The sequence below is a fragment of the Chiloscyllium punctatum genome, chromosome 32, assembly GCF_047496795.1.
Source record: "Chiloscyllium punctatum isolate Juve2018m chromosome 32, sChiPun1.3, whole genome shotgun sequence".
Lineage (NCBI taxonomy): Eukaryota > Metazoa > Chordata > Chondrichthyes > Orectolobiformes > Hemiscylliidae > Chiloscyllium > Chiloscyllium punctatum.
The window spans coordinates 59,412,052-59,483,440 of NC_092770.1; positions in this window are offsets into that span (position 1 = coordinate 59,412,052).

Consider the following 71,389-nt stretch of genomic DNA (forward strand, 5'->3'; position numbering starts at 1 on the left):
GGCCAGGAGTGCGGGTCCACACTGAGGCTGGAAGCTCGAGTTCACACTGAGTACGAGAGCTCAAGTCGACACTGAGGCCGAGAGCTCGAGAGCTCGAGTCCACACTGAGGCCGGGAGTGTGAGTCCACACTGAGGCTGGGAGTGCGGGTCCACACTGAGGCCGGGAGTGCGTATCCAAACTGAGGCTGGGAGCTCGAGTCCACACTGAGGCTTGGAGCTCGAGTCCACACTGAGGCCGAGAGCTCGAGTCCACACTGAGGCCGAGAGCTCGAGTCCACACTGAGGCCGGGAGCTCGCGTCCACACTGAGGCCGAGAGCTCGAGTCCACACTGAGGCCGGGAGCTCGAGTCCACACTGAGGCCGGGAGCTCGAGTCCACACTGAGGCCGGGAGTGTGGGTCCACACTGAGGCCAGGAGCTCGAGTCCACACTGAGGCCGGGAACTCGAGTACACACTGAGGCTGGGAGTGCTGGTCCACACTGAGGCCAGGGGCTCGAGTCCACACTGAGGCCGGGAACTCGAGTACACACTGAGGCCGAGAGCTCGAGTCCACACTGAGGCCAGGAGCTCGAGTCCACACTGAGGCCAGTAGCTCGAGTCCACACTGAGGCCGGGAGTGTAAGTCCACACTGAGGCTGGGAGCTCGAGTCCACACTGGGGCCGGGATCTCGAGTACACACTGAGGCTGGGAGTGCGGGTCCACTCTGAGGCCGAGAGCTCGAGTCCACACTGAGGCCGGGAGCTCGAGTCCACACTGAGGCCGGGAGCTCGAGTCCACACTGAGGCCGAGAGCTCGAGTCCACACTGAGGCCAGGAGCTCGAGTCCACACTGAGGCCGGGAGTCTGAGTGCACACTGAGGCCAGGAGCTCGAGTCCACTCTGAGGCCGGGAGCTCGAGTCCACACTGAGGCCGGGAGCTCGAGTCCACACTGAGGCCGAGAGCTCGAGTCCACACTGAGGCCGGGAGTGCGGGTCCACACTGAGGCCAGGAGTGCGGGTCCACACTGAGGCTGGAAGCTCGAGTTCACACTGAGTACGAGAGCTCAAGTCGACACTGAGGCCGAGAGCTCGAGAGCTCGAGTCCACACTGAGGCCGGGAGTGTGAGTCCACACTGAGGCTGGGAGTGCGGGTCCACACTGAGGCCGGGAGTGCGGATCCACACTGAGGCTGGGAGCTCGAGTCCACACTGAGGCCGGGAGCTCGAGTCCACACTGAGGCCGAGAGCTCGAGCCCACACTGAGGCCGGGAGTGCGGGTCCACACTGAGGCCAGGAGCTCGAGTCCACACTGAGGCCAGGAGCTCGAGTCCACACTGAGGCTGGGAGCTCGAGTCCACACTGAGGCCGGGAGTGTGAGTCCACACTGAGGCTGGGAGCTCGAGTCCACACTGAGGCCGGGAACTCGAGTACACACTGAGGCTGGGAGTGCGGGTCCACACTGAGGCCGAGATCTCGAGTCCACACTGAGGCTGGGAGTGAGGGTCCACACTGAGGCCGGGAGTGCGGATCCACACTGAGGCCGGGAGCTCGAGTCCACACTGAGGCCGGGAACTCGAGTACACACTGAGGCTGGGAGTGCGGGTCCACACTGAGGCCAGGGGCTCGAGTCCACACTGAGGCCGGGAACTCGAGTACACACTGAGGCCGAGAGCTCGAGTCCACACTGAGGCCAGGAGCTCGAGTCCACACTGAGGCCAGGAGCTCGAGTCCACACTGAGGCCGGGAGTGTAAGTCCACACTGAGGCTGGGAGCTCGAGTCCACACTGGGGCCGGGACTCGAGTACACACTGAGGCTGGGAGTGCGGGTCCACACTGAGGCCGAGAGCTCGAGTCCACACTGAGGCCGGGAGCTCGAGTCCACACTGAGGCCAGCAGCTCGAGTCCACACTGAGGCCGAGAGCTTGAGTCCACACTGAGGCCAGGAGCTCGAGTCCACACTGAGGCCGGGAGTGTGAGTACACACTGAGGCTGGGAGCTCGAGCCCACACTGAGGCCGGGAGCTCGAGTTCACACTGAGGCCGAGAGCTCGAGTCCACACTGAGGCCGAGAGCTCGAGTCCACACTGAGGCCGGGAGTGCGGGTCCACACTGAGGCCGGGAGCTCGAGTCCACACTGAGGCCAGGAGTGCGGATCCACACTGAGGCTGGGAGCTCGAGTACACACTGAGGTCGGGAATTCGAGTACACACTGAGGCTGGGAGTGTGGGTCCACACTGAGGCCAGGAGCTCGAGTCCACACTGAGGTCGGGAGTGTGAGTCCACACTGAGGCCAGGAGCTCGAGTCCACACTGAGGCCGGGAGCTCAAGTCCACACTGAGGCCAAGAGCTCGAGTCCACACTGAGGGCGGGAGTGCGGGTCCACACTGAGGCCAGGAGCTCGAGTCCACACTGAGGCCAGGAGCTCGAGTTCACACTGAGGCCGGGAGCTCGAGTCCACACTGAGGTTAGGAGTGTGAGTCCACACTGAGGCCAGGAGCTCGAGTCCACACTGAGGCTGGGAGCTCGAGTTCACACTGAGGCCGACAGCTCGAGACGACACTGAGGCCGAGAGCTCGAGTCCACACTGAGGCCGGGAGTGCGGATCCACACTGAGGCCAGGAGCTCGAGTCCACACTGAGGCTGGGAGCTCGAGTTCACACTGAGGCCAAGAGCTCGAGTCGACACTGAGGCGAGAGCTCGAGTCCACACTGAGGCCGGGAGTGCGGGTAAACACTGAGGCCAGGAGCTCGAGTCCACCCTGAGGCCGGGAGCTCGAGTTCACACTGAGGCCGACTGTTAGGGTCGACACTGAGGCCGAGAGCTCGAGTCCACACTGAGGCCGGGAGTGTGAGTCCACACTGAGGCCGGGAGCTCGAGTCCACACTGAGGCCGGGAGCTCGAGTCCACACTGAGGCTGGGAGTGCGGATCCACACTGAGGCCGGGAGTGCGGATCTACACTGAGGCCGGGAGTGCGGATCCACACTGAGGCCGTGAGTGCGGATCCACACTGAAGCCGGGAGCTCGAGTCCACACTGAGGCCGGGAACTCGAGTACACACTGAGGCTGGGAGTGCAGGTCCACACTGAGGCCAGGAGCTCGAGTCCACACTGAGGCCAGCAGCTCGAGTCCACACTGAGGCTGGGAGTGCTGATCCACACTGAGGCCGGGAGTGCGGATCTACACTGAGGCCGGGAGTGCGGATCCACACTGAGGCCAGGAGTGCGGATCCACACTGAGGCCGGGAGCTCGAGTACACACTGAGGCTGGGAGTGCGGGTCCACACTGAAGCCGAGAGCTCGAGTCCACACTGAGGCTGGGAGCTCGAGTCCACACTGAGGCCGGGAGTGTGAGTCCACACTGAGGCCAGGAGCTCGAGTCCACACTGAGGCTGGGAGCTCGAGTACACACTGAGGTCGGGAATTCGAGTACACACTGAGGCTGGGAGTGTGGGTCCACACTGAGGCCAGGAGCTCGAGTCCACACTGAGGTTAGGAGTGTGAGTCCACACTGAGGCCAGGAGCTCGAGTCCACACTGAGGCCGGGAGCTCGAGTCCACACTGAGGCCAAGAGCTCGAGTCCACACTGAGGCCGGGAGTGCGGGTCCACATTGAGGCCAGGAGCTCGAGTCCACACTGAGGCCGGGAGCTCGAGTTCACACTGAGGCTGGGAGTGCGGGTCCACACTGAGGCCGGGAGTGCGGGTACATACTGAGGCCGGGAGTGGGGATCCACACTGAGGCTGGGAGCTCGAGTGCACACTGAGGCCGGGAGCTTGAGTCCACACTGAGGCCAGGAGCTCGAGTTCACACTGAGGCCGGGAGCTCGAGTCCACACTGAGGCCAGGAGCTCGAGTGCACACTGAGGCCAGGAGCTCGAGTCCACACTGAGGCCGGGAGCTCGAGTTCACACTGAGGCCGGGAGCTCGAGTCCACACTGAGGCCGAGAGCTCGAGTCCACACTGAGGCCGGGAGTGCGGGTCCACACTGAGGCCAGGAGTGCGGGTCCACACTGAGGCTGGAAGCTCGAGTTCACACTGAGTACGAGAGCTCAAGTCGACACTGAGGCCGAGAGCTCGAGAGCTCGAGTCCACACTGAGGCCGGGAGTGTGTGTCCACACTGAGGCTGGGAGTGCGGGTCCACACTGAGGCCGGGAGTGCGGATCCACACTGAGGCTGGGAGCTCGAGTCCACACTGAGGCCGGGAGCTCGAGTACACACTGAGGCCGAGAGCTCGAGTCCACACTGAGGCCGGGAGTGCGGGTCCACACTGAGGCCAGGAGCTCGAGTCCACACTGAGGCCAGGAGCTCGAGTCCACACTGAGGCCGGGAGCTCGAGTCCACACTGAGGCCGGGAGCTCGAGTCCACACTGAGGCTGGGAGTGTGAGTCCACACTGAGGCTGGGAGCACGAGTCCACACTGAGGCCAGGAGCTCGAGTCCACACTGAGGCCGGGAGCTCGAGTCCACACTGAGGCTGGGAGTGTGAGTCCACACTGAGGCTGGGAGCACGAGTCCACACTGAGGCCGGGAACTCGAGTACACACTGAGGCTGGGAGTGCGGGTCCACACTGAGGCCGAGAGCTCGAGTCCACACTGAGGCTGGGAGTGAGGGTCCACACTGAGGCCGGGAGTGCGGATCCACACTGAGGCCGGGAGCTCGAGTCCACACTGAGGCCGGGAACTCGAGTACACACTGAGGCTGGGAGTGCGGGTCCACACTGAGGCCAGGGGCTCGAGTCCACACTGAGGCCGGGAGTGCGGGTCCACATTGAGGCCAGGAGCTCGAGTCCACACTGAGGCCGGGAGCTCGAGTTCACACTGAGGCCGGGAGCTCGAGTCCACACTGAGGCCGAGAGCTCGAGTCCACACTGAGGCCGGGAGTGCGGGTCCACACTGAGGCCAGGAGTGCGGGTCCACACTGAGGCTGGAAGCTCGAGTTCACACTGAGTACGAGAGCTCAAGTCGACACTGAGGCCGAGAGCTCGAGAGCTCGAGTCCACACTGAGGCCGGGAGCTCGAGTTCACACTGAGGCCGGGAGCTCGAGTCCACACTGAGGCCGAGAGCTCGAGTCCACACTGAGGCCGGGAGTGCGGGTCCACACTGAGGCCAGGAGTGCGGGTCCACACTGAGGCTGGAAGCTCGAGTTCACACTGAGTACGAGAGCTCAAGTCGACACTGAGGCCGAGAGCTCGAGAGCTCGAGTCCACACTGAGGCCGGGAGTGTGAGTCCACACTGAGGCTGGGAGTGCGGGTCCACACTGAGGCCGGGAGTGCGGATCCACACTGAGGCTGGGAGCTCGAGTCCACACTGAGGCCGGGAGCTCGAGTCCACACTGAGGCCGAGAGCTCGAGTCCACACTGAGGCCGGGAGTGCGGGTCCACACTGAGGCCAGGAGCTCGAGTCCACACTGAGGCCAGGGGCTCGAGTCCACACTGAGGCCGGGAGCTCGAGTCCACACTGAGGCCGGGAGTGTGGGTCCACACTGAGGCCAGGAGCTCGAGATCACACTGAGGCCGGGAGCTCGAGTCCACACTGAGGCCAGGAGCTCGAGTGCACACTGAGGCTGGGAGCTCGAGTCCACACTGAGGCCGGGAGCTCGAGTCCACACTGAGGCCGGGAGCTCAAGTCGACACTGAGGCCGAGAGCTCGAGAGCTCGAGTCCACACTGAGGCCGGGAGTGTGAGTCCACACTGAGGCTGGGAGTGCGGGTCCACACTGAGGCCGGGAGTGCGTATCCAAACTGAGGCTGGGAGCTCGAGTCCACACTGAGGCCGGGAGCTCGAGTCCACACTGAGGCCGAGAGCTCGAGTCCACACTGAGGCCGAGAGCTCGAGTCCACACTGAGGCCGGGAGCTCGCGTCCACACTGAGGCCGAGAGCTCGAGTCCACACTGAGGCCGGGAGCTCGAGTCCACACTGAGGCCGGGAGCTCGAGTCCACACTGAGGCCGGGAGTGTGGGTCCACACTGAGGCCAGGAGCTCGAGTCCACTCTGAGGCCGGGAGCTCGAGTCCACACTGAGGCCGGGAGCTCGAGTCCACACTGAGGCCGAGAGCTCGAGTCCACACTGAGGCCGGGAGTGCGGGTCCACACTGAGGCCAGGAGTGCGGGTCCACACTGAGGCTGGAAGCTCGAGTTCACACTGAGTACGAGAGCTCAAGTCGACACTGAGGCCGAGAGCTCGAGAGCTCGAGTCCACACTGAGGCCGGGAGTGTGAGTCCACACTGAGGCTGGGAGTGTGGGTCCACACTGAGGCCGGGAGTGCGGATCCACACTGAGGCTGGGAGCTCGAGTCCACACTGAGGCCGGGAGCTCGAGTCCACACTGAGGCCGAGAGCTCGAGCCCACACTGAGGCCGGGAGTGCGGGTCCACACTGAGGCCAGGAGCTCGAGTCCACACTGAGGCCAGGAGCTCGAGTCCACACTGAGGCCGGGAGCTCGAGTCCACACTGAGGCCGGGAGTGTGAGTCCACACTGAGGCTGGGAGCTCGAGTCCACACTGAGGCCGGGAACTCGAGTACACACTGAGGCTGGGAGTGCGGGTCCACACTGAGGCCGAGATCTCGAGTCCACACTGAGGCTGGGAGTGAGGGTCCACACTGAGGCCGGGAGTGCGGATCCACACTGAGGCCGGGAGCTCGAGTCCACACTGAGGCCGGGAACTCGAGTACACACTGAGGCTGGGAGTGCGGGTCCACACTGAGGCCAGGGGCTCGAGTCCACACTGAGGCCGGGAACTCGAGTACACACTGAGGCCGAGAGCTCGAGTCCACACTGAGGCCAGGAGCTCGAGTCCACACTGAGGCCAGGAGCTCGAGTCCACACTGAGGCCGGGAGTGTAAGTCCACACTGAGGCTGGGAGCTCGAGTCCACACTGGGGCCGGGACTCGAGTACACACTGAGGCTGGGAGTGCGGGTCCACACTGAGGCCGAGAGCTCGAGTCCACACTGAGGCCGGGAGCTCGAGTCCACACTGAGGCCAGCAGCTCGAGTCCACACTGAGGCCGAGAGCTTGAGTCCACACTGAGGCCAGGAGCTCGAGTCCACACTGAGGCCGGGAGTGTGAGTACACACTGAGGCTGGGAGCTCGAGCCCACACTGAGGCCGGGAGCTCGAGTTCACACTGAGGCCGAGAGCTCGAGTCCACACTGAGGCCGAGAGCTCGAGTCCACACTGAGGCCGGGAGTGCGGGTCCACACTGAGGCCGGGAGCTCGAGTCCACACTGAGGCCAGGAGTGCGGATCCACACTGAGGCTGGGAGCTCGAGTACACACTGAGGTCGGGAATTCGAGTACACACTGAGGCTGGGAGTGTGGGTCCATACTGAGGCCAGGAGCTCGAGTCCACACTAAGGTCGGGAGTGTGAGTCCACACTGAGGCCAGGAGCTCGAGTCCACACTGAGGCCGGGAGCTCAAGTCCACACTGAGGCCAAGAGCTCGAGTCCACACTGAGGCCGGGAGTAAGGGTCCACACTGAGGCCAGGAGCTCGAGTCCACACTGAGGCCAGGAGCTCGAGTTCACACTGAGGCCGGGAGTGCGGGTCCACACTGAGGCCAGGAGCTCGAGTTCACACTGAGGCCGGGAGCTCGAGTCCACACTGAGGCCAGGAGCTCGAGTGCACACTGAGGCCAGGAGCTCGAGTCCACACTGAGGCCGGGAGCTCGAGTTCACACTGAGGCCGGGAGCTCGAGTCCACACTGAGGCCGAGAGCTCGAGTCCACACTGAGGCCGGGAGTGCGGGTCCACACTGAGGCCAGGAGTGCGGGTCCACACTGAGGCTGGAAGCTCGAGTTCACACTGAGTACGAGAGCTCAAGTCGACACTGAGGCCGAGAGCTCGAGAGCTCGAGTCCACACTGAGGCCGGGAGCTCGAGTCCACACTGAGGCCGAGAGCTCGAGTCCACACTGAGGCCGGGAGTGCGGGTCCACACTGAGGCCAGGAGATCGAGTCCACACTGAGGCCGGGAGCTCGAGTCCACACTGAGGCCGGGAGTGTGAGTCCACACTGAGGCTGGGAGCTCGAGTCCACACTGAGGCCGGGACCTCGAGTACACACTGAGGCTGGGAGTGCGGGTCCACACTGAGGCCGAGAGCTCGAGTCCACACTGAGGCTGGGAGTGAGGGTCCACACTGAGGCCGGGAGTGCGGATCCACACTGAGGCCGGGAGCTCGAGTCCACACTGAGGCCGGGAACTCGAGTACACACTGAGGCTGGGAGTGCGGGTCCACACTGAGGCCAGGGGCTCGAGTCCACACTGAGGCCGGGAACTCGAGTACACACTGAGGCCAGGAGCTCGAGTCCACACTGAGGCCAGGAGCTCGAGTCCACACTGAGGCCGGGAGTCTAAGTCCACACTGAGGCCGGGAGTGTAAGTCCACACTGAGGCTGGGAGCTCGAGTCCACACTGGGGCCGGGAACTCGAGTACACACTGAGGCTGGGATTGCGGGTCCACACTGAGGCTGAGAGCTCGAGTCCACACTGAGGCCGGGAGCTCGAGTCCACACTGAGGCCGGGAGCTCGAGTCCACACTGAGGCCGAGAGCTCGAGTCCACACTGAGGCCAGGAGCTCGAGTCCACACTGAGGCCGGGAACTCGAGTACACACTGAGGCTGGGAGCTCGAGCCCACACTGAGGCCGGGAGCTCGAGTTCACACTGAGGCCGAGAGCTCGAGTCCACACTGAGGCCGAGAGCTCGAGTCCACATTGAGGCCAGGAGTGCGGATCCACACTGAGGCTGGGAGCTCGAGTCCACACTGAGGCCGGGAGTTCGAGTCCACACTGAGGCCAGGAGCTCGAGTCCACACTGAGGCCGGGAGTCTGAGTGCACACTGAGGCCAGGAGCTCGAGTCCACTCTGAGGCCGGGAGCTCGAGTCCACACTGAGGCCGGGAGCTCGAGTCCACACTGAGGCCGAGAGCTCGAGTCCACACTGAGGCCGGGAGTGCGGGTCCACACTAAGGCCAGGAGTGCGGGTCCACACTGAGGCTGGAAGCTCGAGTTCACACTGAGTACGAGAGCTCAAGTCGACACTGAGGCCGAGAGCTCGAGAGCTCGAGTCCACACTGAGGCCGGGAGTGTGAGTCCACACTGAGGCTGGGAGTGCGGGTCCACACTGAGGCCGGGAGTGCGGATCCACACTGAGGCTGGGAGCTCGAGTCCACACTGAGGCCGGGAGCTCGAGTCCACACTGAGGCCGAGAGCTCGAGCCCACACTGAGGCCGGGAGTGCGGGTCCACACTGAGGCCAGGAGCTCGAGTCCACACTGAGGCCAGGAGCTCGAGTCCACACTGAGGCCGGGAGCTCGAGTCCACACTGAGGCCGGGAGTGTGAGTCCACACTGAGGCTGGGAGCTCGAGTCCACACTGAGGCCGGGAACTCGAGTACACACTGAGGCTGGGAGTGCGGGTCCACACTGAGGCCGAGATCTCGAGTCCACACTGAGGCTGGGAGTGAGGGTCCACACTGAGGCCGGGAGTGCGGATCCACACTGAGGCCGGGAGCTCGAGTCCACACTGAGGCCGGGAACTCGAGTACACACTGAGGCTGGGAGTGCGGGTCCACACTGAGGCCAGGGGCTCGAGTCCACACTGAGGCCGGGAACTCGAGTACACACTGAGGCCGAGAGCTCGAGTCCACACTGAGGCCAGGAGCTCGAGTCCACACTGAGGCCAGGAGCTCGAGTCCACACTGAGGCCGGGAGTGTAAGTCCACACTGAGGCTGGGAGCTCGAGTCCACACTGGGGCCGGGACTCGAGTACACACTGAGGCTGGGAGTGCGGGTCCACACTGAGGCCGAGAGCTCGAGTCCACACTGAGGCCGGGAGCTCGAGTCCACACTGAGGCCAGCAGCTCGAGTCCACACTGAGGCCGAGAGCTTGAGTCCACACTGAGGCCAGGAGCTCGAGTCCACACTGAGGCCGGGAGTGTGAGTACACACTGAGGCTGGGAGCTCGAGCCCACACTGAGGCCGGGAGCTCGAGTTCACACTGAGGCCGAGAGCTCGAGTCCACACTGAGGCCGAGAGCTCGAGTCCACACTGAGGCCGGGAGTGCGGGTCCACACTGAGGCCGGGAGCTCGAGTCCACACTGAGGCCAGGAGTGCGGATCCACACTGAGGCTGGGAGCTCGAGTACACACTGAGGTCGGGAATTCGAGTACACACTGAGGCTGGGAGTGTGGGTCCACACTGAGGCCAGGAGCTCGAGTCCACACTGAGGTTAGGAGTGTGAGTCCACACTGAGGCCAGGAGCTCGAGTCCACACTGAGGCCGGGAGCTCGAGTCCACACTGAGGCCAAGAGCTCGAGTCCACACTGAGGCCGGGAGTGCGGGTCCACATTGAGGCCAGGAGCTCGAGTCCACACTGAGGCCGGGAGCTCGAGTTCACACTGAGGCTGGGAGTGCGGGTCCACACTGAGGCCAGGAGTGCGGGTACATACTGAGGCCGGGAGTGGGGATCCACACTGAGGCTGGGAGCTCGAGTGCACACTGAGGCCGGGAGCTTGAGTCCACACTGAGGCCAGGAGCTCGAGTTCACACTGAGGCCGGGAGCTCGAGTCCACACTGAGGCCAGGAGCTCGAGTGCACACTGAGGCCAGGAGCTCGAGTCCACACTGAGGCCGGGAGCTCGAGTTCACACTGAGGCCGGGAGCTCGAGTCCACACTGAGGCCGAGAGCTCGAGTCCACACTGAGGCCGGGAGTGCGGGTCCACACTGAGGCCAGGAGTGCGGGTCCACACTGAGGCTGGAAGCTCGAGTTCACACTGAGTACGAGAGCTCAAGTCGACACTGAGGCCGAGAGCTCGAGAGCTCGAGTCCACACTGAGGCCGGGAGTGTGTGTCCACACTGAGGCTGGGAGTGCGGGTCCACACTGAGGCCGGGAGTGCGGATCCACACTGAGGCTGGGAGCTCGAGTCCACACTGAGGCCGGGAGCTCGAGTACACACTGAGGCCGAGAGCTCGAGTCCACACTGAGGCCGGGAGTGCGGGTCCACACTGAGGCCAGGAGCTCGAGTCCACACTGAGGCCAGGAGCTCGAGTCCACACTGAGGCCGGGAGCTCGAGTCCACACTGAGGCCGGGAGCTCGAGTCCACACTGAGGCTGGGAGTGTGAGTCCACACTGAGGCTGGGAGCACGAGTCCACACTGAGGCCAGGAGCTCGAGTCCACACTGAGGCCGGGAGCTCGAGTCCACACTGAGGCTGGGAGTGTGAGTCCACACTGAGGCTGGGAGCACGAGTCCACACTGAGGCCGGGAACTCGAGTACACACTGAGGCTGGGAGTGCGGGTCCACACTGAGGCCGAGAGCTCGAGTCCACACTGAGGCTGGGAGTGAGGGTCCACACTGAGGCCGGGAGTGCGGATCCACACTGAGGCCGGGAGCTCGAGTCCACACTGAGGCCGGGAACTCGAGTACACACTGAGGCTGGGAGTGCGGGTCCACACTGAGGCCAGGGGCTCGAGTCCACACTGAGGCCGGGAGTGCGGGTCCACATTGAGGCCAGGAGCTCGAGTCCACACTGAGGCCGGGAGCTCGAGTTCACACTGAGGCCGGGAGCTCGAGTCCACACTGAGGCCGAGAGCTCGAGTCCACACTGAGGCCGGGAGTGCGGGTCCACACTGAGGCCAGGAGTGCGGGTCCACACTGAGGCTGGAAGCTCGAGTTCACACTGAGTACGAGAGCTCAAGTCGACACTGAGGCCGAGAGCTCGAGAGCTCGAGTCCACACTGAGGCCGGGAGCTCGAGTTCACACTGAGGCCGGGAGCTCGAGTCCACACTGAGGCCGAGAGCTCGAGTCCACACTGAGGCCGGGAGTGCGGGTCCACACTGAGGCCAGGAGTGCGGGTCCACACTGAGGCTGGAAGCTCGAGTTCACACTGAGTACGAGAGCTCAAGTCGACACTGAGGCCGAGAGCTCGAGAGCTCGAGTCCACACTGAGGCCGGGAGTGTGAGTCCACACTGAGGCTGGGAGTGCGGGTCCACACTGAGGCCGGGAGTGCGGATCCACACTGAGGCTGGGAGCTCGAGTCCACACTGAGGCCGGGAGCTCGAGTACACACTGAGGCCGAGAGCTCGAGTCCACACTGAGGCCGGGAGTGCGGATCCACACTGAGGCCAGGAGCTCGAGTCCACACTGAGGCCAGGAGCTTGAGTCCACACTGAGGCCGGGAGCTCGAGTCCACACTGAGGCCGGGAGCTCGAGTCCACACTGAGGCTGGGAGTGTGAGTCCACACTGAGGCTGGGAGCACGAGTCCACACTGAGGCCAGGAGCTCGAGTCCACACTGAGGCCGGGAGCTCGAGTCCACACTGAGGCTGGGAGTGTGAGTCCACACTGAGGCTGGGAGCACGAGTCCACACTGAGGCCGGGAACTCGAGTACACACTGAGGCTGGGAGTGCGGGTCCACACTGAGGCCGAGAGCTCGAGTCCACACTGAGGCTGGGAGTGAGGGTCCACACTGAGGCTGGGAGTGCGGATCCACACTGAGGCCGGGAGCTCGAGTCCACACTGAGGCCGGGAACTCGAGTACACACTGAGGCTGGGAGTGCGGGTCCACACTGAGGCCAGGGGCTCGAGTCCACACTGAGGCCGGGAACTCGAGTACACACTGAGGCCGGGAGCTCGAGTCCACACTGAGGCCAGGAGCTCGAGTCCACACTGAGGCCAGGAGCTCGAGTCCACACTGAGGCCGGGAGTGTAAGTCCACACTGAGGCCGGGAGTGTAAGTCCACACTGAGGCTGGGAGCTCGAGTCCACACTGAGGCCGGGAGTGTAAGTCCACACTGAGGCTGGGAGTGCGGGTCCACACTGAGGCCGAGAGCTCGAGTCCACACTGAGGCCGGGAGCTCGAGTCCACACTGAGGCCGGGAGCTCGAGTCCACACTGAGGCCGAGAGCTCGAGTCCACACTGAGGCCAGGAGCTCGAGTCCACACTGAGGCCGGGAGTGTGAGTACACACTGAGGCTGGGAGCTCGAGCGCACACTGAGGCCGGGAGCTCGAGTTCACACTGAGGCCGAGAGCTCGAGTCCACACTGAGGCCAGGAGTGCGGATCCACACTGAGGCTGGGAGCTCGAGTCCACACTGAGGCCGGGAGTTCGAGTCTACACTGAGGCCGAGAGCTCGAGTCCACACTGAGGCCGGGAGTGCGGGTCCACACTGAGGCCAGGAGCTCGAGTCCACACTGAGGCCGGGAACTTGAGTACACACTGAGGCTGGGAGTGCGGGTCCACACTGAGGCCAGGAGCTCGAGTCCACACTGAGGCCAGGAGCTCGAGTCCACACTGAGGCTGGGAGTGCTGATCCACACTGAGGCCTGGAGTGCGGATCTACACTGAGGCCGGGAGTTCGGATCCACACTGAGGCCGGGAGTGCGGATCCACACTGAGGCCGGGAGCTCGAGTACACACTGAGGCTGGGAGCTCGAGTCCACACTGAGGACGGGAGTGTGAGTCCACACTGAGGCCAGGAGCTCGAGTCCACACTGAGGCTGGGAGCTCGAGTCCACACTGAGGCCGGGAGCTCGAGTCCACACTGAGTCTGGGAGTGTGAGTCCACACTGAGGCTGGGAGCACGAGTCCACACTGAGGCCGGGAACTCGAGTACACACTGAGGCTGGGAGTGCGGGTCCACACTGAGGCCGAGAGCTCGAGTCCACACTGAGGCTGGGAGTGAGGGTCCACACTGAGGCCGGGAGTGCGGCACAACACTGAGGCTGGGAGCTCAAGTCCACACTGAGGCCGGGAGTTCGAGTCCACACTGAGGCCGGGAGCTCGAGTCCACACTGAGGCCGGGAGTGCGGGTCCACACTGAGGCCAGGAGTGCGGGTCCACACTGAGGCTGGAAGCTCGAGTTCACACTGAGTACGAGAGCTCAAGTCGACACTGAGGCCGAGAGCTCGAGAGCTCGAGTCCACACTGAGGCCGGGAGTGTGAGTCCACACTGAGGCTGGGAGTGCGGGTCCACACTGAGGCCGGGAGTGCGTATCCACACTGAGGCTGGGAGCTCGAGTCCACACTGAGGCCGGGAGCACGAGTCCACACTGAGGCCGAGAGCTCGAGTCCACACTGAGGCCGGGAGTGCGGGTCCACACTGAGGCCAGGAGCTCGAGTCCACACTGAGGCCAGGGGCTCGAGTCCACACTGAGGCCGGGAGCTCGAGTCCACACTGAGGCCGGGAGTGTGGGTCCACACTGAGGCCAGGAGCTCGAGATCACACTGAGGCCGGGAGCTCGAGTCCACACTGAGGCCAGGAGCTCGAGTGCACACTGAGGCTGGGAGCTCGAGTCCACACTGAGGCCGGGAGCTCGAGTCCACACTGAGGCCGGGAGCTCAAGTCGACACTGAGGCCGAGAGCTCGAGAGCTCGAGTCCACACTGAGGCCGGGAGTGTGAGTCCACACTGAGGCTGGGAGTGCGGGTCCACACTGAGGCCGGGAGTGCGTATCCAAACTGAGGCTGGGAGCTCGAGTCCACACTGAGGCCGGGAGCTCGAGTCCACACTGAGGCCGAGAGCTCGAGTCCACACTGAGGCCGAGAGCTCGAGTCCACACTGAGGCCGGGAGCTCGCGTCCACACTGAGGCCGAGAGCTCGAGTCCACACTGAGGCCGGGAGCTCGAGTCCACACTGAGGCCGGGAGCTCGAGTCCACACTGAGGCCGGGAGTGTGGGTCCACACTGAGGCCAGGAGCTCGAGTCCACACTGAGGCCGGGAACTCGAGTACACACTGAGGCTGGGAGTGCGGGTCCACACTGAGGCCAGGGGCTCGAGTCCACACTGAGGCCGGGAACTCGAGTACACACTGAGGCCGAGAGCTCGAGTCCACACTGAGGCCAGGAGCTCGAGTCCACACTGAGGCCAGGAGCTCGAGTCCACACTGAGGCCGGGAGTGTAAGTCCACACTGAGGCTGGGAGCTCGAGTCCACACTGGGGCTGGGATCTCGAGTACACACTGAGGCTGGGAGTGCGGGTCCACTCTGAGGCCGAGAGCTCGAGTCCACACTGAGGCCGGGAGCTCGAGTCCACACTGAGGCCGGGAGCTCGAGTCCACACTGAGGCCGAGAGCTCGTGTCCACACTGAGGCCAGGAGCTCGAGTCCACACTGAGGCCGGGAGTCTGAGTGCACACTGAGGCCAGGAGCTCGAGTCCACTCTGAGGCCGGGAGCTCGAGTCCACACTGAGGCCGGGAGCTCGAGTCCACACTGAGGCCGGGAGTGCGGGTCCACACTGAGGCCAGGAGTGCGGGTCCACACTGAGGCTGGAAGCTCGAGTTCACACTGAGTACGAGAGCTCAAGTCGACACTGAGGCCGAGAGCTCGAGAGCTCGAGTCCACACTGAGGCCGGGAGTGTGAGTCCACACTGAGGCTGGGAGTGTGGGTCCACACTGAGGCCGGGAGTGCGGATCCACACTGAGGCTGGGAGCTCGAGTCCACACTGAGGCCGGGAGCTCGAGTCCACACTGAGGCCGAGAGCTCGAGCCCACACTGAGGCCGGGAGTGCGGGTCCACACTGAGGCCAGGAGCTCGAGTCCACACTGAGGCCAGGAGCTCGAGTCCACACTGAGGCCGGGAGCTCGAGTCCACACTGAGGCCGGGAGTGTGAGTCCACACTGAGGCTGGGAGCTCGAGTCCACACTGAGGCCGGGAACTCGAGTACACACTGAGGCTGGGAGTGCGGGTCCACACTGAGGCCGAGATCTCGAGTCCACACTGAGGCTGGGAGTGAGGGTCCACACTGAGGCCGGGAGTGCGGATCCACACTGAGGCCGGGAGCTCGAGTCCACACTGAGGCCGGGAACTCGAGTACACACTGAGGCTGGGAGTGCGGGTCCACACTGAGGCCAGGGGCTCGAGTCCACACTGAGGCCGGGAACTCGAGTACACACTGAGGCCGAGAGCTCGAGTCCACACTGAGGCCAGGAGCTCGAGTCCACACTGAGGCCAGGAGCTCGAGTCCACACTGAGGCCGGGAGTGTAAGTCCACACTGAGGCTGGGAGCTCGAGTCCACACTGGGGCCGGGACTCGAGTACACACTGAGGCTGGGAGTGCGGGTCCACACTGAGGCCGAGAGCTCGAGTCCACACTGAGGCCGGGAGCTCGAGTCCACACTGAGGCCAGCAGCTCGAGTCCACACTGAGGCCGAGAGCTTGAGTCCACACTGAGGCCAGGAGCTCGAGTCCACACTGAGGCCGGGAGTGTGAGTACACACTGAGGCTGGGAGCTCGAGCCCACACTGAGGCCGGGAGCTCGAGTTCACACTGAGGCCGAGAGCTCGAGTCCACACTGAGGCCGAGAGCTCGAGTCCACACTGAGGCCGGGAGTGCGGGTCCACACTGAGGCCGGGAGCTCGAGTCCACACTGAGGCCAGGAGTGCGGATCCACACTGAGGCTGGGAGCTCGAGTACACACTGAGGTCGGGAATTCGAGTACACACTGAGGCTGGGAGTGTGGGTCCATACTGAGGCCAGGAGCTCGAGTCCACACTAAGGTCGGGAGTGTGAGTCCACACTGAGGCCAGGAGCTCGAGTCCACACTGAGGCCGGGAGCTCAAGTCCACACTGAGGCCAAGAGCTCGAGTCCACACTGAGGCCGGGAGTAAGGGTCCACACTGAGGCCAGGAGCTCGAGTCCACACTGAGGCCAGGAGCTCGAGTTCACACTGAGGCCGGGAGTGCGGGTCCACACTGAGGCCAGGAGCTCGAGTTCACACTGAGGCCGGGAGCTCGAGTCCACACTGAGGCCAGGAGCTCGAGTGCACACTGAGGCCAGGAGCTCGAGTCCACACTGAGGCCGGGAGCTCGAGTTCACACTGAGGCCGGGAGCTCGAGTCCACACTGAGGCCGAGAGCTCGAGTCCACACTGAGGCCGGGAGTGCGGGTCCACACTGAGGCCAGGAGTGCGGGTCCACACTGAGGCTGGAAGCTCGAGTTCACACTGAGTACGAGAGCTCAAGTCGACACTGAGGCCGAGAGCTCGAGAGCTCGAGTCCACACTGAGGCCGGGAGCTCGAGTCCACACTGAGGCCGAGAGCTCGAGTCCACACTGAGGCCGGGAGTGCGGGTCCACACTGAGGCCAGGAGATCGAGTCCACACTGAGGCCGGGAGCTCGAGTCCACACTGAGGCCGGGAGTGTGAGTCCACACTGAGGCTGGGAGCTCGAGTCCACACTGAGGCCGGGACCTCGAGTACACACTGAGGCTGGGAGTGCGGGTCCACACTGAGGCCGAGAGCTCGAGTCCACACTGAGGCTGGGAGTGAGGGTCCACACTGAGGCCGGGAGTGCGGATCCACACTGAGGCCGGGAGCTCGAGTCCACACTGAGGCCGGGAACTCGAGTACACACTGAGGCTGGGAGTGCGGGTCCACACTGAGGCCAGGGGCTCGAGTCCACACTGAGGCCGGGAACTCGAGTACACACTGAGGCCAGGAGCTCGAGTCCACACTGAGGCCAGGAGCTCGAGTCCACACTGAGGCCGGGAGTCTAAGTCCACACTGAGGCCGGGAGTGTAAGTCCACACTGAGGCTGGGAGCTCGAGTCCACACTGGGGCCGGGAACTCGAGTACACACTGAGGCTGGGATTGCGGGTCCACACTGAGGCTGAGAGCTCGAGTCCACACTGAGGCCGGGAGCTCGAGTCCACACTGAGGCCGGGAGCTCGAGTCCACACTGAGGCCGAGAGCTCGAGTCCACACTGAGGCCAGGAGCTCGAGTCCACACTGAGGCCGGGAACTCGAGTACACACTGAGGCTGGGAGCTCGAGCCCACACTGAGGCCGGGAGCTCGAGTTCACACTGAGGCCGAGAGCTCGAGTCCACACTGAGGCCGAGAGCTCGAGTCCACATTGAGGCCAGGAGTGCGGATCCACACTGAGGCTGGGAGCTCGAGTCCACACTGAGGCCGGGAGTTCGAGTCCACACTGAGGCCAGGAGCTCGAGTCCACACTGAGGCCGGGAGTCTGAGTGCACACTGAGGCCAGGAGCTCGAGTCCACTCTGAGGCCGGGAGCTCGAGTCCACACTGAGGCCGGGAGCTCGAGTCCACACTGAGGCCGAGAGCTCGAGTCCACACTGAGGCCGGGAGTGCGGGTCCACACTAAGGCCAGGAGTGCGGGTCCACACTGAGGCTGGAAGCTCGAGTTCACACTGAGTACGAGAGCTCAAGTCGACACTGAGGCCGAGAGCTCGAGAGCTCGAGTCCACACTGAGGCCGGGAGTGTGAGTCCACACTGAGGCTGGGAGTGCGGGTCCACACTGAGGCCGGGAGTGCGGATCCACACTGAGGCTGGGAGCTCGAGTCCACACTGAGGCCGGGAGCTCGAGTCCACACTGAGGCCGAGAGCTCGAGCCCACACTGAGGCCGGGAGTGCGGGTCCACACTGAGGCCAGGAGCTCGAGTCCACACTGAGGCCAGGAGCTCGAGTCCACACTGAGGCCGGGAGCTCGAGTCCACACTGAGGCCGGGAGTGTGAGTCCACACTGAGGCTGGGAGCTCGAGTCCACACTGAGGCCGGGAACTCGAGTACACACTGAGGCTGGGAGTGCGGGTCCACACTGAGGCCGAGATCTCGAGTCCACACTGAGGCTGGGAGTGAGGGTCCACACTGAGGCCGGGAGTGCGGATCCACACTGAGGCCGGGAGCTCGAGTCCACACTGAGGCCGGGAACTCGAGTACACACTGAGGCTGGGAGTGCGGGTCCACACTGAGGCCAGGGGCTCGAGTCCACACTGAGGCCGGGAACTCGAGTACACACTGAGGCCGAGAGCTCGAGTCCACACTGAGGCCAGGAGCTCGAGTCCACACTGAGGCCGGGAGTGTAAGTCCACACTGAGGCTGGGAGCTCGAGTCCACACTGGGGCCGGGACTCGAGTACACACTGAGGCTGGGAGTGCGGGTCCACACTGAGGCCGAGAGCTCGAGTCCACACTGAGGCCGGGAGCTCGAGTCCACACTGAGGCCAGCAGCTCGAGTCCACACTGAGGCCGAGAGCTTGAGTCCACACTGAGGCCAGGAGCTCGAGTCCACACTGAGGCCGGGAGTGTGAGTACACACTGAGGCTGGGAGCTCGAGCCCACACTGAGGCCGGGAGCTCGAGTTCACACTGAGGCCGAGAGCTCGAGTCCACACTGAGGCCGAGAGCTCGAGTCCACACTGAGGCCGGGAGTGCGGGTCCACACTGAGGCCGGGAGCTCGAGTCCACACTGAGGCCAGGAGTGCGGATCCACACTGAGGCTGGGAGCTCGAGTACACACTGAGGTCGGGAATTCGAGTACACACTGAGGCTGGGAGTGTGGGTCCACACTGAGGCCAGGAGCTCGAGTCCACACTAAGGTCGGGAGTGTGAGTCCACACTGAGGCCAGGAGCTCGAGTCCACACTGAGGCCAGGAGCTCAAGTCCACACTGAGGCCAAGAGCTCGAGTCCACACTGAGGCCGGGAGTGCGGGTCCACACTGAGGCCAGGAGCTTGAGTCCACACTGAGGCCAGGAGCTCGAGTTCACACTGAGGCCGGGAGTGCGGGTCCACACTGAGGCCAGGAGCTCGAGTTCACACTGAGGCCGGGAGCTCGAGTCCACACTGAGGCCAGGAGCTCGAGTGCACACTGAGGCCAGGAGCTCGAGTCCACACTGAGGCCGGGAGCTCGAGTTCACACTGAGGCCGGGAGCTCGAGTCCACACTGAGGCCGGGAGTGTGAGTACACACTGAGGCTGGGAGCTCGAGCCCACACTGAGGCCGGGAGCTCGAGTTCACACTGAGGCCGAGAGCTCGAGTCCACACTGAGGCCGAGAGCTCGAGTCCACACTGAGGCCGGGAGTGCGGGTCCACACTGAGGCCGGGAGCTCGAGTCCACACTGAGGCCAGGAGTGCGGATCCACACTGAGGCTGGGAGCTCGAGTACACACTGAGGTCGGGAATTCGAGTACACACTGAGGCTGGGAGTGTGGGTCCACACTGAGGCCAGGAGCTCGAGTCCACACTGAGGTCGGGAGTGAGTCCACACTGAGGCCAGGAGCTCGAGTCCACACTGAGGCCGGGAGCTCAAGTCCACACTGAGGCCAAGAGCTCGAGTCCACACTGAGGCCGGGAGTGCGGGTCCACACTGAGGCCAGGAGCTCGAGTCCACACTGAGGCCAGGAGCTCGAGTTCACACTGAGGCCGGGAGCTCGAGTCCACACTGAGGTTAGGAGTGTGAGTCCACACTGAGGCCAGGAGCTCGAGTCCACACTGAGGCTGGGAGCTCGAGTTCACACTGAGGCCGACAGCTCGAGACGACACTGAGGCCGAGAGCTCGAGTCCACACTGAGGCCGGGAGTGCGGATCCACACTGAGGCCAGGAGCTCGAGTCCACACTGAGGCTGGGAGCTCGAGTTCACACTGAGGCCAAGAGCTCGAGTCGACACTGAGGCGAGAGCTCGAGTCCACACTGAGGCCGGGAGTGCGGGTAAACACTGAGGCCAGGAGCTCGAGTCCACCCTGAGGCCGGGAGCTCGAGTTCACACTGAGGCCGACTGTTCGGGTCGACACTGAGGCCGAGAGCTCGAGTCCACACTGAGGCCGGGAGCTCGAGTCCACACTGAGGCCGGGAGCTCGAGTCCACACTGAGGCTGGGAGTGCGGATCCACACTGAGGCCGGGAGTGCGGATCTACACTGAGGCCGGGAGTGCGGATCCACACTGAGGCCGTGAGTGCGGATCCACACTGAAGCCGGGAGCTCGAGTCCACACTGAGGCCGGGAACTCGAGTACACACTGAGGCTGGGAGTGCAGGTCCACACTGAGGCCAGGAGCTCGAGTCCACACTGAGGCCAGCAGCTCGAGTCCACACTGAGGCTGGGAGTGCTGATCCACACTGAGGCCGGGAGTGCGGATCTACACTGAGGCCGGGAGTGCGGATCCACACTGAGGCCAGGAGTGCGGATCCACACTGAGGCCGGGAGCTCGAGTACACACTGAGGCTGGGAGTGCGGGTCCACACTGAAGCCGAGAGCTCGAGTCCACACTGAGGCTGGGAGCTCGAGTCCACACTGAGGCCGGGAGTGTGAGTCCACACTGAGGCCAGGAGCTCGAGTCCACACTGAGGCCGGGAGTGCGGGTCCACATTGAGGCCAGGAGCTCGAGTCCACACTGAGGCTGGAAGCTCGATTTCACACTGAGTACGAGAGCTCAAGTCGACACTGAGGCCGAGAGCTCGAGAGCTCGAGTCCACACTGAGGCCGGGAGTGTGAGTCCACACTGAGGCCGGGAGTGCGGATCCACACGGAGGCTGGGAGCTCGAGTCCACACTGAGGCCGGGAGCTCGAGTACACACTGAGGCCGAGAGCTCGAGTCCACACTGAGGCCGGGAGTGCGGGTCCACACTGAGGCCAGGAGCTCGAGTCCACACTGAGGCCAGGAGCTCGAGTCCACACTGAGGCCGGGAGCTCGAGTCCACACTGAGGCCGGGAGCTCGAGTCCACACTGAGGCTGGGAGTGTGAGTCCACACTGAGGCTGGGAGCACGAGTCCACACTGAGGCCAGGAGCTCGAGTCCACACTGAGGCCGGGAGCTCGAGTCCACACTGAGGCTGGGAGTGTGAGTCCACACTGAGGCTGGGAGCACGAGTCCACACTGAGGCCGGGAACTCGAGTACACACTGAGGCTGGGAGTGCGGGTCCACACTGAGGCCGAGAGCTCGAGTCCACACTGAGGCTGGGAGTGAGGGTCCACACTGAGGCCGGGAGTGCGGATCCACACTGAGGCTGGGAGCTCGAGTCCACACTGAGGCCGGGAACTCGAGTACACACTGAGGCTGGGAGTGCGGGTCCACACTGAGGCCAGGGGCTCGAGTCCACACTGAGGCCGGGAACTTGAGTGCACACTGAGGCCGGGAGCTCGAGTCCACACTGAGGCCAGGAGCTCGAGTTCACACTGAGGCCGGGAGTGCGGGTCCACACTGAGGCCGGGAGTGCGGGTCCACACTGAGGCCGGGAGTGCGGATCCACACTGAGGCTGGGAGCTCGAGTGCACACTGAGGCTGGGAGCTCGAGTCCACACTGAGGCCAGGAGCTCGAGTTCACACTGAGGCCGGGAGCTCGAGTCCACACTGAGGCCATGAGCTCGAGTGCACACTGAGGCCAGGAGCTCGAGTCCACACTGAGGCCGGGAGCTCGAGTTCACACTGAGGCCGGGAGCTCGAGTCCACACTGAGGCCGAGAGCTCGAGTCCACACTGAGGCCGGGAGTGCGGGTCCACACTGAGGCCAGGAGTGCGGGTCCACACTGAGGCTGGAGGGCTCGAGTTCACACTGAGTACGAGAGCTCAAGTCGACACTGAGGCCGAGAGCTCGAGAGCTCGAGTCCACACTGAGGCCGGGAGTGTGAGTCCACACTGAGGCTGGGAGTGCGGGTCCACACTGAGGCCGGGAGTGCGGATCCACACTGAGGCTGGGAGCTCGAGTCCACACTGAGGCCGGGAGCTCGAGTACACACTGAGGCCGAGAGCTCGAGTCCACACTGAGGCCGGGAGTGCGGGTCCACACTGAGGCCAGGAGCTCGAGTCCACACTGAGGCCAGGAGCTCGAGTCCACACTGAGGCCGGGAGCTCGAGTCCACACTGAGGCCGGGAGCTCGAGTCCACACTGAGGCTGGGAGTGTGAGTCCACACTGAGGCTGGGAGCACGAGTCCACACTGAGGCCAGGAGCTCGAGTCCACACTGAGGCCGGGAGCTCGAGTCCACACTGAGGCTGGGAGTGTGAGTCCACACTGAGGCTGGGAGCACGAGTCCACACTGAGGCCGGGAACTCGAGTACACACTGAGGCTGGGAGTGCGGGTCCACACTGAGGCCGAGAGCTCGAGTCCACACTGAGGCTGGGAGTGAGGGTCCACACTGAGGCCGGGAGTGCGGATCCACACTGAGGCCGGGAGCTCGAGTCCACACTGAGGCCGGGAACTCGAGTACACACTGAGGCTGGGAGTGCGGGTCCACACTGAGGCCGAGAGCTCGAGTCCACACTGAGGCCGGGAGTGCGGGTCCACATTGAGGCCAGGAGCTCGAGTCCACACTGAGGCCGGGAGCTCGAGTTCACACTGAGGCTGGGAGTGCGGGTCCACACTGAGGCCGGGAGTGCGGGTCCACACTGAGGCCGGGAGTGCGGATCCACACTGAGGCTGGGAGCTCGAGTGCACACTGAGGCCGGGAGCTCGAGTCCACACTGAGGCCACGAGCTCGAGTTCACACTGGGGCCGGGAGCTCGAGTCCACACTGAGGCCAGGAGCTCGAGTGCACACTGAGGCCAGGAGCTCGAGTCCACACTGAGGCCGGGAGCTCGAGTTCACACTGAGGCCGGGAGCTCGAGTCCACACTGAGGCCGAGAGTTCGAGTCCACACTGAGGCCGGGAGTGCGGGTCCACACTGAGGCCAGGAGTGCGGGTCCACACTGAGGCTGGAAGCTCGAGTTCACACTGAGTACGAGAGCTCAAGTCGACACTGAGGCCGAGAGCTCGAGAGCTCGAGTCCACACTGAGTCCGGGAGCTCGAGTACACACTGAGGCCGAGAGCTCGAGTCCACACTGAGGCCGGGAGTGCGGGTCCACACTGAGGCCAGGAGCTCGAGTCCACACTGAGGCCAGGAGCTCGAGTCCACACTGAGGCCGGGAGCTCGAGTCCACACTGAGGCCGGGAGCTCGAGTCCACACTGAGGCTGGGAGTGTGAGTCCACACTGAGGCTGGGAGCACGAGTCCACACTGAGGCCAGGAGCTCGAGTCCACACTGAGGCCGGGAGCTCGAGTCCACACTGAGGCTGGGAGTGTGAGTCCACACTGAGGCTGGGAGCACGAGTCCACACTGAGGCCGGGAACTCGAGTACACACTGAGGCTGGGAGTGCGGGTCCACACTGAGGCCGAGAGCTCGAGTCCACACTGAGGCTGGGAGTGAGGGTCCACACTGAGGCCGGGAGTGCGGATCCACACTGAGGCCGGGAGCTCGAGTCCACACTGAGGCCGGGAACTCGAGTACACACTGAGGCTGGGAGTGCGGGTCCACACTGAGGCCAGGGGCTCGAGTCCACACTGAGGCCGGGAACTCGAGTACACACTGAGGCCGGGAGCTCGAGTCCACACTGAGGCCAGGAGCTCGAGTCCACACTGAGGCCAGGAGCTCGAGTCCACACTGAGGCCGGGAGTGTAAGTCCACACTGAGGCCGGGAGTGTAAGTCCACACTGAGGCTGGGAGCTCGAGTCCACACTGAGGCCGGGAGTGTAAGTCCACACTGAGGCTGGGAGTGCGGGTCCACACTGAGGCCGAGAGCTCGAGTCCACACTGAGGCCGGGAGCTCGAGTCCACACTGAGGCCGGGAGCTCGAGTCCACACTGAGGCCGGGAGCTCGAGTCCACACTGAGGCCGAGAGCCCGAGTCCACACTGAGGCCAGGAGCTCGAGTCCACACTGAGGCCGGGAGTGTGAGTACACACTGAGGCTGGGAGCTCGAGCCCACACTGAGGCCGGGAGCTCGAGTTCACACTGAGGCCGAGAGCTCGAGTCCACACTGAGGCCAGGAGTGCGGATCCACACTGAGGCTGGGAGCTCGAGTCCACACTGAGGCCGGGAGTTCGAGTCTACACTGAGGCCGAGAGCTCGAGTCCACACTGAGGCCGGGAGTGCGGGTCCACACTGAGGCCAGGAGCTCGAGTCCACACTGAGGCCGGGAACTTGAGTACACACTGAGGCTGGGAGTGCGGGTCCACACTGAGGCCAGGAGCTCGAGTCCACACTGAGGCCAGGAGCTCGAGTCCACACTGAGGCTGGGAGTGCTGATCCACACTGAGGCCTGGAGTGCGGATCTACACTGAGGCCGGGAGTTCGGATCCACACTGAGGCCGGGAGTGCGGATCCACACTGAGGCCGGGAGCTCGAGTACACACTGAGGCTGGGAGTGCGGGTCCACACTGAGGCCGAGAGCTCGAGTCCACACTGAGGCTGGGAGCTCGAGTCCACACTGAGGCCGGGAGTGTGAGTCCACACTGAGGCCAGGAGCTCGAGTCCACACTGAGGCCGGGAGCTCGAGTCCACACTGAGGCCGGGAGCTCGAGTCCACACTGAGTCTGGGAGTGTGAGTCCACACTGAGGCTGGGAGCACGAGTCCACACTGAGGCCGGGAACTCGAGTACACACTGAGGCTGGGAGTGCGGGTCCACACTGAGGCCGAGAGCTCGAGTCCACACTGAGGCTGGGAGTGAGGGTCCACACTGAGGCCGGGAGTGCGGCACAACACTGAGGCTGGGAGCTCAAGTCCACACTGAGGCCGGGAGTTCGAGTCCACACTGAGGCCGGGAGCTCGAGTCCACACTGAGGCCGAGAGCTCGAGTCCACACTGAGGCCGGGAGTGCGGGTCCACACTGAGGCCAGGAGTGCGGGTCCACACTGAGGCTGGAAGCTCGAGTTCACACTGAGTACGAGAGCTCAAGTCGACACTGAGGCCGAGAGCTCGAGAGCTCGAGTCCACACTGAGGCCGGGAGTGCGGGTCCACACTGAGGCCGGGAGTGCGTATCCACACTGAGGCTGGGAGCTCGAGTCCACACTGAGGCCGGGAGCACGAGTCCACACTGAGGCCGAGAGCTCGAGTCCACACTGAGGCCGGGAGTGCGGGTCCACACAGAGGCCAGGAGCTCGAGTCCACACTGAGGCCAGGGGCTCGAGTCCACACTGAGGCCGGGAGCTCGAGTCCACACTGAGGCCGGGAGTGTGGGTCCACACTGAGGCCAGGAGCTCGAGATCACACTGAGGCCGGGAGCTCGAGTCCACACTGAGGCCAGGAGCTCGAGTGCACACTGAGGCTGGGAGCTCGAGTCCACACTGAGGCCGGGAGCTCGAGTCCACACTGAGGCCGGGAGCTCGAGTCCACACTGAGGCCGAGAGCTCGAGTCCACACTGAGGCCGGGAGTGCGGGTCCACACTGAGGCCAGGAGTGCGGGTCCACACTGAGGCTGGAAGCTCGAGTTCACACTGAGTACGAGAGCTCAAGTCGACACTGAGGCCGAGAGCTCGAGAGCTCGAGTCCACACTGAGGCCGGGAGTGTGAGTCCACACTGAGGCCGGGAGCTCGAGTCCACACTGAGGCCGAGAGCTCGAGTCCACATTGAGGCCGGGAGCTCGCGTCCACACTGAGGCCGAGAGCTTGAGTCCACACTGAGGCCGGGAGCTCGAGTCCACACTGAGGCTGGGAGCACGAGTCCACACTGAGGCCGGGAACTCGAGTACACACTGAGGCTGGGAGTGCGGGTCCACACTGAGGCCGAGAGCTCGAGTCCACACTGAGGCTGGGAGTGAGGGTCCACACTGAGGCCGGGAGTGCGGCACAACACTGAGGCTGGGAGCTCAAGTCCACACTGAGGCCGGGAGTTCGAGTCCACACTGAGGCCGGGAGCTCGCGTCCACACTGAGGCCGAGAGCTCGAGTCCACACTGAGGCCGGGAGCTCGAGTCCACACTGAGGCCGGGAGCTCGAGTCCACACTGAGGCCGGGAGTGTGGGTCCACACTGAGGCCAGGAGCTCGAGTCCACACTGAGGCCGGGAACTCGAGTACACACTGAGGCTGGGAGTGCGGGTCCACACTGAGGCCAGGGGCTCGAGTCCACACTGAGGCCGGGAACTCGAGTACACACTGAGGCCGAGAGCTCGAGTCCACACTGAGGCCAGGAGCTCGAGTCCACACTGAGGCCAGGAGCTCGAGTCCACACTGAGGCCGGGAGTGTAAGTCCACACTGAGGCTGGGAGCTCGAGTCCACACTGGGGCCGGGATCTCGAGTACACACTGAGGCTGGGAGTGCGGGTCCACTCTGAGGCCGAGAGCTCGAGTCCACACTGAGGCCGGGAGCTCGAGTCCACACTGAGGCCGGGAGCTCGAGTCCACACTGAGGCCGAGAGCTCGAGTCCACACTGAGGCCAGGAGCTCGAGTCCACACTGAGGCCGGGAGTCTGAGTGCACACTGAGGCCAGGAGCTCGAGTCCACTCTGAGGCCGGGAGCTCGAGTCCACACTGAGGCCGGGAGCTCGAGTCCACACTGAGGCCGAGAGCTCGAGTCCACACTGAGGCCGGGAGTGCGGGTCCACACTGAGGCCAGGAGTGCGGGTCCACACTGAGGCTGGAAGCTCGAGTTCACACTGAGTACGAGAGCTCAAGTCGACACTGAGGCCGAGAGCTCGAGAGCTCGAGTCCACACTGAGGCCGGGAGTGTGAGTCCACACTGAGGCTGGGAGTGTGGGTCCACGCTGAGGCCGGGAGTGCGGATCCACACTGAGGCTGGGAGCTCGAGTCCACACTGAGGCCGGGAGCTCGAGTCCACACTGAGGCCGAGAGCTCGAGCCCACACTGAGGCCGGGAGTGCGGGTCCACACTGAGGCCAGGAGCTCGAGTCCACACTGAGGCCAGGAGCTCGAGTCCACACTGAGGCCGGGAGCTCGAGTCCACACTGAGGCCGGGAGTGTGAGTCCACACTGAGGCTGGGAGCTCGAGTCCACACTGAGGCCGGGAACTCGAGTACACACTGAGGCTGGGAGTGCGGGTCCACACTGAGGCCGAGATCTCGAGTCCACACTGAGGCTGGGAGTGAGGGTCCACACTGAGGCCGGGAGTGCGGATCCACACTGAGGCCGGGAGCTCGAGTCCACACTGAGGCCGGGAACTCGAGTACACACTGAGGCTGGGAGTGCGGGTCCACACTGAGGCCAGGGGCTCGAGTCCACACTGAGGCCGGGAACTCGAGTACACACTGAGGCCGAGAGCTCGAGTCCACACTGAGGCCAGGAGCTCGAGTCCACACTGAGGCCAGGAGCTCGAGTCCACACTGAGGCCGGGAGTGTAAGTCCACACTGAGGCTGGGAGCTCGAGTCCACACTGGGGCCGGGACTCGAGTACACACTGAGGCTGGGAGTGCGGGTCCACACTGAGGCCGAGAGCTCGAGTCCACACTGAGGCCGGGAGCTCGAGTCCACACTGAGGCCAGCAGCTCGAGTCCACACTGAGGCCGAGAGCTTGAGTCCACACTGAGGCCAGGAGCTCGAGTCCACACTGAGGCCGGGAGTGTGAGTACACACTGAGGCTGGGAGCTCGAGCCCACACTGAGGCCGGGAGCTCGAGTTCACACTGAGGCCGAGAGCTCGAGTCCACACTGAGGCCGGGAGTGCGGGTCCACACTGAGGCCGGGAGCTCGAGTCCACACTGAGGCCAGGAGTGCGGATCCACACTGAGGCTGGGAGCTCGAGTACACACTGAGGTCGGGAATTCGAGTACACACTGAGGCTGGGAGTGTGGGTCCACACTGAGGCCAGGAGCTCGAGTCCACACTAAGGTCGGGAGTGTGAGTCCACACTGAGGCCAGGAGCTCGAGTCCACACTGAGGCCGGGAGCTCAAGTCCACACTGAGGCCAAGAGCTCGAGTCCACACTGAGGCCGGGAGTGCGGGTCCACACTGAGGCCAGGAGCTCGAGTCCACACTGAGGCCAGGAGCTCGAGTTCACACTGAGGCCGGGAGTGCGGGTCCACACTGAGGCCAGGAGCTCGAGTTCACACTGAGGCCGGGAGCTCGAGTCCACACTGAGGCCAGGAGCTCGAGTGCACACTGAGGCCAGGAGCTCGAGTCCACACTGAGGCCGGGAGCTCGAGTTCACACTGAGGCCGGGAGCTCGAGTCCACACTGAGGCCGAGAGCTCGAGTCCACACTGAGGCCGGGAGTGCGGGTCCACACTGAGGCCAGGAGCTCGAGATCACACTGAGGCCGGGAGCTCGAGTCCACACTGAGGCCAGGAGCTCGAGTGCACACTGAGGCTGGGAGCTCGAGTCCACACTGAGGCCGGGAGCTCGAGTCCACACTGAGGCCGGGAGCTCGAGTCCACACTGAGGCCGAGAGCTCGAGTCCACACTGAGGCCGGGAGTGCGGGTCCACACTGAGGCCAGGAGTGCGGGTCCACACTGAGGCTGGAAGCTCGAGTTCACACTGAGTACGAGAGCTCAAGTCGACACTGAGGCCGAGAGCTCGAGAGCTCGAGTCCACACTGAGGCCGGGAGTGTGAGTCCACACTGAGGCCGGGAGCTCGAGTCCACACTGAGGCCGAGAGCTCGAGTCCACACTGAGGCCGGGAGCTCGCGTCCACACTGAGGCCGAGAGCTCGAGTCCACACTGAGGCCGGGAGCTCGAGTCCACACTGAGGCCGGGAGCTCGAGTCCACACTGAGGCCGGGAGTGTGGGTCCACACTGAGGCCAGGAGCTCGAGTCCACACTGAGGCCGGGAACTCGAGTACACACTGAGGCTGGGAGTGCGGGTCCACACTGAGGCCAGGGGCTCGAGTCCACACTGAGGCCGGGAACTCGAGTACACACTGAGGCCGAGAGCTCGAGTCCACACTGAGGCCAGGAGCTCGAGTCCACACTGAGGCCAGGAGCTCGAGTCCACACTGAGGCCGGGAGTGTAAGTCCACACTGAGGCTGGGAGCTCGAGTCCACACTGGGGCCGGGATCTCGAGTACACACTGAGGCTGGGAGTGCGGGTCCACTCTGAGGCCGAGAGCTCGAGTCCACACTGAGGCCGGGAGCTCGAGTCCACACTGAGGCCGGGAGCTCGAGTCCACACTGAGGCCGAGAGCTCGAGTCCACACTGAGGCCAGGAGCTCGAGTCCACACTGAGGCCGGGAGTCTGAGTGCACACTGAGGCCAGGAGCTCGAGTCCACTCTGAGGCCGGGAGCTCGAGTCCACACTGAGGCCGGGAGCTCGAGTCCACACTGAGGCCGAGAGCTCGAGTCCACACTGAGGCCGGGAGTGCGGGTCCACACTGAGGCCAGGAGTGCGGGTCCACACTGAGGCTGGAAGCTCGAGTTCACACTGAGTACGAGAGCTCAAGTCGACACTGAGGCCGAGAGCTCGAGAGCTCGAGTCCACACTGAGGCCGGGAGTGTGAGTCCACACTGAGGCTGGGAGTGTGGGTCCACGCTGAGGCCGGGAGTGCGGATCCACACTGAGGCTGGGAGCTCGAGTCCACACTGAGGCCGGGAGCTCGAGTCCACACTGAGGCCGAGAGCTCGAGCCCACACTGAGGCCGGGAGTGCGGGTCCACACTGAGGCCAGGAGCTCGAGTCCACACTGAGGCCAGGAGCTCGAGTCCACACTGAGGCCGGGAGCTCGAGTCCACACTGAGGCCGGGAGTGTGAGTCCACACTGAGGCTGGGAGCTCGAGTCCACACTGAGGCCGGGAACTCGAGTACACACTGAGGCTGGGAGTGCGGGTCCACACTGAGGCCGAGATCTCGAGTCCACACTGAGGCTGGGAGTGAGGGTCCACACTGAGGCCGGGAGTGCGGATCCACACTGAGGCCGGGAGCTCGAGTCCACACTGAGGCCGGGAACTCGAGTACACACTGAGGCTGGGAGTGCGGGTCCACACTGAGGCCAGGGGCTCGAGTCCACACTGAGGCCGGGAACTCGAGTACACACTGAGGCCGAGAGCTCGAGTCCACACTGAGGCCAGGAGCTCGAGTCCACACTGAGGCCAGGAGCTCGAGTCCACACTGAGGCCGGGAGTGTAAGTCCACACTGAGGCTGGGAGCTCGAGTCCACACTGGGGCCGGGACTCGAGTACACACTGAGGCTGGGAGTGCGGGTCCACACTGAGGCCGAGAGCTCGAGTCCACACTGAGGCCGGGAGCTCGAGTCCACACTGAGGCCAGCAGCTCGAGTCCACACTGAGGCCGAGAGCTTGAGTCCACACTGAGGCCAGGAGCTCGAGTCCACACTGAGGCCGGGAGTGTGAGTACACACTGAGGCTGGGAGCTCGAGCCCACACTGAGGCCGGGAGCTCGAGTTCACACTGAGGCCGAGAGCTCGAGTCCACACTGAGGCCGGGAGTGCGGGTCCACACTGAGGCCGGGAGCTCGAGTCCACACTGAGGCCAGGAGTGCGGATCCACACTGAGGCTGGGAGCTCGAGTACACACTGAGGTCGGGAATTCGAGTACACACTGAGGCTGGGAGTGTGGGTCCACACTGAGGCCAGGAGCTCGAGTCCACACTAAGGTCGGGAGTGTGAGTCCACACTGAGGCCAGGAGCTCGAGTCCACACTGAGGCCGGGAGCTCAAGTCCACACTGAGGCCAAGAGCTCGAGTCCACACTGAGGCCGGGAGTGCGGGTCCACACTGAGGCCAGGAGCTCGAGTCCACACTGAGGCCAGGAGCTCGAGTTCACACTGAGGCCGGGAGTGCGGGTCCACACTGAGGCCAGGAGCTCGAGTTCACACTGAGGCCGGGAGCTCGAGTCCACACTGAGGCCAGGAGCTCGAGTGCACACTGAGGCCAGGAGCTCGAGTCCACACTGAGGCCGGGAGCTCGAGTTCACACTGAGGCCGGGAGCTCGAGTCCACACTGAGGCCGAGAGCTCGAGTCCACACTGAGGCCGGGAGTGCGGGTCCACACTGAGGCCAGGAGTGCGGGTCCACACTGAGGCTGGAAGCTCGAGTTCACACTGAGTACGAGAGCTCAAGTCGACACTGAGGCCGAGAGCTCGAGAGCTCGAGTCCACACTGAGGCCGGGAGCTCGAGTCCACACTGAGGCCGAGAGCTCGAGTCCACACTGAGGCCGGGAGTGCGGGTCCACACTGAGGCCAGGAGATCGAGTCCACACTGAGGCCGGGAGCTCGAGTCCACACTGAGGCCGGGAGTGTGAGTCCACACTGAGGCTGGGAGCTCGAGTCCACACTGAGGCCGGGAGTGCGGGTCCACACTGAGGCCGAGAGCTCGAGTCCACACTGAGGCTGGGAGTGAGGGTCCACACTGAGGCCGGGCGTGCGGATCCACACTGAGGCCGGGAGCTCGAGTCCACACTGAGGCCGGGAACTCGAGTACACACTGAGGCTGGGAGTGCGGGTCCACACTGAGGCCAGGGGCTCGAGTCTACACTGAGGCCGGGAACTCGAGTACACACTGAGGCCAGGAGCTCGAGTCCACACTGAGGCCAGGAGCTCGAGTCCACACTGAGGCCGGGAGTGTAAGTCCACACTGAGGCCGGGAGTGTAAGTCCACACTGAGGCTGGGAGCTCGAGTCCACACTGGGGCCGGGAACTCGAGTACACACTGAGGCTGGGATTGCGGGTCCACACTGAGGCCAGGAGCTCGAGTCCACACTGAGGCCGGGAGCTCGAGTCCACACTGAGGCCGGGAGCTCGAGTCCACACTGAGGCCGAGAGCTCGAGTCCACACTGAGGCCAGGAGCTCGAGTCCACACTGAGGCCGGGAACTCGAGTACACACTGAGGCTGGGAGCTCGAGCCCACACTGAGGCCGGGAGCTCGAGTTCACACTGAGGCCGAGAGCTCGAGTCCACACTGAGGCCGAGAGCTCGAGTCCACATTGAGGCCAGGAGTGCGGATCCACACTGAGGCTGGGAGCTCGAGTCCACACTGAGGCCGGGAGTTCGAGTCCACACTGAGGCCGAGAGCTCGAGTCCACACTGAGGCCGGGAGTGCGGGTCCACACTGAGGCCAGGAGCTCGAGTCCACACTGAGGCCGGGAACTCGAGTACACACTGAGGCTGGGAGTGCGGGTCCACACTGAGGCCAGGAGCTCGAGTCCACACTGAGGCCGGGAGCTCGAGTCCACACTGAGGCTGGGAGTGTGAGTCCACACTGAGGCTGGGAGCACGAGTCCACACTGAGGCCAGGAGCTCGAGTCCACACTGAGGCCGGGAGCTCGAGTCCACACTGAGGCTGGGAGTGTGAGTCCACACTGAGGCTGGGAGCACGAGTCCACACTGAGGCCGGGAACTCGAGTACACACTGAGGCTGGGAGTGCGGGTCCACACTGAGGCCGAGAGCTCGAGTCCACACTGAGGCTGGGAGTGAGGGTCCACACTGAGGCCGGGAGTGCGGATCCACACTGAGGCCGGGAGCTCGAGTCCACACTGAGGCCGGGAACTCGAGTACACACTGAGGCTGGGAGTGCGGGTCCACACTGAGGCCGAGAGCTCGAGTCCACACTGAGGCCGGGAGTGCGGGTCCACATTGAGGCCAGGAGCTCGAGTCCACACTGAGGCCGGGAGCTCGAGTTCACACTGAGGCTGGGAGTGCGGGTCCACACTGAGGCCGGGAGTGCGGGTCCACACTGAGGCCGGGAGTGCGGATCCACACTGAGGCTGGGAGCTCGAGTGCACACTGAGGCCGGGAGCTCGAGTCCACACTGAGGCCACGAGCTCGAGTTCACACTGGGGCCGGGAGCTCGAGTCCACACTGAGGCCAGGAGCTCGAGTGCACACTGAGGCCAGGAGCTCGAGTCCACACTGAGGCCGGGAGCTCGAGTTCACACTGAGGCCGGGAGCTCGAGTCCACACTGAGGCCGAGAGCTCGAGTCCACACTGAGGCCGGGAGTGCGGGTCCACACTGAGGCCAGGAGTGCGGGTCCACACTGAGGCTGGAAGCTCGAGTTCACACTGAGTACGAGAGCTCAAGTCGACACTGAGGCCGAGAGCTCGAGAGCTCGAGTCCACACTGAGTCCGGGAGCTCGAGTACACACTGAGGCCGAGAGCTCGAGTCCACACTGAGGCCGGGAGTGCGGGTCCACACTGAGGCCAGGAGCTCGAGTCCACACTGAGGCCAGGAGCTCGAGTCCACACTGAGGCCGGGAGCTCGAGTCCACACTGAGGCCGGGAGCTCGAGTCCACACTGAGGCTGGGAGTGTGAGTCCACACTGAGGCTGGGAGCACGAGTCCACACTGAGGCCAGGAGCTCGAGTCCACACTGAGGCCGGGAGCTCGAGTCCACACTGAGGCTGGGAGTGTGAGTCCACACTGAGGCTGGGAGCACGAGTCCACACTGAGGCCGGGAACTCGAGTACACACTGAGGCTGGGAGTGCGGGTCCACACTGAGGCCGAGAGCTCGAGTCCACACTGAGGCTGGGAGTGAGGGTCCACACTGAGGCCGGGAGTGCGGATCCACACTGAGGCCGGGAGCTCGAGTCCACACTGAGGCCGGGAACTCGAGTACACACTGAGGCTGGGAGTGCGGGTCCACACTGAGGCCAGGGGCTCGAGTCCACACTGAGGCCGGGAACTCGAGTACACACTGAGGCCGGGAGCTCGAGTCCACACTGAGGCCAGGAGCTCGAGTCCACACTGAGGCCAGGAGCTCGAGTCCACACTGAGGCCGGGAGTGTAAGTCCACACTGAGGCCGGGAGTGTAAGTCCACACTGAGGCTGGGAGCTCGAGTCCACACTGAGGCCGGGAGTGTAAGTCCACACTGAGGCTGGGAGTGCGGGTCCACACTGAGGCCGAGAGCTCGAGTCCACACTGAGGCCGGGAGCTCGAGTCCACACTGAGGCCGGGAGCTCGAGTCCACACTGAGGCCGGGAGCTCGAGTCCACACTGAGGCCGAGAGCCCGAGTCCACACTGAGGCCAGGAGCTCGAGTCCACACTGAGGCCGGGAGTGTGAGTACACACTGAGGCTGGGAGCTCGAGCCCACACTGAGGCCGGGAGCTCGAGTTCACACTGAGGCCGAGAGCTCGAGTCCACACTGAGGCCAGGAGTGCGGATCCACACTGAGGCTGGGAGCTCGAGTCCACACTGAGGCCGGGAGTTCGAGTCTACACTGAGGCCGAGAGCTCGAGTCCACACTGAGGCCGGGAGTGCGGGTCCACACTGAGGCCAGGACTCGAGTCCACACTGAGGCCGGGAACTTGAGTACACACTGAGGCTGGGAGTGCGGGTCCACACTGAGGCCAGGAGCTCGAGTCCACACTGAGGCCAGGAGCTCGAGTCCACACTGAGGCTGGGAGTGCTGATCCACACTGAGGCCTGGAGTGCGGATCTACACTGAGGCCGGGAGTTCGGATCCACACTGAGGCCGGGAGTGCGGATCCACACTGAGGCCGGGAGCTCGAGTACACACTGAGGCTGGGAGTGCGGGTCCACACTGAGGCCGAGAGCTCGAGTCCACACTGAGGCTGGGAGCTCGAGTCCACACTGAGGCCGGGAGTGTGAGTCCACACTGAGGCCAGGAGCTCGAGTCCACACTGAGGCCGGGAGCTCGAGTCCACACTGAGGCCGGGAGCTCGAGTCCACACTGAGTCTGGGAGTGTGAGTCCACACTGAGGCTGGGAGCACGAGTCCACACTGAGGCCGGGAACTCGAGTACACACTGAGGCTGGGAGTGCGGGTCCACACTGAGGCCGAGAGCTCGAGTCCACACTGAGGCTGGGAGTGAGGGTCCACACTGAGGCCGGGAGTGCGGCACAACACTGAGGCTGGGAGCTCAAGTCCACACTGAGGCCGGGAGTTCGAGTCCACACTGAGGCCGGGAGCTCGAGTCCACACTGAGGCCGAGAGCTCGAGTCCACACTGAGGCCGGGAGTGCGGGTCCACACTGAGGCCAGGAGTGCGGGTCCACACTGAGGCTGGAAGCTCGAGTTCACACTGAGTACGAGAGCTCAAGTCGACACTGAGGCCGAGAGCTCGAGAGCTCGAGTCCACACTGAGGCCGGGAGTGCGGGTCCACACTGAGGCCGGGAGTGCGTATCCACACTGAGGCTGGGAGCTCGAGTCCACACTGAGGCCGGGAGCACGAGTCCACACTGAGGCCGAGAGCTCGAGTCCACACTGAGGCCGGGAGTGCGGGTCCACACAGAGGCCAGGAGCTCGAGTCCACACTGAGGCCAGGGGCTCGAGTCCACACTGAGGCCGGGAGCTCGAGTCCACACTGAGGCCGGGAGTGTGGGTCCACACTGAGGCCAGGAGCTCGAGATCACACTGAGGCCGGGAGCTCGAGTCCACACTGAGGCCAGGAGCTCGAGTGCACACTGAGGCTGGGAGCTCGAGTCCACACTGAGGCCGGGAGCTCGAGTCCACACTGAGGCCGGGAGCTCGAGTCCACACTGAGGCCGAGAGCTCGAGTCCACACTGAGGCCGGGAGTGCGGGTCCACACTGAGGCCAGGAGTGCGGGTCCACACTGAGGCTGGAAGCTCGAGTTCACACTGAGTACGAGAGCTCAAGTCGACACTGAGGCCGAGAGCTCGAGAGCTCGAGTCCACACTGAGGCCGGGAGTGTGAGTCCACACTGAGGCTGGGAGTGCGGGTCCACACTGAGGCCGGGAGTGCGTATCCAAACTGAGGCTGGGAGCTCGAGTCCACACTGAGGCCGGGAGCTCGAGTCCACACTGAGGCCGAGAGCTCGAGTCCACATTGAGGCCGAGAGCTCGAGTCCACACTGAGGCCGGGAGCTCGCGTCCACACTGAGGCCGAGAGCTCGAGTCCACACTGAGGCCGGGAGCTCGAGTCCACACTGAGGCCGGGAGCTCGAGTCCACACTGAGGCCGGGAGTGTGGGTCCACACTGAGGCCAGGAGCTCGAGTCCACACTGAGGCCGGGAACTCGAGTACACACTGAGGCTGGGAGTGCGGGTCCACACTGAGGCCAGGGGCTCGAGTCCACACTGAGGCCGGGAACTCGAGTACACACTGAGGCCGAGAGCTCGAGTCCACACTGAGGCCAGGAGCTCGAGTCCACACTGAGGCCAGGAGCTCGAGTCCACACTGAGGCCGGGAGTGTAAGTCCACACTGAGGCTGGGAGCTCGAGTCCACACTGGGGCCGGGATCTCGAGTACACACTGAGGCTGGGAGTGCGGGTCCACTCTGAGGCCGAGAGCTCGAGTCCACACTGAGGCCAGGAGCTCGAGTCCACACTGAGGCCGGGAGCTCGAGTCCACACTGAGGCCGAGAGCTCGAGTCCACACTGAGGCCAGGAGCTCGAGTCCACACTGAGGCCGGGAGTCTGAGTGCACACTGAGGCCAGGAGCTCGAGTCCACTCTGAGGCCGGGAGCTCGAGTCCACACTGAGGCCGGGAGCTCGAGTCCACACTGAGGCCGAGAGCTCGAGTCCACACTGAGGCCGGGAGTGCGGGTCCACACTGAGGCCAGGAGTGCGGGTCCACACTGAGGCTGGAAGCTCGAGTTCACACTGAGTACGAGAGCTCAAGTCGACACTGAGGCCGAGAGCTCGAGAGCTCGAGTCCACACTGAGGCCGGGAGTGTGAGTCCACACTGAGGCTGGGAGTGTGGGTCCACGCTGAGGCCGGGAGTGCGGATCCACACTGAGGCTGGGAGCTCGAGTCCACACTGAGGCCGGGAGCTCGAGTCCACACTGAGGCCGAGAGCTCGAGCCCACACTGAGGCCGGGAGTGCGGGTCCACACTGAGGCCAGGAGCTCGAGTCCACACTGAGGCCAGGAGCTCGAGTCCACACTGAGGCCGGGAGCTCGAGTCCACACTGAGGCCGGGAGTGTGAGTCCACACTGAGGCTGGGAGCTCGAGTCCACACTGAGGCCGGGAACTCGAGTACACACTGAGGCTGGGAGTGCGGGTCCACACTGAGGCCGAGATCTCGAGTCCACACTGAGGCTGGGAGTGAGGGTCCACACTGAGGCCGGGAGTGCGGATCCACACTGAGGCCGGGAGCTCGAGTCCACACTGAGGCCGGGAACTCGAGTACACACTGAGGCTGGGAGTGCGGGTCCACACTGAGGCCAGGGGCTCGAGTCCACACTGAGGCCGGGAACTCGAGTACACACTGAGGCCGAGAGCTCGAGTCCACACTGAGGCCAGGAGCTCGAGTCCACACTGAGGCCAGGAGCTCGAGTCCACACTGAGGCCGGGAGTGTAAGTCCACACTGAGGCTGGGAGCTCGAGTCCACACTGGGGCCGGGACTCGAGTACACACTGAGGCTGGGAGTGCGGGTCCACACTGAGGCCGAGAGCTCGAGTCCACACTGAGGCCGGGAGCTCGAGTCCACACTGAGGCCAGCAGCTCGAGTCCACACTGAGGCCGAGAGCTTGAGTCCACACTGAGGCCAGGAGCTCGAGTCCACACTGAGGCCGGGAGTGTGAGTACACACTGAGGCTGGGAGCTCGAGCCCACACTGAGGCCGGGAGCTCGAGTTCACACTGAGGCCGAGAGCTCGAGTCCACACTGAGGCCGGGAGTGCGGGTCCACACTGAGGCCGGGAGCTCGAGTCCACACTGAGGCCAGGAGTGCGGATCCACACTGAGGCTGGGAGCTCGAGTACACACTGAGGTCGGGAATTCGAGTACACACTGAGGCTGGGAGTGTGGGTCCACACTGAGGCCAGGAGCTCGAGTCCACACTAAGGTCGGGAGTGTGAGTCCACACTGAGGCCAGGAGCTCGAGTCCACACTGAGGCCGGGAGCTCAAGTCCACACTGAGGCCAAGAGCTCGAGTCCACACTGAGGCCGGGAGTGCGGGTCCACACTGAGGCCAGGAGCTCGAGTCCACACTGAGGCCAGGAGCTCGAGTTCACACTGAGGCCGGGAGTGCGGGTCCACACTGAGGCCAGGAGCTCGAGTTCACACTGAGGCCGGGAGCTCGAGTCCACACTGAGGCCAGGAGCTCGAGTGCACACTGAGGCCAGGAGCTCGAGTCCACACTGAGGCCGGGAGCTCGAGTTCACACTGAGGCCGGGAGCTCGAGTCCACACTGAGGCCGAGAGCTCGAGTCCACACTGAGGCCGGGAGTGCGGGTCCACACTGAGGCCAGGAGTGCGGGTCCACACTGAGGCTGGAAGCTCGAGTTCACACTGAGTACGAGAGCTCAAGTCGACACTGAGGCCGAGAGCTCGAGAGCTCGAGTCCACACTGAGGCCGGGAGCTCGAGTCCACACTGAGGCCGAGAGCTCGAGTCCACACTGAGGCCGGGAGTGCGGGTCCACACTGAGGCCAGGAGATCGAGTCCACACTGAGGCCGGGAGCTCGAGTCCACACTGAGGCCGGGAGTGTGAGTCCACACTGAGGCTGGGAGCTCGAGTCCACACTGAGGCCGGGAGTGCGGGTCCACACTGAGGCCGAGAGCTCGAGTCCACACTGAGGCTGGGAGTGAGGGTCCACACTGAGGCCGGGAGTGCGGATCCACACTGAGGCCGGGAGCTCGAGTCCACACTGAGGCCGGGAACTCGAGTACACACTGAGGCTGGGAGTGCGGGTCCACACTGAGGCCAGGGGCTCGAGTCTACACTGAGGCCGGGAACTCGAGTACACACTGAGGCCAGGAGCTCGAGTCCACACTGAGGCCAGGAGCTCGAGTCCACACTGAGGCCGGGAGTGTAAGTCCACACTGAGGCCGGGAGTGTAAGTCCACACTGAGGCTGGGAGCTCGAGTCCACACTGGGGCCGGGAACTCGAGTACACACTGAGGCTGGGATTGCGGGTCCACACTGAGGCCAGGAGCTCGAGTCCACACTGAGGCCGGGAGCTCGAGTCCACACTGAGGCCGGGAGCTCGAGTCCACACTGAGGCCGAGAGCTCGAGTCCACACTGAGGCCAGGAGCTCGAGTCCACACTGAGGCCGGGAACTCGAGTACACACTGAGGCTGGGAGCTCGAGCCCACACTGAGGCCGGGAGCTCGAGTTCACACTGAGGCCGAGAGCTCGAGTCCACACTGAGGCCGAGAGCTCGAGTCCACATTGAGGCCAGGAGTGCGGATCCACACTGAGGCTGGGAGCTCGAGTCCACACTGAGGCCGGGAGTTCGAGTCCACACTGAGGCCGAGAGCTCGAGTCCACACTGAGGCCGGGAGTGCGGGTCCACACTGAGGCCAGGAGCTCGAGTCCACACTGAGGCCGGGAACTCGAGTACACACTGAGGCTGGGAGTGCGGGTCCACACTGAGGCCAGGAGCTCGAGTCCACACTGAGGCCAGGAGCTCGAGTCCACACTGAGGCTGGGAGTGCTGATCCACACTGAGGCCGGGAGTGCGGATCTACACTGAGGCCGGGAGTGCGGATCCACACTGAGGCCGGGAGTGCGGATCCACACTGAGGCCGGGAGCTCGAGTACACACTGAGGCTGGGAGCTCGAGTCCACACTGAGGCCGAGAGCTCGAGTCCACACTGAGGCCGGGAGCTCGAGTCCACACTGAGGCCGGGAGCTCGAGTCCACACTGAGGCCGAGAGCTCGAGTCCACACTGAGGCCGGGAGTGCGGGTCCACACTGAGGCCAGGAGTGCGGGTCCACACTGAGGCTGGAAGCTCGAGTTCACACTGAGTACGAGAGCTCAAGTCGACACTGAGGCCGAGAGCTCGAGAGCTCGAGTCCACACTGAGGCCGGGAGTGTGAGTCCACACTGAGGCTGGGAGTGCGGGTCCACACTGAGGCCGGGAGTGCGGATCCACACTGAGGCTGGGAGCTCGAGTCCACACTGAGGCCGGGAGCTCGAGTCCACACTGAGGCCGAGAGCTCGAGCCCACACTGAGGCCGGGAGTGCGGGTCCACACTGAGGCCAGGAGCTCGAGTCCACACTGAGGCCAGGAGCTCGAGTCCACACTGAGGCCGGGAGCTCGAGTCCACACTGAGGCCGGGAGTGTGAGTCCACACTGAGGCTGGGAGCTCGAGTCCACACTGAGGCCGGGAACTCGAGTACACACTGAGGCTGGGAGTGCGGGTCCACACTGAGGCCGAGATCTCGTGTCCACACTGAGGCTGGGAGTGAGGGTCCACACTGAGGCCGGGAGTGCGGATCCACACTGAGGCCGGGAGCTCGAGTCCACACTGAGGCCGGGAACTCGAGTACACACTGAGGCTGGGAGTGCGGGTCCACACTGAGGCCAGGGGCTCGAGTCCACACTGAGGCCGGGAACTCGAGTACACACTGAGGCCGAGAGCTCGAGTCCACACTGAGGCCAGGAGCTCGAGTCCACACTGAGGCCAGGAGCTCGAGTCCACACTGAGGCCGTGAGTGTAAGTCCACACTGAGGCTGGGAGCTCGAGTCCACACTGTGGCCGAGAGCTCGAGTCCACACTGAGGCCAGGAGCTCGAGTCCACACTGAGGCCGGGAGTCTGAGTGCACACTGAGGCCAGGAGCTCGAGTCCACTCTGAGGCCGGGAGCTCGAGTCCACACTGAGGCCGGGAGCTCGAGTCCACACTGAGGCCGAGAGCTCGAGTCCACACTGAGGCCGGGAGTGTGGGTCCACACTGAGGCCAGGAGTGCGGGTCCACACTGAGGCTGGAAGCTCGAGTTCACACTGAGTACGAGAGCTCAAGTCGACACTGAGGCCGAGAGCTCGAGAGCTCGAGTCCACACTGAGGCCGGGAGTGTGAGTCCACACTGAGGCTGGGAGTGCGGGTCCACACTGAGGCCGGGAGTGCGGATCCACACTGAGGCTGGGAGCTCGAGTCCACACTGAGGCCGGGAGCTCGAGTACACACTGAGGCCGAGAGCTCGAGTCCACACTGAGGCCGGGAGTGCGGGTCCACACTGAGGCCAGGAGCTCGAGTCCACACTGAGGCCAGGAGCTTGAGTCCACACTGAGGCCGGGAGCTCGAGTCCACACTGAGGCCGGGAGCTCGAGTCCACACTGAGGCTGGGAGTGTGAGTCCACACTGAGGCTGGGAGCACGAGTCCACACTGAGGCCAGGAGCTCGAGTCCACACTGAGGCCGGGAGCTCGAGTCCACACTGAGGCCGGGAGCTCGAGTCCACACTGAGGCCGGGAACTCGAGTACACACTGAGGCTGGGAGTGCGGGTCCACACTGAGGCTGGGAGCTCGAGTCCACACTGAGGCCGGGAGCTCGAGTCCACACTGAGGCCGAGAGCTCGAGCCCACACTGAGGCCGGGAGTGCGGGTCCACACTGAGGCCAGGAGCTCGAGTCCACACTGAGGCCAGGAGCTCGAGTCCACACTGAGGCCGGGAGTGTGAGTCCACACTGAGGCTGGGAGCTCGAGTCCACACTGAGGCCGGGAACTCGAGTACACACTGAGGCTGGGAGTGCGGGTCCACACTGAGGCCGAGATCTCGAGTCCACACTGAGGCTGGGAGTGAGGGTCCACACTGAGGCCGGGAGTGCGGATCCACACTGAGGCCGGGAGCTCGAGTCCACACTGAGGCCGGGAACTCGAGTACACACTGAGGCTGGGAGTGTGGGTCCACACTGAGGCCAGGGGCTCGAGTCCACACTGAGGCCGGGAACTCGAGTACACACTGAGGCCGAGAGCTCGAGTCCACACTGAGGCCAGGAGCTCGAGTCCACACTGAGGCCAGGAGCTCGAGTCCACACTGAGGCCGTGAGTGTAAGTCCACACTGAGGCTGGGAGCTCGAGTCCACACTGGGGCCGGGACTCGAGTACACACTGAGGCTGGGAGTGCGGGTCCACACTGAGGCCGAGAGCTCGAGTCCACACTGAGGGCGGGAGCTCGAGTCCACACTGAGGCCGGGAGCTCGAGTCCACACTGAGGCCGAGAGCTCGAGTCCACACTGAGGCCAGGAGCTCGAGTCCACACTGAGGCCGGGAGTGTGAGTACACACTGAGGCTGGGAGCTCGAGTCCACACTGAGGCCGGGAGTTCGAGTCCACACTGAGGCCGAGAGCTCGAGTCCACACTGAGGCCGGGAGTGCGGGTCCACACTTAGGCCAGGAGCTCGAGTCCACACTGAGGCCGGGAACTCGAGTACACACTGAGGCTGGGAGTGCGGGTCCACACTGAGGCCAGGGGCTCGAGTCCACACTGAGGCCAGGAGCTCGAGTCCACACTGAGGCTGGGAGTGCTGATCCACACTGAGGCCGGGAGTGCGGATCTACACTGAGGCCGGGAGTGCGGATCCACACTGAGGCCGGGAGTGCGGATCCACACTGAGGCCGGGAGCTCGAGTACAAACTGAGGCTGGGAGCTCGAGTCCACACTGAGGCCGGGAGTGTGAGTCCACACTGAGGCCAGAGCTCGAGTCCACACTGAGGCTGGGAGCTCGAGTACACACTGAGGTCGGTAATTCGAGTACACACTGAGGCTGGGAGTGTGGGTCCACACTGAGGCCAGGAGCTCGAGTCCACACTGAGGTCGGGAGTGTGAGTCCACACTGAGGCCGGGAGCTCGAGTCCACACTGAGGCCAAGAGCTCGAGTCCACACTGAGGCCGGGAGTGCGGGTCCACACTGAGGCCAGGAGCTCGAGTCCACACTAAGGCCAGGAGCTCGAGTCCACACTGAGGCCGGGAGTGCGGGTCCACACTGAGGCCGGGAGTGCGGATCCACACTGAGGCTGGGAGCTCGAGTCCACACTGAGGCCAGGAGCTCGAGTCCACTCTGAGGCCGGGAGCTCGAGTCCACACTGAGACCGGGAGCTCGAGTCCACACTGAGGCCAGGAGCTCGAGTGCACACTGAGGCCAGGAGCTCGAGTCCACTCTGAGGCCGGGAGCTCGAGTCCACACTGAGGCCGGGAGCTCGAGTCCACACTGAGGCCGAGAGCTCGAGTCCACACTGAGGCCGGGAGTGCGGGTCCACACTGAGGCCAGGAGTGCGGGTCCACACTGAGGCTGGAAGCTCGAGTTCACACTGAGTACGAGAGCTCAAGTCGACTCTGAGGCCGAGAGCTCGAGAGCTCGAGTCCACACTGAAGCCGGGAGTGTGAGTCCACACTGAGGCTGGGAGTGCGGGTCCACACTGAGGCCGGGAGTGCGGATCCACACTGAGGCTGGGAGCTCGAGTCCACACTGAGGCCGGGAGCTCGAGTCCACACTGAGGCCGAGAGCTCGAGCCCACACTGAGGCCGGGAGTGCGGGTCCACACTGAGGCCAGGAGCTCGAGTCCACACTGAGGCCAGGAGCTCGAGTCCACACTGAGACCGGGAGCTCGAGTCCTCACTGAGGCCGGGAGTGTGAGTCCACACTGAGGCTGGGAGCTCGAGTCCACACTGAGGCCGGGAACTCGAGTACACACTGAGGCTGGGAGTGCGGGTCCACACTGAGGCCGAGATCTCGTGTCCACACTGAGGCTGGGAGTGAGGGTCCACACTGAGGCCGGGAGTGCGGATCCACACTGAGGCCGGGAGCTCGAGTCCACACTGAGGCCGGGAACTCGAGTACACACTGAGGCTGGGAGTGTGGGTCCACACTGAGGCCAGGGGCTCGAGTCCACACTGAGGCCGGGAACTCGAGTACACACTGAGGCCGAGAGCTCGAGTCCACACTGAGGCCAGGAGCTCGAGTCCACACTGAGGCCAGGAGCTCGAGTCCACACTGAGGCCGTGAGTGTAAGTCCACACTGAGGCTGGGAGCTCGAGTCCACACTGGGGCCGGGACTCGAGTACACACTGAGGCTGGGAGTGCGGGTCCACACTGAGGCCGAGAGCTCGAGTCCACACTGAGGCCGGGAGCTCGAGTCCACACTGAGGCCGGGAGCTCGAGTCCACACTGAGGCCGAGAGCTTGAGTCCACACTGAGGCCAGGAGCTCGAGTCCACACTGAGGCCGGGAGTGTGAGTACACACTGAGGCTGGGAGCTCGAGCGCACACTGAGGCCGGGAGCTCGAGTTCACACTGAGGCCGAGAGCTCGAGTCCACACTGAGGCCGAGAGCTCGAGTCCACACTGAGGCCGGGAGTGCGGGTCCACACTGAGGCCGGGAGCTCGAGTCCACACTGAGGCCAGGAGTGCGGATCCACACTGAGGCTGGGAGCTCGAGTCCACACTGACGCCGGGAGTTCGAGTCCACACTGAGGCCGAGAGCTCGAGTCCACACTGAGGCCGGGAGTGCGGGTCCACACTGAGGCCAGGAGCTCGAGTCCACACTGAGGCCAGGAGCTCGAGTCCACGCTGAGGCTGGGAGTGCGGGTCCACACTGAGGCCGGCTGTGCAGATCCACACAGAGGCTGGGAGCTCGAGTTCACACTGAGGCCGGGAGCTCGAGTCCACACTGAGGCCAGGAGCTCGAGTCCACACTGAGGCTGGGAGTGCGGGTCCACACTGAGGCCGGGAGTGCGGGTCCACACTGAGGCCGGGAGTGCGGATCCACACTGAGGCTGGGAGCTCGAGTCCACACTGAGGCCGGGAGCTCGAGTCCACACTGAAGCCACGAGCTCGAGTTCACACTGAGGCCGGGAGCTCGAGACTACACTGAGGCCAGGAGCTCGAGTCCACACTGAGGCCGGGAGTGTGAGTCCACACTGAGGCTGGGAGCTCGAGTCCACACTGAGGCCGGGAACTCGAGTACACACTGAGGCTGGGAGTGCGGGTCCACACTGAGGCCGAGAGCTCGAGTCCACACTGAGGCCAGGAGCTCGAGTCCACACTGAGGCCGGGAGTGTGAGTCCACACTGAGGCTGGGAGCTCGAGTCCACACTGAGGCTGGGAACTCGAGTTCACACTGAGGCTGGGAGTGCGGGTCCACACTGAGGCCGAGAGCTCGAGTCCACACTGAGGCGAGGAGCTCGAGTCCACAATGAGGCTGGGAGTGCGGTCCACACTGAGGCCGGGAGTGCGGATCCACACTGAGGCCGGGAGTGCGGGTCCACACTCAGGCCGGGAGTGCGGATCCACACTGAGGCCGGGAGCTCGAATCCACACTGAGGCCGGGAGTGCGGGTCCACACTGAGGCCAGGAGCTCGAGTCCACACTGAGGCCAGGAGCTCGAGTCCACACTGAGGCTGGGAGCTCGAGTTCACACTGAGGCTGAGAGCTCGAGTCCACACTGAGGCCAGGAGCTCGAGTCCACACTGAGGCCGGGAGTGCGGGTCCACACTGAGGCCAGGAGCTCGAGTCCACACTGAGGCTGGGAGCTCGAGTTCACACTGAGGCCGACTGTTCGGGTCGACACTGAGGCCGAGAGCTCGAGTCCACACTGAGGCCGGGAGTGTGAGTCCACACTGAGGCCGGGAGCTCGAGTCCACACTGAGGCCGAGAGCTAGAGTCCACACTGAGGCTGGGAGTGCGGGTCCACACTGAGGCCGGGAGTGCGGATCCACACTGAGGCCGGGAGTGCGGGTCCACACTCAGGCCGGGAGTGCGGATCCACACTGAGGCCAGGAGCTCGAGTCCACACTGAGGCCAGGAGCTCGAGTCCACACTGAGGCTGGGAGCTCGAGTTTACACTGAGGCCGAGAGCTCGAGTCGACACTGAGGCGAGAGCTCGAGTCCACACTGAGGCCGGGAGTGCGGGTCCACACTGAGGCCAGGAGCTCGAGTCCACACTGAGGCTGGGAGCTCGAGTTCACACTGAGGCCGACTGTTCGGGTCGACACTGAGGCCGAGAGCTCGAGTCCACACTGAGGCCGGGAGTGTGAGTCCACACTGAGGCCGGGAGCTCGAGTCCACACTGAGGCCGAGAGCTCGAGTCCACACTGAGGCTGGGAGTGCGGATCCACACTGAGGCCGGGAGTGCGGATCTACACTGAGGCCGGGAGTGCGGATCCACACTGAGGCCGGGAGCTCGAGTCCACACTGAGGCCGGGAGCTCGAGTCCACACTGAGGCCAGGAGCTCGAGTCCACACTGAGGCTGGGAGTGCGGGTCCACACTGAGGCCGGGAGTGCGGGTCCACACTGAGGCAGGGAGTGCGGATCCACACTGAGGCTGGGAGCTCGAGTCCACACTGAGGCCGGGAGCTCGAGTCCACACTGAAGCCACGAGCTCGAGTTCACACTGAGGCCGGGAGCTCGAGACTACACTGAGGCCAGGAGCTCGAGTCCACACTGAGGCCGGGAGTGTGAGTCCACACTAAGGCTGGGAGCTCGAGTCCACACTGAGGCCGGGAACTCGAGTACACACTGAGGCTGGGAGTGCGGGTCCACACTGAGGCCGAGAGCTCGAGTCCACACTGAGGCCAGGAGCTCGAGTCCACACTGAGGCCGGGAGTGTGAGTCCACACTGAGGCTGGGAGCTCGAGTCCACACTGAGGCTGGGAACTCGAGTTCACACTGAGGCTGGGAGTGCGGGTCCACACTGAGGCCGAGAGCTCGAGTCCACACTGAGGCGAGGAGCTCGAGTCCACACTGAGGCTGGGAGTGCGGGTCCACACTGAGGCCGGGAGTGCGGATCCACACTGAGGCCGGGAGTGCGGGTCCACACTCAGGCCGGGAGTGCGGATCCACACTGAGGCCGGGAGCTCGAATCCACACTGAGGCCGGGAGTGCGGGTCCACACTGAGGCCAGGAGCTCGAGTCCACACTGAGGCCAGGAGCTCGAGTCCACACTGAGGCTGGGAGCTCGAGTTCACACTGAGGCCGAGAGCTCGAGTCCACACTGAGGCCAGGAGCTCGAGTCCACACTGAAGCCGGGAGTGCGGGTCCACACTGAGGCCAGGAGCTCGAGTCCACACTGAGGCTGGGAGCTCGAGTTCACACTGAGGCCGACTGTTCGGGTCGACACTGAGGCCGAGAGCTCGAGTCCACACTGAGGCCGGGAGTGTGAGTCCACACTGAGGCCGGGAGCTCGAGTCCACACTGAGGCCGAGAGCTAGAGTCCACACTGAGGCTGGGAGTGCGGGTCCACACTGAGGCCGGGAGTGCGGATCCACACTGAGGCCGGGAGTGCGGGTCCACACTCAGGCCGGGAGTGCGGATCCACACTGAGGCCGGGAGCTCAAATCTACACTGAGGCCGGGAGTGCGGGTCCACACTGAGGCCAGGAGCTCGAGTCCACACTGAGGCCAGGAGCTCGAGTCCACACTGAGGCTGGGAGCTCGAGTTTACACTGAGGCCGAGAGCTCGAGTCGACACTGAGGCGAGAGCTCGAGTCCACACTGAGGCCGGGAGTGCGGGTCCACACTGAGGCCAGGAGCTCGAGTCCACACTGAGGCTGGGAGCTCGAGTTCACACTGAGGCCGACTGTTCGGGTCGACACTGAGGCCGAGAGCTCGAGTCCACACTGAGGCCGGGAGTGTGAGTCCACACTGAGGCCGGGAGCTCGAGTCCACACTGAGGCCGAGAGCTCGAGTCCACACTGAGGCTGGGAGTGCGGATCCACACTGAGGCCGGGAGTGCGGATCTACACTGAGGCCGGGAGTGCGGATCCACACTGAGGCCGGGAGCTCGAGTCCACACTGAGGCCGGGACCTCGAGTACACACTGAGGCTGGGAGTGCGGGTCCACACTGAGGCCAGGAGCTCGAGTCCACACTGAGGCCGGGAGTGTGAGTACACACTGAGGCTGGGAGCTCGAGCCCACACTGAGGCCGGGAGCTCGAGTTCACACTGAGGCCGAGAGCTCGAGTCCACACTGAGGTCGGGAATTCGAGTACACACTGAGGCTGGGAGTGTGGGTCCACACTGAGGCCAGGAGCTCGAGTCCACACTGAGGTCGGGAGTGTGAGTCCACACTGAGGCCAGGAGCTCGAGTCCACACTGAGGCCGGGAGCTCAAGTCCACACTGAGGCCAAGAGCTCGAGTCCACACTGAGGCCGGGAGTGCGGGTCCACACTGAGGCCAGGAGCTCGAGACCACACTGAGGCCAGGAGCTCGAGTTCACACTGAGGCTGGGAGTGCGGGTCCACACTGAGGCCGGGAGTGCGGGTACATACTGAGGCCGTGAGTGCGGATCCACACTGAGGCTGGGAGCTCGAGTCCACACTGAGGCCAGGAGCTCGAGTCCACACTGAGGCCAGGAGCTCGAGTTCACACTGAGGCCGGGAGCTCGAGTCCACACTGAGGCCAGGAGCTCGAGTGCACACTGAGGCCAGGAGCTCGAGTCCACACTGAGGCTGGGAGTGTAAGTCCACACTGAGGCCGGGAGTGTAAGTACACACTGAGGCTGGGAGCTCGAGTCCACACTGGGGCCGGGAACTCGAGTACACACTGAGGCTGGGAGTGCGGGTCCACACTGAGGCCGAGAGCTCGAGTCCACACTGAGGCCGGGAGCTCGAGTCCACACTGAGGCCGGGAGCTCGAGTCCACACTGAGGCCGAGAGCTCGAGTCCACACTGAGGCCAGGAGCTCGAGTCCACACTGAGGCCGGGAGTGTGAGTACACACTGAGGCTGGGAGCTCGAGCCCACACTGAGGCCGGGAGCTCGAGTTCACACTGAGGCCGAGAGCTCGAGTCCACACTGAGGCCGAGAGCTCGAGTCCACACTGAGGCCAGGAGTGCGGATCCACACTGAGGCTGGGAGCTCGAGTCCACACTGAGGCCGGGAGTTCGAGTCCACACTGAGGCCGAGAGCTCGAGTCCACACTGAGGCCGGGAGTGCGGGTCCACACTGATGCCAGGAGCTCGAGTCCACACTGAGGCCGGGAACTCGAGTACACACTGAGGCTGGGAGTGCGGGTCCACACTGAGGCCAGGAGCTCCAGTCCACACTGAGGCCAGGAGCTCGAGTCCACACTGAGGCTGGGAGTGCTGATCCACACTGAGGCCGGGAGTGCGGATCTACACTGAGGCCGGGAGTGCGGATCCACACTGAGGCCGGGAGTGCGGATCCACACTGAGGCCGGGAGCTCGAGTACACACTGAGGCTGGGAGCTCGAGTCCACACTGAGGCCGGGAGCTCGAGTCCACACTGAAGCCGGGAGTGCGGGTCCACACTGAGGCCAGGAGCTCGAGTCCACACTGAGGCTGGGAGCTCGAGTTCACACTGAGGCCGACTGTTCGGGTCGACACTGAGGCCGAGAGCTCGAGTCCACACTGAGGCCGGGAGTGTGAGTCCACACTGAGGCCGGGAGCTCGAGTCCACACTGAGGCCGAGAGCTAGAGTCCACACTGAGGCTGGGAGTGCGGGTCCACACTGAGGCCGGGAGTGCGGATCCACACTGAGGCCGGGAGTGCGGGTCCACACTCAGGCCGGGAGTGCGGATCCACACTGAGGCCGGGAGCTCAAATCTACACTGAGGCCGGGAGTGCGGGTCCACACTGAGGCCAGGAGCTCGAGTCCACACTGAGGCCAGGAGCTCGAGTCCACACTGAGGCTGGGAGCTCGAGTTTACACTGAGGCCGAGAGCTCGAGTCGACACTGAGGCGAGAGCTCGAGTCGACACTGAGGCGAGAGCTCGAGTCCACACTGAGGCCGGGAGTGCGGGTCCACACTGAGGCCAGGAGCTCGAGTCCACACTGAGGCTGGGAGCTCGAGTTCACACTGAGGCCGACTGTTCGGGTCGACACTGAGGCCGAGAGCTCGAGTCCACACTGAGGCCGGGAGTGTGAGTCCACACTGAGGCCGGGAGCTCGAGTCCACACTGAGGCCGAGAGCTCGAGTCCACACTGAGGCTGGGAGTGCGGATCCACACTGAGGCCGGGAGTGCGGATCTACACTGAGGCCGGGAGTGCGGATCCACACTGAGGCCGGGAGCTCGAGTCCACACTGAGGCCGGGACCTCGAGTACACACTGAGGCTGGGAGTGCGGGTCCACACTGAGGCCAGGAGCTCGAGTCCACACTGAGGCCGGGAGTGTGAGTACACACTGAGGCTGGGAGCTCGAGCCCACACTGAGGCCGGGAGCTCGAGTTCACACTGAGGCCGAGAGCTCGAGTCCACACTGAGGTCGGGAATTCGAGTACACACTGAGGCTGGGAGTGTGGGTCCACACTGAGGCCAGGAGCTCGAGTCCACACTGAGGTCGGGAGTGTGAGTCCACACTGAGGCCAGGAGCTCGAGTCCACACTGAGGCCGGGAGCTCAAGTCCACACTGAGGCCAAGAGCTCGAGTCCACACTGAGGCCGGGAGTGCGGGTCCACACTGAGGCCAGGAGCTCGAGACCACACTGAGGCCAGGAGCTCGAGTTCACACTGAGGCTGGGAGTGCGGGTCCACACTGAGGCCGGGAGTGCGGGTACATACTGAGGCCGTGAGTGCGGATCCACACTGAGGCTGGGAGCTCGAGTCCACACTGAGGCCAGGAGCTCGAGTCCACACTGAGGCCAGGAGCTCGAGTTCACACTGAGGCCGGGAGCTCGAGTCCACACTGAGGCCAGGAGCTCGAGTGCACACTGAGGCCAGGAGCTCGAGTCCACACTGAGGCTGGGAGTGTAAGTCCACACTGAGGCCGGGAGTGTAAGTACACACTGAGGCTGGGAGCTCGAGTCCACACTGGGGCCGGGAACTCGAGTACACACTGAGGCTGGGAGTGCGGGTCCACACTGAGGCCGAGAGCTCGAGTCCACACTGAGGCCGGGAGCTCGAGTCCACACTGAGGCCGGGAGCTCGAGTCCACACTGAGGCCGAGAGCTCGAGTCCACACTGAGGCCAGGAGCTCGAGTCCACACTGAGGCCGGGAGTGTGAGTACACACTGAGGCTGGGAGCTCGAGCCCACACTGAGGCCGGGAGCTCGAGTTCACACTGAGGCCGAGAGCTCGAGTCCACACTGAGGCCGAGAGCTCGAGTCCACACTGAGGCCAGGAGTGCGGATCCACACTGAGGCTGGGAGCTCGAGTCCACACTGAGGCCGGGAGTTCGAGTCCACACTGAGGCCGAGAGCTCGAGTCCACACTGAGGCCGGGAGTGCGGGTCCACACTGATGCCAGGAGCTCGAGTCCACACTGAGGCCGGGAACTCGAGTACACACTGAGGCTGGGAGTGCGGGTCCACACTGAGGCCAGGAGCTCCAGTCCACACTGAGGCCAGGAGCTCGAGTCCACACTGAGGCTGGGAGTGCTGATCCACACTGAGGCCGGGAGTGCGGATCTACACTGAGGCCGGGAGTGCGGATCCACACTGAGGCCGGGAGTGCGGATCCACACTGAGGCCGGGAGCTCGAGTACACACTGAGGCTGGGAGCTCGAGTCCACACTGAGGCCGGGAGTGTGAGTCCACACTGAGGCCAGATCTCGAGTCCACACTGAGGCTGGGAGCTCGAGTACACACTGAGGTCGGTAATTCGAGTACACACTGAGGCTGGGACTGTGGGTCCACACTGAGGCCAGGAGCTCGAGTCCACACTGAGGTCGGGAGTGTGAGTCCACACTGAGGCCGGGAGCTCGAGTCCACACTGAGGCCAAGAGCTCGAGTCCACACTGAGGCCGGGAGTGCGGGTCCACACTGAGGCCAGGAGCTCGAGTCCACACTAAGGCCAGGAGCTCGAGTCCACACTGAGGCCGGGAGTGCGGGTCCACACTGAGGCCGGGAGTGCGGGTCCACATTGAGGCCGGGAGTGCGGATCCACACTGAGGCTGGGAGCTCGAGTCCACACTGAGGCCAGGAGCTCGAGTCCACACTGAGGCCAGGAGCTCGAGTTCACACTGAGGCCGGGAGCTCGAGTCCACACTGAGGCCAGGAGCTCGAGAGCACACTGAGGCCAGGGGCTTGAGTCCACTCTGAGGCCGGGAGCTCGAGTCCACACTGAGGCCGGGAGCTCGAGTCCACACTGAGGCCGAGAGCTCGAGTCCACACTGAGGCCGGGAGTGCGGGTCCACACTGAGGCCAGGAGTGCGGGTCCACACTGAGGCTGGAAGCTCGAGTTCACACTGAGTACGAGAGCTCAAGTCGACACTGAGGCCGAGAGCTCGAGAGCTCGAGTCCACACTGAGGCCGGGAGTGTGAGTCCACACTGAGGCTGGGAGTGCGGGTCCACACTGAGGCCGGGAGTGCGGATCCACACTGAGGCTGGGAGCTCGAGTCCACACTGAGGCCGGGAGCTCGAGTCCACACTGAGGCCGAGAGCTCGAGCCCACACTGAGGCCGGGAGTGCGGGTCCACACTGAGGCCAGGAGCTCGAGTCCACACTGAGGCCAGGAGCTCGAGTCCACACTGAGGCCGGGAGCTCGAGTCCACACTGAGGCCGGGAGTGTGAGTCCACACTGAGGCTGGGAGCTCGAGTCCACACTGAGGCCGGGAACTCGAGTACACACTGAGGCTGGGAGTGCGGGTCCACACTGAGGCCGAGATCTCGAGTCCACACTGAGGCTGGGAGTGAGGGTCCACACTGAGGCCGGGAGTGCGGATCCACACTGAGGCCGGGAGCTCGAGTCCACACTGAGGCCGGGAACTCGAGTACACACTGATGCTGGGAGTGCGGGTCCACACTGAGGCCAGGGGCTCGAGTCCACACTGAGGCCGGGAACTCGAGTACACACTGAGACCGAGAGCTCGAGTCCACACTGAGGCCAGGAGCTCGAGTCCACACTGAGGCCAGGAGCTCGAGTCCACACTGAGGCTTGGAGTGTAAGTCCACACTGAGGCTGGGAGCTCGAGTCCACACTGGGGCCGGGACTCGAGTACACACTGAGGCTGGGAGTGCGGGTTCACACTGAGGCCGAGAGCTCGAGTCCACACTGAGGCCGGGAGCTCGAGTCCACACTGAGGCCAGGAGCTCGAGTCCACACTGAGGCCGGGAGTGTGAGTACACACTGAGGCTGGGAGCTCGAGCCCACACTGAGGCCGGGAGCTCGAGTTCACACTGAGGCCGAGAGCTCGAGTCCACACTGAGGCCGAGAGCTCGAGTCCACACTGAGGCCGGGAGTGCGGGTCCACACTGAGGCCGGGAGCTCGAGTCCACACTGAGGCCAGGAGTGCGGATCCACACTGAGGCTGGGAGCTCGAGTCCACACTGAGGCCGGGAGTTCGAGTCCACACTGAGGCCGAGAGCTCGAGTCCACACTGAGGCCGGGTGTGCGGGTCCACACTGAGGCCAGGAGCTCGAGTCCACACTGAGGCCAGGAGCTCGAGTCCACGCTGAGGCTGGGAGTGCGGGTCCACACTGAGGCCGGCTGTGCAGATCCACACAGAGGCTGGGAGCTCGAGTTCACACTGAGGCCGGGAGCTCGAGTCCACACTGAGGCCAGGAGCTCGAGTCCACACTGAGGCCGGGAGTGCGGGTCCACACTGAGGCCGGGAGTGCGGATCCACACTGAGGCTGGGAGCTCGAGTCCACACTGAGGCCGGGAGCTCGAGTCCACACTGAAGCCACGAGCTCGAGTTCACACTGAGGCCGGGAGCTCGAGACCACACTGAGGCCAGGAGCTCGAGTCCACACTGAGGCCGGGAGTGTGAGTCCACACTGAGGCTGGGAGCTCGAGTCCACACTGAGGCCGGGAACTCGAGTACACACTGAGGCTGGGAGTGCGGGTCCACACTGAGGCCGAGAGCTCGAGTCCACACTGAGGCCAGGAGCTCGAGTCCACACTGAGGCCGGGAGTGTGAGTCCACACTGAGGCTGGGAGCTCGAGTCCACACTGAGGCTGGGAACTCGAGTTCACACTGAGGCTGGGAGTGCGGGTCCACACTGAGGCCGAGAGCTCGAGTCCACACTGAGGCGAGGAGCTCGAGTCCACACTGAGGCTGGGAACTCGAGTTCACACTGAGGCCGGGAGTGCGGATCCACACTGAGGCCGGGAGTGCGGGTCCACACTCAGGCCGGGAGTGCGGATCCACACTGAGGCCGGGAGCTCGAATCCACACTGAGGCCGGGAGTGTGGGTCCACACTGAGGCCAGGAGCTCGAGTCCACACTGAGGCCAGGAGCTCGAGTCCACACTGAGGCTGGGAGCTCGAGTTCACACTGAGGCCGAGAGCTCGAGTCGACACTGAGGCCGAGAGCTCGAGTCCACACTGAGGCCGGGAGTGCGGGTCCACACTGAGGCCAGGAGCTCGAGTCCACACTGAGGCTGGGAGCTCGAGTTCACACTGAGGCCGACTGTTCGGGTCGACACTGAGGCCGAGAGCTCGAGTCCACACTGAGGCCGGGAGTGTGAGTCCACACTGAGGCCGGGAGCTCGAGTCCACACTGAGGCCGAGAGCTTGAGTCCACACTGAGGCTGGGAGTGCGGGTCCACACTGAGGCCGGGAATGCGGATCCACACTGAGGCCGGGAGTGCAGGTCCACACTCAGGCCGGGAGTGCGGATCCACACTGAGGCCGGGAGCTCGAGTCCACACTGAGGCCAGGAGCTCGAGTCCACACTGAGGCTGGGAGCTCGAGTTCACACTGAGGCCGAGAGCTCGAGTCGACACTGAGGCGAGAGCTCGAGTCCACACTGAGGCCGGGAGTGCGGGTCCACACTGAGGCCAGGAGCTCGAGTCCACACTGAGGCTGGGAGCTCGAGTTCACACTGAGGCCGACTGTTCGGGTCGACACTGAGGCCGAGAGCTCGAGTCCACACTGAGGCCGGGAGTGTGGGTCCACACTGAGGCCGGGAGCTCGAGTCCACACTGAGGCCGAGAGCTCGAGTCCACACTGAGGCTGGGAGTGCGGATCCACACTGAGGCCGGGAGTGCGGATCTACACTGAGGCCGGGAGTGCGGATCCACACTGAGGCCGTGAGTGCGGATCCACACTGAGGCCGGGAGCTCGAGAGCACACTGAGGCCAGGAGCTTGAGTCCACTCTGAGGCCGGGAGCTCGAGTCCACACTGAGGCCGGGAGCTCGAGTCCACACTGAGGCCGAGAGCTCGAGTCCACACTGAGGCCGGGAGTGAGGGTCCACACTGAGGCCAGGAGTGCGGGTCCACACTGAGGCTGGAAGCTCGAGTTCACACTGAGTACGAGAGCTCAAGTCGACACTGAGGCCGAGAGCTCGAGAGCTCGAGTCCACACTGAGGCCGGGAGTGTGAGTCCACACTGAGGCTGGGAGTGCGGGTCCACACTGAGGCCGGGAGTGCGGATCCACACTGAGGCTGGGAGTTCGAGTCCACACTGAGGCCGGGAGCTCGAGTCCACACTGAGGCCGAGAGCTCGAGCCCACACTGAGGCCGGGAGTGCGGGTCCACACTGAGGCCAGGAGCTCGAGTCCACACTGAGGCCGGGAGTGCGGGTCCACACTGAGGCCGGGAGTGCGGGTCCACATTGAGGCCGGGAGTGCGGATCCACACTGAGGCTGGGAGCTCGAGTCCACACTGAGGCCAGGAGCTCGAGTCCACACTGAGGCCAGGAGCTCGAGTTCACACTGAGGCCGGGAGCTCGAGTCCACACTGAGGCCAGGAGCTCGAGAGCACACTGAGGCCAGGGGCTTGAGTCCACTCTGAGGCCGGGAGCTCGAGTCCACACTGAGGCCGGGAGCTCGAGTCCACACTGAGGCCGAGAGCTCGAGTCCACACTGAGGCCGGGAGTGCGGGTCCACACTGAGGCCAGGAGTGCGGGTCCACACTGAGGCTGGAAGCTCGAGTTCACACTGAGTACGAGAGCTCAAGTCGACACTGAGGCCGAGAGCTCGAGAGCTCGAGTCCACACTGAGGCCGGGAGTGTGAGTCCACACTGAGGCTGGGAGTGCGGGTCCACACTGAGGCCGGGAGTGCGGATCCACACTGAGGCTGGGAGCTCGAGTCCACACTGAGGCCGGGAGCTCGAGTCCACACTGAGGCCGAGAGCTCGAGCCCACACTGAGGCCGGGAGTGCGGGTCCACACTGAGGCCAGGAGCTCGAGTCCACACTGAGGCCAGGAGCTCGAGTCCACACTGAGGCCGGGAGCTCGAGTCCACACTGAGGCCGGGAGTGTGAGTCCACACTGAGGCTGGGAGCTCGAGTCCACACTGAGGCCGGGAACTCGAGTACACACTGAGGCTGGGAGTGCGGGTCCACACTGAGGCCGAGATCTCGAGTCCACACTGAGGCTGGGAGTGAGGGTCCACACTGAGGCCGGGAGTGCGGATCCACACTGAGGCCGGGAGCTCGAGTCCACACTGAGGCCGGGAACTCGAGTACACACTGATGCTGGGAGTGCGGGTCCACACTGAGGCCAGGGGCTCGAGTCCACACTGAGGCCGGGAACTCGAGTACACACTGAGACCGAGAGCTCGAGTCCACACTGAGGCCAGGAGCTCGAGTCCACACTGAGGCCAGGAGCTCGAGTCCACACTGAGGCTTGGAGTGTAAGTCCACACTGAGGCTGGGAGCTCGAGTCCACACTGGGGCCGGGACTCGAGTACACACTGAGGCTGGGAGTGCGGGTTCACACTGAGGCCGAGAGCTCGAGTCCACACTGAGGCCGGGAGCTCGAGTCCACACTGAGGCCAGGAGCTCGAGTCCACACTGAGGCCGGGAGTGTGAGTACACACTGAGGCTGGGAGCTCGAGCCCACACTGAGGCCGGGAGCTCGAGTTCACACTGAGGCCGAGAGCTCGAGTCCACACTGAGGCCGAGAGCTCGAGTCCACACTGAGGCCGGGAGTGCGGGTCCACACTGAGGCCGGGAGCTCGAGTCCACACTGAGGCCCGGAGTGCGGATCCACACTGAGGCCAGGAGCTCGAGTCCACACTGAGGCCGGGAGTGTGAGTCCACACTGAGGCTGGGAGCTCGAGTCCACACTGAGGCCGGGAACTCGAGTACACACTGAGGCTGGGAGTGCGGGTCCACACTGAGGCCGAGAGCTCGAGTCCACACTGAGGCCAGGAGCTCGAGTCCACACTGAGGCCGGGAACTCGAGTTCACACTGAGGCCGGGAGTGCGGATCCACACTGAGGCCGGGAGTGCGGGTCCACACTCAGGCCGGGAGTGCGAATCCACACTGAGGCCGGGAGCTCGAATCCACACTGAGGCCGGGAGTGTGGGTCCACACTGAGGCCAGGAGCTCAAGTCCACACTGAGGCCAGGAGCTCGAGTCCACACTGAGGCTGGGAGCTCGAGTTCACACTGAGGCCGAGAGCTCGAGTCGACACTGAGGCCGAGAGCTCGAGTCCACACTGAGGCCGGGAGTGCGGGTCCACACTGAGGCCAGGAGCTCGAGTCCACACTGAGGCTGGGAGCTCGAGTTCACACTGAGGCCGACTGTTCGGGTCGACACTGAGGCCGAGAGCTCGAGTCCACACTGAGGCCGGGAGTGTGAGTCCACACTGAGGCCGGGAGCTCGAGAGCACACTGAGGCCAGGAGCTTGAGTCCACTCTGAGGCCGGGAGCTCGAGTCCACACTGAGGCCGGGAGCTCGAGTCCACACTGAGGCCGAGAGCTCGAGTCCACACTGAGGCCGGGAGTGAGGGTCCACACTGAGGCCAGGAGTGCGGGTCCACACTGAGGCTGGAAGCTCGAGTTCACACTGAGTACGAGAGCTCAAGTCGACACTGAGGCCGAGAGCTCGAGAGCTCGAGTCCACACTGAGGCCGGGAGTGTGAGTCCACACTGAGGCTGGGAGTGCGGGTCCACACTGAGGCCGGGAGTGCGGATCCACACTGAGGCTGGGAGTTCGAGTCCACACTGAGGCCGGGAGCTCGAGTCCACACTGAGGCCGAGAGCTCGAGCCCACACTGAGGCCGGGAGTGCGGGTCCACACTGAGGCCAGGAGCTCGAGTCCACACTGAGGCCAGGAGCTCGAGTCCACACTGAGGCCGGGAGCTCGAGTCCACACTGAGGCCGGGAGTGTGAGTCCACACTGAGGCTGGGAGCTCGAGTCCACACTGAGGCCGGGAACTCGAGTACACACTGAGGCTGGGAGTGCGGGTCCACACTGAGGCCGAGATCTCGAGTCCACACTGAGGCTGGGAGTGAGGGTCCACACTGAGGCCGGGAGTGCGGATCCACACTGAGGCCGGGAGCTCGAGTCCACACTGAGGCCGGGAACTCGAGTACACACTGATGCTGGGAGTGCGGGTCCACACTGAGGCCAGGGGCTCGAGTCCACACTGAGGCCGGGAACTCGAGTACACACTGAGACCGAGAGCTCGAGTCCACACTGAGGCCAGGAGCTCGAGTCCACACTGAGGCCAGGAGCTCGAGTCCACACTGAGGCTTGGAGTGTAAGTCCACACTGAGGCTGGGAGCTCGAGTCCACACTGGGGCCGGGACTCGAGTACACACTGAGGCTGGGAGTGCGGGTCCACACTGAGGCCGAGAGCTCGAGTCCACACTGAGGCCGGGAGCTCGAGTCCACACTGAGGCCGGGAGCTCGAGTCCACACTGAGGCCAAGAGCTTGAGTCCACACTGAGGCCAGGAGCTCGAGTCCACACTGAGGCCGGGAGTGTGAGTACACACTGAGGCTGGGAGCTCGAGCCCACACTGAGGCCGGGAGCTCGAGTTCACACTGAGGCTGAGAGCTCGAGTCCACACTGAGGCCGAGAGCTCGAGTCCACACTGAGGCCGGGAGTGCGGGTCCACACTGAGGCCGGGAGCTCGAGTCCACACTGAGGCCAGGAGTGCGGATCCACACTGAGGCTGGGAGCTCGAGTCCACACTGAGGCCGGGAGTTCGAGTCCACACTGAGGCCGAGAGCTCGAGTCCACACTGAGGCCGGGTGTGCGGGTCCACACTGAGGCCAGGAGCTCGAGTCCACACTGAGGCCAGGAGCTCGAGTCCACGCTGAGGCTGGGAGTGCGGGTCCACACTGAGGCCGGCTGTGCTGATCCACACAGAGGCTGGGAGCTCGAGTTCACACTGAGGCCGGGAGCTCGAGTCCACACTGAGGCCAGGAGCTCGAGTCCACACTGAGGCCGGGAGTGCGGGTCCACACTGAGGCCAGGAGTGCGGATCCACACTGAGGCTGGGAGCTCGAGTCCACACTGAGGCCGGGAGCTCGAGTCCACACTGAAGCCACGAGCTCGAGTTCACACTGAGGCCGGGAGCTCGAGACCACACTGAGGCCAGGAGCTCGAGTCCACACTGAGGCCGGGAGTGTGAGTCCACACTGAGGCTGGGAGCTCGAGTCCACACTGAGGCCGGGAACTCGAGTACACACTGAGGCTGGGAGTGCGGGTCCACACTGAGGCCGAGAGCTCGAGTCCACACTGAGGCCAGGAGCTCGAGTCCACACTGAGGCCGGGAGTGTGAGTCCACACTGAGGCTGGGAGCTCGAGTCCACACTGAGGCTGGGAACTCGAGTTCACACTGAGGCTGGGAGTGCGGGTCCACACTGAGGCCGAGAGCTCGAGTCCACACTGAGGCGAGGAGCTCGAGTCCACACTGAGGCTGGGAGTGCGGGTCCACACTGAGGCCGGGAGTGCGGATCCACACTGAGGCCGGGAGTGCGGGTCCACACTCAGGCCGGGAGTGCGGATCCACACTGAGGCCGGGAGCTCGAATCCACACTGAGGCCGGGAGTGCGGGTCCACACTGAGGCCAGGAGCTCGAGTCCACACTGAGGCCAGGAGCTCGAGTCCACACTGAGGCTGGGAGCTCGAGTTCACACTGAGGCCGAGAGCTCGAGTCGACACTGAGGCCGAGAGCTCGAGTCCACACTGAGGCCGGGAGTGCGGGTCCACACTGAGGCCAGGACCTCGAGTCCACACTGAGGCTGGGAGCTCGAGTTCACACTGAGGCCGACTGTTCGGGTCGACACTGAGGCCGAGAGCTCGAGTCCACACTGAGGCCGGGAGTGTGAGTCCACACTGAGGCCGGGAGCTCGAGTCCACACTGAGGCCGAGAGCTCGAGTCCACACTGAGGCTGGGAGTGCGGGTCCACACTGAGGCCGGGAGTGCGGATCCACACTGAGGCCGGGAGTGCGGGTCCACACTCAGGCCGGGAGTGCGGATCCACACTGAGGCCGGGAGCTCAAATCCACACTGAGGCCGGGAGTGCGGGTCCACACTGAGGCCAGGAGCTCGAGTCCACACTGAGGCCAGGAGCTCGAGTCCACACTGAGGCTGGGAGCTCGAGTTCACACTGAGGCCGAGAGCTCGAGTCGACACTGAGGCCGAGAGCTCGAGTCCACACTGAGGCCGGGAGTGCGGGTCCACACTGAGGCCAGGAGCTCGAGTCCACACTGAGGCTGGGAGCTCGAGTTCACACTGAGGCCGACTGTTCGGGTCGACACTGAGGCCGAGAGCTCGAGTCCACACTGAGGCCGGGAGTGTGAGTCCACACTGAGGCCGGGAGCTCGAGTCCACACTGAGGCCGAGAGCTCGAGTCCACACTGAGGCTGGGAGTGCGGATCCACACTGAGGCCGGGAGTGCGGATCCACACTGAGGCCGGGAGTGCGGGTCCACACTCAGGCCGGGAGTGCGGATCCACACTGAGGCCGGGAGCTCGAATCCACACTGAGGCCGGGAGTGCGGGTCCACACTGAGGCCAGGAGCTCGAGTCCACACTGAGGCCAGGAGCTCGAGTCCACACTGAGGCTGGGAGCTCGAGTTCACACTGAGGCCGAGAGCTCGAGTCGACACTGAGGCGAGAGCTCGAGTCCACACTGAGGCCGGGAGTGCGGGTCCACACTGAGGCCAGGAGCTCGAGTCCACACTGAGGCTGGGAGCTCGAGTTCACACTGAGGCCGACTGTTCGGGTCGACACTGAGGCCGAGAGCTCGAGTCCACACTGAGGCCGGGAGTGTGGGTCCACACTGAGGCCGGGAGCTCGAGTCCACACTGAGGCCGAGAGCTCGAGTCCACACTGAGGCTGGGAGTGCGGATCCACACTGAGGCCGGGAGTGCGGATCTACACTGAGGCCGGGAGTGCGGATCCACACTGAGGCCGTGAGTGCGGATCCACACTGAGGCCGGGAGCTCGAGTCCACACTGAGGCCGGGAGCTCGAGTACACACTGAAGCTGGGAGTGCGGGTCCACACTGAGGCCGAGAGCTCGAGTCCACACTGAGGCTGGGAGCTCGAGTCCACACTGAAGCCGGGAGCTCGAGTCCACACTGAGGCTGGGAGCTCGAGTACACACTGAGGTCGGGAATTCGAGTACACACTGAGGCTGGGAGTGTGGGTCCACACTGAGGCCAGGAGCTCGAGTCCACACTGAGGTCGGGAGTGTGAGTCCACACTGAGGCCAGGAGCTCGAGTCCACACTGAGGCCGGGAGTGCGGGTCCACACTGATGCCAGGAGCTCGAGTCCACACTGAGGCTGGGAGCTCGAGTTCACACTGAGGCCGAGAGCTTCTTTGGTAGATACCTACTGACGTATTATGTAACTGTAACAAACCCTGAATCTAGCTAATGATGTTTCCTACTGCATGGAACATCAGTAAATCTTATATTAAACAGACAGGGCTGATGCTGCTATTTCGTGGGGCATGATTAGTTTATGTTCTTTAATGGTCTCAAACCCTATCCACACGTTGATTTGATATTAGTCTTGAGGGATTTTCGAATAGGGTAAGCTGTGCTATGCTGTCCATTTGGGATGGATTGAGGAAATCTCTGTCCATTGTGTTATCCAACATTTGACACCTTCCTCGGTGCAATATTCCCTCTGTGGCAGAATTTTAACATACAATGAACCTGTAAGTCCTGAGGTAATGTGGGCAACTGAGCAGAGCTTTGACATGTCTACATTTGCAGTATATCCTTTCAATGTCCTTTGATAGTACATTTTCAGTTAGTTGAAAGGAGGGGTTTTCTCCAACCTTCTCTGGGGGATGTTTGAAAGTGTCCAGACATACTGAGGCCTACTTGTTTCCCTCAGCCTGAATACCAGTCAGGCCATTCGATGGCCAATTGTAGCCATAACTCTTTCAGGTCAACAGCCCCAACATGATAAATTCAGCACCAATAGACATGCATATTAGATAACCCAAGAAATTCTTGTCTCTGTATCCATAGCGACCATCAATAGAATTAAACTAACTTTCTATGAAAGTAGTGTAACACACTATGTATATTTGGTACATGTCTGCCACAGTCCAGACTCTTGACCATAGTTCGAGCTTCAGGACTCACTCTAGGACTTGGATGCTGACATCAAGACTGACACACCTGTGTAACCTTTAGGGAGTGCTGCACTGTCAGTTTCTGTCTCTGAGATAAGATGTGAAACCAAAGGTCCATACTCCACATCAGATGGCACTGTTTGAAAGAGCAGGGGAGTCCTGGCCAATATTGTTACTCAGTGATATCTAAACAGCTTGTTGGTAATCATCACATTGTCATTTGAGTACAAAGCTACACTTCCTGCATACCAACATTGACATGTACAGCCCTCTAGAACCCATGCTGATTGTGAAAAGAGCTGTACACGTGTACTGTAATTCCCCTGGCCTGGAGGCAGGAAGTCAACTTAATTTGCTGGCACAATGGTGGATGAGAACCCGGACATCTTCTACATTTGTCCCAATTGACATTCAATTGTCCATGCTTGACCTTCCCTGCCCTAAAGTGACCAATGAAAAAACACATCACATTCAGATTGCAATTATTTCAGCTCCAGGTGGTGTAGGAAAGAGTTGGCCAACTTGACTGGTGAACTGATGTAGGCAATCTGCCAGTTTACGCGTGACAAGGAGGAATCTGAGTATTCCGTGGACAAGATGCAATGCTGGGCATGGGGGAGGGAGCTGGCTGTTAGTAAGCTGCCATCTCACACTAATTTCAGTTCAGATCCCCCTCTCTCCCTATGCCCACAACCGCGGAAAACCGGCTCCCCACCAAACACATTTTTCCGCAGTGATCCTCCGATCTGGAATTTGGTGAGGTGTTGTCCAGGTTATAACCCCACTCTCCACAGTGGTGTCACTGGGTTTCCAGAACTCTCAGTCTCTGATTAGCCAGTAGCTGCAGGAACTGCTCCAAGTTCTGTCATTTAGCCCACCGCCACCCAATCTGACCGCTGGCATTTCCGGTGAGATTCTTCACCATAGATTCCATGTTTCCAAGCTAGAAACTTTCCTGTTTTTCGACTGCATCCAAAAATGGGAGGATCCCAGACCTGGTCTTTCTTTCACCTGCCTTAGTGGCCAAACATTGCAGTCTCACAGCCATTAGCCTGTAATGGCTTTATAATGGCCTTGCCTGCCTTTGTGCTGGGTTTGGGTAGCAGATGAGCAGACCTCTTGGAGAAATGCCTTGAAATGACCATTTACATTTTGAGGAACGGGTACCATTTGCTGAAGGAACCCCAACAGAGTCATAGAGTCATAGAGTCATAGAGATGTACAGCATGGAAACAGACCCTTCGGTCCAACCTGTCCATGCCGACCTGATATCCCAACCCAATCTAGTTCCACCTGCCAGCAGCCGGCCCATATCCCTCCAAACCTTTCCTATTCACATACCCATCCAAATGCCTTTTAAATGTTGCAATTGTACCAGCCTCCACCACTTCCTCTGGCAGCTCATTCCATACACGTACCACCCTCTGTGTGAAAAAGTTGCCCCGTAGGTCTCTTTTATATCTTTCCCCCTCTCACCCTAAACCTATGCCCTCTAGTTCTGGACTCCCTGACCCCAGGGAAAAGACTTTGCCTATTTACCCTATCCATGCCCCTCATAATTTTGTAAACATCTATAAGGTCACCCCTCATCCTCCGATGCCCCAGGGAAAACAGCCACAGCCTGTTCAGCCTTTCCCTATAGCTCAAATCCTCCAACCCTGGCAACATCCTTGTAAATCTTTTCTGAACCCTTTCAAGTTTCACAACATCTTTCCGATAGGAAGGAGACCAGAATTGCATGCAATATTTCAACAGTGGCCTAATTTCAATTTCAACCGTTACTCCCCTCATGTCACCCCATCTCAATTTGGACTGATGCCACCACTCTATCCTCATAAGACATAGGGACAGAAGTAGGCCATTCAGCCCATTAAGTCTGCTCTGCCAGTCAAAGAGATTATGGTTGACCTGATCATCCTCAACTCCATTTTCCTGCCTTTTCCCCATAACCCTTAATTCTCCTTATCTATCTACCTCAGAATTGAATACACTTAACAACCAGCCTCTTACAGCCCTCTGCAATGAAGAATTCTATAGATTCACTACTCTCTGAGAGAAGAAACTCCTCCTCATCTCTGTTTTAAATGAGTGACCCCTTATTCTAGGATTATGGCCACTCATCCTAGACTCTCCCATCAGGGGAAACAACTTTTATACACTTATCCTGTCAAGTCCTATAAGAATCTTCTATGTTTCAATCAGATCGACTCTCATTCTTCTGTATTCGAGCAAGTACAGGCCCAGCCTACTCAATCCCTCCTCATTATACAGTCCCTCCATACTCGGGATCAGCCTAGCAAACCCAATCTGGGCTGCCTCCAACGCCAATATATCTTTCCTTGGATTAGCAGTTCAAAACCGTTCTGGCTGTGGTCTGACTAATGCTGTGTATAGTTTTAGCAAAACCTTTGTACTTCATTCACCATTCACTTTGAAATAAAAGCCAGCATTCCTTTTGCCTTCCTTGTTACCTGCTAAATTTGAATACTATCTTCTTGTAATCTGTGGATGGGAACTCCTAAATTGTTTTATCTTCTTCCATTTAAATATTATTAATCCCTTCTATTCTTCTTGCCAAACCTCACATTTCCCAGCACTGGATTGAAACTTATTTTTAGACAACTGTCACAAAATGGACAGTGATGTAACTTTTCTTTAAAAAAAGGCTAGAATGTCCCAGATCTGATCCCTGGTCTGCATTCAGAAAACTAATCTCAACTGGGATCGTGTTGATCCATCAATACCATTTGGCACAATTCATCCTTCAGGATAGGATAGGACAGTACTTGGGAAGGAAGATCTAATTTTCTTGAACAGAAGGCTTTTGGCAGTGTAAGCTTAACTGACTAGTGCTCAGCGTTATGTTGAAGAAAATTTGACAGGTAATTCTTACTTCAAGATGAATATAATGCTGAAAGCTATCTTAGCCTGTGAATTATCTCTGGAAAACTTCCACTTCTGTGGAAATAGAAACCATTAATGGGTGATGAAATCAGTTACTGATGAAAAAGAAATCCTCCTAATTTACGTCATTAATATTTACTGGTTTTTGTTTATTGAAAAGAAATTGGCATTTAACCAAGCTTGGTTTCTATCTCCTGCAGACCTGCATGAAAGTCAAGTATTTATTACTGACATTACATTGTGCAAGAATTCTATCTACCATTTGCAGTCCCAAGATTTGCAGCCCATAGAAAATTGAATATAAAACTGCAAGGATTGACTTGCTGTTAGACAAACCCATTTTTTTGTGAGTCTTCTGTATGACACCGTCATAGCTAGTAGGGGACTGGGAGTCATCACTTTTAACATCAGATAAGGAGGATGTCAAGACTTGGACCAAAACTGACTGCAGAAAATGTATTTGCTTAACTGTTTAATTACTGATGGCCACTGGCTTCCTGTTTGTAATTTAATACATTGGAGGAAATTGTCAGTGCTGTGTGTGCAACTTTGAAGCTTCAATTCTCTGGTCCCCAGTCCCCTAGCCGAAATCTTTGTCAGCCAAATCTGCCTCCGTCACATTCCTAAATGCCAATCCACAATCTTCAAACTGTCCCTTGTTTGTACCTTCATTGTGTTGCCCATTTATTGAGCTATTACAGAGACCCTCATACATGTCCTTGTTACCCCAGGCTTTGACTATTCCAATGTATTTCTGAACAACTTTGCAATTTCTATCCCTGGCTAAATGAGCTACTACCCAAACTTCTGCTATCTAAGCACCCAAGTCCCATTAAAAAATCACATCCCTGTGTTTGCTGAGCCACATTGACTCATGGACAAGCAAACTCTTGCTTCAACATTCTCATCTTTGTTTTCATATCTATCCATGGCCTGTCTCTATTCTTCTCTTTCATCTCCTCTAGGTCCACAATATCCTGATTTTTAATCGCTTGGTGTCCATGCATCTAGGTCTCTCTCTCTCTATCTTTACACTGCCACAACTCTCTACCCCACTCTCCGCCTCTCTACCTCACTTTTCTCCTTCAAACTGATGGCTCTGTGGTTAGCACTGCCGTCTCACAACACCAGGGACCTGGGTTCGATTCCAGCCTTGGTTACTGTCTGTGTGGAGTTTGCACACTCTCCCCATGTCTGCTTGGGTTTCCTCCCACAATCCAAAGGTGTCCAGGTTAGGTGAATTGGCCATGCTAAATTGTCCATTAAGTTGAGGGATGTGTAGGTTAGGTGCATTAGTCAGGGGTAAATGTCGAATAATAGGGTAGAGGAATCGGTCTGGGTGAGTTACTGTTCAGAGGGTCTGTGTGGACTTGTTGGGCCAAATGGCCTGTTTCCACACTGTAGGGATTCTATGACTTATTTCCAAGAAACCAGTGCATTCCCTGAAGACTGCACATTAGTGGGTACTCTTCAATGAAACATATAAATATTTGATCACGCTAACTCAACCTCCCATGCAAGCAGCTCAAACATCAATCACTGTCTTATCGATGGAATAAATCCAGCTTTCAAAACAGAATATGTGGATGAGTCCTTAGGCTGTGTAGATATGGGGCTTAAAAACTATAATGCACTGATAATTCGACAACTGGTGACATCTCATACTTTGCAGATCATCCAATTCCCTTTTGAAGCTACAAATCTGCCTCCACTGCACTTTCAGACACTCACAGTGGGTTGAAGATCCAAACCACTTTCTGGGCAAAAAGATTGCTGTGATTTGTATCATCTCACCTTTGATTCTTTCACCACTCACTTTAAATTTGTATCCTCTGCATCACAACCCTTCTGTCAACGGAAGTGCTTACCCTCTCTCTCTGTACTCTGTACAGATTTTATGACTGCTCCTGTTCGTCTGCTGACTGACACCAGGCAGCTCAGTTTAGATGAAAATCAAATCTGCAGACCTTGATATTGGGTAGAACTTGCTGCATCTGTGGGAGGATTTGACATTCAATTAAACTGAATCAAATTTTGTCAGATATTTATTTTACAAGCACACTGTATATAGTGTGCAGTGGATAGTACAAAAATTTGCAGATGACATGAAACTTAGACAAATTGTAAACTGTGTCGAGGACAATGTGGAACTCTAAATGAACACTGACAAGTTGGTGGACTGGGAAGGCAGGGTGAGATACTAAACAAATATTTCACGTCAGTATTTACTGTGGAGGGGGACATAGAACTTAAGGAAATAAATAGTGATATCTTGAAAGGAGTCCACATTACAGAAGGGAGATACTAGAGGTCTTAAAACGCCTGATCAAGTATATCCTAGAGCTTTGTAGAAAGCTAGGGAAGAGATTGCTGAGATTTGTATCATCAATATCCACAAGCCGGAAGACTGTAGGCTGGCTAATCTTGTACCATTTTTTAAGAAAGACTGTAAGGAAACGCCAGGGAACTATAGACCAGTAAGCCTGATGTCAGTGGTGGGTAAGTTGGTGGAGGAGATTCTGACGCATAGGATTTGCATACATTTGGAAAGGCCAGGATTGATTATAGATGGTCAACATGGCTTTATGTATGGGAAATTGTATCTCACTAACTTGACTGTTTTTTGAAGAGGTGACAAAGAAAATAGAATGAGACAGAGCAGTGGATATTGTCTATATGAGCTGCAGCAAGGCATTCAACAAGGTCCTACATGGGAGACTGGTGAGGATGGTTAGATCACATGTGATCCAGGGAAAGATAACCAATTGGATACAAAATTGGCTGGATGTTAAGAGACACGGGGTGTTGGTAAAGGGTTGCTTTTCAGACGAGAGACCTGTGACCAGCGGTGTGCCACAAATGCTGGGTCCATTGCTTTTCGTCATTTATATAAATGCTTTGGAGGACAATATAGGAAGCATGGTTAGTAGGCTTGAAGATGATACCAAGATTGGTAGTGTAGTAAACAGTAAAGAAGATTGTTTCAGAGTACAATGAGACCTTGATCAATGGGTCAAGGATTGGCAGATGGAGTTTAATTTAGGTAAATGTGAGCTGTTGTATTTTGGTAAGCTAAAACAGGGAAAGACTTATACAGTTAATAGTAAGGCCCTGGGGTGTGTTGCCGAACCAAGACACCTACTGGTGAAAGCGCATAGTTCTTTGGAAGTGGAGTTGCAGGGAGACAGGATGGTGAAGAAGGTGTTTAACATGCTTGCTTTCATTTTTCAGTATAGGAGTTGGGAGGTCATGTTGAGGCTGTACAGGACATTGGTGAGGCCAATTCTAAAAACTCTGTACAATTTTGGTCCCCTTGCTGTAGGAAGGATGTTGTTAAACTTGAAAGGGAGTGAAGAAAATTTACAAATATGTTGCTGGAATGGGAGGTTTGAGTCATAAGGAAAAGATTGAACAGGCTGGAACTTTTTTCCGTGAAACTTCGGATGCTGAGGGGTAACCTCAAAGAGGTTTATAAATTCATGAGGGGCATGGATAGCCAAGGTCTTTTCCCCAGAATAGGGGAATCCAAAACTAGAGGACACAGATTTAAAATGAGAGGGGAAAGATTTAAAAGGGACCTGAAGGGCAACATTTTCACACAGAGGGTGGTGTGTGTATGGAATAAGCTGCCAGAGGAAGTGGTGGAGGCTGGTACCATTATAACATTTAAAAGGCATCTGGATGGGTACATTATGAGGAAAGGTTTACAGGGTTAAGGGACAAATGCTGTCAAACAGGACTAGATCAGCATAGGATATCTCGACAACAGAAATAAGTTGGACGAAAGTTCTATTTCTTTGCTGTACGGGGTCGTCCTGCTGAAGGGGCAACCTTTTCACGCAGAGGGTGGTACGTGTATGGAATGAGCTGCCAGAGGAAGTGGTGGAGGCTGGTACAATTGCAACATTTAAATGGCATCTGGATGGGTATATGAATAGGAAGGGTTTGGAGGGATATGGGCCGGGTGCTGGCAGGTGGGACTAGATTAGGTTGGGACATCTGGTCAGCATGGACGGGTTGGACCGAAGGGTCTGTTTCCATGCTGTACATCTCTATGACTCTACAAATCAATGACAACATGCATTTCATTAACATGAATTCGCTGTACTGCGATTGATGAATTGGGGACACTGTTTCTAAAGTATAAACTTTTAAAACGCATGTTGGCTGTAACGGGATTACATCACCTATACTTTAAGCGCTGTTTCTAAAGTGCGATTTTTCTTTAATGTGGGTTGCACCTGTGTCTTATAGAACCGCCTCTATGACTCTATAGGTGGTTGAGGTTCAATGCAGAGAAGTGTGAGCTGATGAACTTTGGCCAAAAGCATATTAAAAGGCAAATTAAAACAGTTAAAATTCTAAAGATGAGACAGGAGCAGTGAGAGCTGGGTGCATATGTACACAAATCTCTGAAGGTGGCTGGACAGATGGAGAGATTGGTAAATAAGGTACATGGTGTCCTTGGCTTTATTAACAGGGGCATAGAGTACAAACACAAGGAGGTGATCTTTGAACTTGTACAAGACACCTGTTAGATCTCAGTTAGAGTATTGTGCACATTTGTGGGCACCATGTTGTTGGAAAGGTGTGAATGCAATGGAGAGAGTTCAGAAGTGATTTACAAGAATGATTCCAGGAATGAAAAACGTCAGTGATAAGGATTGATTGAAGAAGGCTGAAAGATGATCCGATATAGGATTTCAAAGTCACAAGCGAGCTGGATAGGGAGAAGCTGCTCCCACTCGTAAAAGATAGAAGAATGAGAGGGAATGGAGTTAAAGTGATGTGGAAATGAGGTAAGGGTGATATGCGGGGTTAGGGAGTGGAATGTGGTGGAGACAGGTTCAATTGAGGCATGCAAGAGGGTATTGGATGGAAATGGTTGCTGGCAAAAGGCAGGAGATTAGCACTCGGAAATAGGAATGGTGCAGATGTAGGATATCAGAAATAATTCACGTAGATAAAGATTTCCAATATGGAGATCGGCCAAGTGGCTTCTGTGCTCCTCTGAGAACATTTTTGATTTGACAACAGATATTGTATGCAAAAGATCATCACAAAGGTATGCGGCTTGTGTGGCTTGTTATTTTGTAAAAGCCGCTGTCAAATTGAGAATGATTAGCGTACTAATTGTTTGCTTTTAGTGCGTAGGCAGCATCTGTGGACAGAGAGAAAGAGAAAGGAAGAGAGAAAGAGAAAGACAGAGAGTGAAGGTTTAAGCGTGATTTCCTCTTATCAGAATTTTGATCACCTGAAAAGGGTCATGCGCCTGAAACATTGACCCTGCTTCTTCCTCAACAGATGCTGCTTGAGTTTTTTCCACTTTTGTTTTGTTCTTATTTTAAATAAAAGCTTTGGTTCACCTTGCTGACCCAATGGTTGGAAAGTGAGGGCTTTGGGGCAGGGTGCAGGGTCTGGATGAGTTCTGAAACACTGATTCTCACTGTCCTGAGTGTCCAACAGCAAGGTTATCAAGATGGCAGAAGGCTGCTGACTGGTAGCAACACAGTTATACCCAGGTAAGGAGTCAATACCTTCACAAGAAAGGGGAAGAGAGATTGTGGCGGGGATGATATATCTGACACAGTCTTAATTCAGTTGCAGTTACCAGCAATTAATATTGCTTCTGGCAATCTGTATTGTAACAGGTGGCACACTGTTAGCTCAGAGTCAGGAGCAGGTGGATACTGGAAATCTTTGCTTATATGAATTATTTCTGATACCTTACATTTTCCCCCCCAAGAAGAATAGAGGTCTTCTGCATTAGTTTGATTCTGCCTGTAAATTGCATCCAGCCTGCCCCAGGAACTTCAGTCAGGGTTATGATACATCTTTGAAAATACTTTCTTTCAGTATTTTATTCTATAAACATTGACTGCAGTTTATACTGGTGGAAACCAAGCATTGCGATGTGCCTGAGGTATTCATACACTTGGAGTCACAGCAGGAAAGCGTTTATCTACTGCTTCTCATCATTTGAAAGTAAATTTCATTTTACATTTTGCCTGTATTTAATCTTTCACCTTCCTCTCCTGACAAGTTGACTTTTGCAGGAAGGCAGCTCCAGACTCTCCCTCTCTCTCTCTCTCTCTCAGTGCAAGGCAGTGTTTATTGGCTGTTTAATGATAGAAGGCATCACAGAAGTGCCTGAAAGGACTAACAGCAAATGTAGGAAACACACAGATCTAGCATAGCCTCTGGGGATAAAGAGAGCTAATGACAGGATTAGATGACAACTCCACACTCACAGGAAGCAAGTTTGGACAGGGGGATGTTATTAATTCGGGTGGAAGGGTG